The sequence below is a fragment of the Nothobranchius furzeri genome, chromosome 15 (assembly GCF_043380555.1).
Source record: "Nothobranchius furzeri strain GRZ-AD chromosome 15, NfurGRZ-RIMD1, whole genome shotgun sequence".
NCBI classification, from domain to species: Eukaryota; Metazoa; Chordata; class Actinopteri; order Cyprinodontiformes; family Nothobranchiidae; genus Nothobranchius; species Nothobranchius furzeri.
The window spans coordinates 13,054,315-13,123,946 of NC_091755.1; positions in this window are offsets into that span (position 1 = coordinate 13,054,315).

Consider the following 69,632-nt stretch of genomic DNA (forward strand, 5'->3'; position numbering starts at 1 on the left):
GAGAGAAGCCCAACCAAGACGCGCCCTGAGGAATGTCTTGCCACATGCCAACACTGGGTCTGACAGAGGGCCTCCAGGAGAGAGGCCCAAGCAAGATGCGCCCCGAGGAGTGTCTTGCCACATGTCACCACTGGGTCTGACTGAGCGCCTCCAGGAGAGAGGCCCAGGCAAGACGCGCCCCGAGGAGCGTCTTGTCACATGTCAACACTGAGTCTTTCTGAGCGCCTCCAGGAGAGAAGCCCAAGAAAGACGCGCCCCGAGGAGCGTCTTTCCACATGTCAGCACTCGGTCTGACTGAGCGCCTGCAGGAGAGAGGCCCAAGCAAGACGCGCCCCGAGGAGCGTCTTGCAACATGTCAACAATGGGTCTGACTGAGGGCCTCCAGGAGAGAAGCCCAAGCAACACGCGGCCCGAGGAGCGTCTGGCCACATGACAGCACTCGGTCTGACTGAGCGCCTCCAGGAGAGAGGCCAAAGCAAGACTCGCCCCGAGGAGTGTCTTGCCACATGTCAACAATGGGTATGACTGAGGGCGTCCAGGAGAGAAGCCCAAGCAAGACGCGCCCCGAGGAGCGTCTTGACACATGTCAACACTGGGTCTGACAGAGGGCCTCCAGGAGAGAGGCCAAAGCAAGACGTGCCCCGAGGAGCGTCTTGACACATGTCAACACTGGGTCTGACAGAGGGCCTCCATGAGAGAGGCCCAAGCAAGACGCGCCCCGTGGAGTGTCTTGCCACATGTCAACACTGGGTCTGACTGAGCGCCTCCAGGAGAGAGGCCCAAGCAACACGCGCCCCGAGGAATGTCTTGCCACGTGTCAACACTGGGTCTGACTGAGTGCCTCCAGGAGAGAGGCCCAAGCAAGATGCGCCCCGAGGAGCGTCTTGCCACGTGTCACCACTGGCTCTGACTGAGCGCCACCAGGAGAGAGGCCCAAGCAAGACGCGCCCCGAGGAGCGTCTTGCCACGTGTCACCACTGGGTCTGATTGAGCGCCTCCAGGAGAGAGGCCCCAGCAAGACACGCCCCGAGGAGCGTCTTGCCTTATGTCAGCACTCGGTCTGACGGAGCGCCTCCAGGAGAGAGGCCCAAGCAAGACGCGCCCCGAGGAGCGTCTTGCGACATGTCACTACTCGGTCTAACTGAGCGCCTCCAGGAGAGAGGTCCAAGCAAGACGCGCCCCGAGGAGCGTCTTGCCACATGTCACTACTCGGTCTGACTGAGCGCCTCCAGGAGAGAGGCCCAAGCAAGACGTGCCCCGAGGAGCGTCTTGCCACATGTCAACACTGGGTATGACTGAGCGCCTCCAGGAGAGAGGCCCAAGCAAGACGCGCCCCAAGGAGCGTCAGGCCACATGTCACTACTCAGTCTGACTGAGCGCCTCCAGGAGAGAGGCCCAAGCAAGATGCGCCCCGAGGAGCGTCTTGCCACATGTCAACACTGGGTCTGATTGAGGGCCTTCTGGAGAAAGGCACAAGCAAGACGCGCCCCGAGGAGCGGCTTGCCACATGTCAACAATGGGTCTTACTGAGGGTCTGCAGGAGAGAGGCCAAAGCAAGATGCGCCCGGAGGAAAGTCTTGCCACATGTCAACGCTGGGTCTGACAGAGGACCTCCAGGAGAGAGGCCGAAGCAAGACGCGCCCCGAGGAGCGTCTTGCCACATGTCACCTCTGGTTCTGACTGAGCGCCTCCAGGAGAGAGGTCCAAGCAAGACGCGCCCCGAGGAGAGTCTTGCCACATGTCACTACTCGGTCTGACTGAGCGCCTCAGGGAGAGAGGTCCAAGCAAGACGCGCCCCGAGGAGCGTCTTGCCACATGTCAACACTGGGTCTGACTGAGTGCCTCCATGAGAGAAGCCCCAGCAAGACGCGCCCCGAGGAGCGTCTTGCCACATGTCACTACTCGGTCTGTTTGAGCGCCTCCAGGAGAGAAGCCCAAGCAAGACGTGCCCCGAGGAGCGTCTTGCCACATGTCAACAATGGGTCTGACTGAGGGCCTCCAGGAGAGTAGCCCAAGCAAGACGCGCCCCGAGGAGCGTCTTGCCACATGTCAACACTGGGTCTGACTGAGCGCCACCAGGAGAGAGGCCCAAGCAAGACACGCCCCGAGGAGCGTCTTGACACATGTCAACACTGGGTCTGACTGAGGGCCTCCATGAGAGAAGCCCAACCAAGACGCGCCCTGAGGAATGTCTTGCCACATGCCAACACTGGGTCTGACAGAGGGCCTCCAGGAGAGAGGCCCAAGCAAAATGTGCCCCGAGAAGTGTCTTGCCACATGTCACCACTGGGTCTGACTGAGCGCCTCCAGGAGAGAAGCCCAAGCAAGACGCGCCCCGAGGAGCGTCTTTCCACATGTCAGCACTCGGTCTGACTGAGCGCCTGCAGGAGAGAGGCCCAAGCAAGACGCGCCCCGAGGAGCGTCTTGCAACATGTCAACAATTGGTCTGACTGAGGGCCTCCAGGAGAGAGGCCCAAGCAAGATGCGCCCCGAGGAGCGTCTTGCCACGTGTCACCACTGGCTCTGACTGAGCGCCTCCAGGAGAGAGGCCCAAGCAAGACGCGCCCCGAGGAGCGTCTTGCCACGTGTCACCACTGGGTCTGATTGAGCGCCTCCAGGAGAGAGGCCCCAGCAAGACACGCCCCGAGGAGCGTCTTGCCTTATGTCAGCACTCGGTCTGACTGAGCGCCTCCAGGAGAGAGGCCCAAGCAAGACGCGCCCCGAGGAGCGTCTTGCGACATGTCACTACTCGGTCTAACTGAGCGCCTCCAGGAGAGAGGTCCAAGCAAGACGCGCCCCGAGGAGCGTCTTGCCACATGTCACTACTCGGTCTGACTGAGCGCCTCCAGGAGAGAGGCCCAAGCAAGACGTGCCCCGAGGAGCGTCTTGCCACATGTCAACACTGGGTCTGACTGAGCGCCTCCAGGAGAGAGGCCCAAGCAAGACGCGCCCCGAGGAGCGTCAGGCCACATGTCACTACTCAGTCTGACTGAGCGCCTCCAGGAGAGAGGCCCAAGCAAGATGCGCCCCGAGGAGCGTCTTGCCACATGTCAACACTGGGTCTGATTGAGGGCCTTCTGGAGAAAGGCACAAGCAAGACGCGCCCCGAGGAGCGTCTTGCCACATGTCAACAATGGGTCTGACTGAGGGCCTCCAGGAAAGAAGCCCAAGCAACACGCGGCCCGAGGTGCGTCTTGCCACATGTCAGCACTCGGTCTGACTGATCCCCTCCAGGAGAGAGGCCCAAGCAAGACGCGCCCCGAGGAGCGTCTTGCCACATGTCAACAATGGGTTTGACTGAGGGCCTCCAGGAGAGAAGGCCAAGCAAGACGCGCCCCGTGGAGCGTCTTGACACATGTCAACACTGGGTCTGACAGAGGGCCTCCAGGAGAGAGGCCCAAGCAAGACGCGCCCCGAGGAGTGTCTTGCCACATGTCACCACTGGGTCTGACTGAGCGCCTCCAGGAGAGAGGCCCAAGCAAGACGCGCCCCGAGGAGCGTCAGACCACATGTCACTACTCAGTCTGTCTGAGCGCCTCCAGGAGAGAGGCCCAAGCAAGACGCGCCCCGAGGAGCGTCTTGCCACGTGTCAACACTGGGTATGATTGAGGGCCTTCTGGAGAGAGGCCCAAGCAAGACGCGCCCCGAGGAGCGTCTTGCCACATGTCAACAATGGGTCTGACTGAGGGCCTCCAGGAGAGAAGCCCAAGCAAGACGCGCCCCGAGGAGCTTCTTGCCACATGTCAGCACTCGGTCTGACTGAGCGCCTCCAGGAGAGAGGCCCAAGCAAGATGCGCCCCGAGGAGCGTCTTGCCACGTGTCACCACTGGGTCTGACTGAGCTCCTCCAGGAGAGAGGCCCAAGCAAGACGCGCCCCGAGGAGCGTCTTGCCACGTGTCACCACTGGGTCTGATAGAGCACCTCCAGGAGAGAGGCCCCAGCAAGACGCGCCCCGAGGAGCGTCTTGCCTTATGTCAGCACTCGGTCTGACTGAGCGCCTCCAGGAGAGAGGCCCAAGCATGACACGCACTGAGGAGCGTCTTGCCACATGTCACTACTCGGTCTGACTGAGAGCCTCCAGGAGAGAGGCCCAAGCAAGACGTGCCCCGAGGAGCGTCTTGCCACATGTCAACAATGGGTCTGACTGAGGGCCTACAGGAGAGAAGCCCAAGCAAGACGCGCCCCGAGGAGCGTCTTGCCACATGTCAACACTGGGTCTGACTGAGAGCCTCCAGGAGAGAGGCCCAAATGAGACGCGCCCCGAGGAGCGTCTTGCCACATGTCAACAATGGGTCTGACTGAGGGCCTCCAGGAGAGAAGCCCAAGCAAGACGCGCCCCGAGGAGCGTCTTGCCACATGTCAGCACTCGGTCTGACTGAGCGCCTCCAGGAGAGAGGCCCAAGCAAGACGTGCCCCGAGGAGCGTCTTGCCACATGTCAACACTGGGTCTGACGGAGCGCCTCCAGGAGAGAGGCCCAAGCAAGACGCACCCCGAGGAGCGTCTTGCCACATGTTAACACTGAGTCTGACTGAGCGCCTCCAGGAGAGAGGCCCAAGCAAGACGCGCCCGGAGGAGCGTCTTGCCAAATGTCAGCACTCGGTCTGACTGAGCGCCTCCAGGAGAGAGGCCCAAGCAAGACGCGCCCCGAGGAGCATCTTGACACATGTCTCCTCTGGGTCTGACTGAGCGCCTCCAGGAGAGAGGCCCAAGCAAGACGTGCCCCGAGGAGCGTCTTGCCACATGTCAACACTGGGTCAGACTGAGTGCCTCCATGAGAGAAGCCCCAGCAAGACGCGCCCCGAGGAGCATCTTGCCACATGTCAACACTGGATCTGACTGAGAACCTCCAGGAGAGAGGCCCAAGCAAGACGCGCCCCGAGGAGCGTCTTGCCACATGTCAACACTGGGTCTGACCGAGCGCCTCCAGGAGAGAGGCCCAAGCAAGACGCGCCCCGAGGAGCGTCTTGTCACATGTCACTACTCGGTCTGACTGAGCGCCTCCAGGAGAGAGGCCCAAGCAAGACGTGCCCCGAGGAGCGTCTTGCCACATGTCAACAATGGGTCTGACTGAGGGCCTCCAGGAGAGAAGCCCAAGCAAGAAGTGCCCCGAGGAGCGTCTTGCCACATGTCAACACTGGGTCTGACTGAGCTCCTCCAGGAGAGAGGCCCAAGCAAGACACGCCCCGAGGAGCTTCTTGACACATGTCAACACTGGGTCTGACTGAGGGCCTCCATGAGAGAAGCCCAAGCAAGACGCGCCCCGAGGAGAGTCTTGCCACATGTCAACATTGGGTCTGACAGAGGGCATCCAGGAGAGAGGCCCAAGCAATACGCGCCCCGAGGAGCGTCTTGCCACATGTCACCACTGGGTCTGACTGAGCGCCTCCAGGAGAGAGGCCCAAGCAAGACGCGCCCCGAGGAGCGTCTTGCCACGTGTCAACACTGGGTCTGATTGAGGGCCTTCTGGAGAGAGGCCCAAGCAAGACGCGCCCCGAGGCGCGTCTTGACACATGTCACTACTCGGTCTAACTGAGCGCCTCCAGGAGAAAGGTCCAAGCAAGACGCGCCCCGAGGAGCGTCTTGCCACATGTCACTACTCGGTTTGACTGAGCGCCTCCAGGAGAGAGGCCCAAGCAAGACGTGCCCCGAGGAGCGTCTTGCCACGTGTCAACAATGGGTCTGACTGAGGGCCTCCAGGAGAGAAGCCCAAACAAGACGCGCCCCGAGGAGCGTCTTGCCACGTGTCAACACTGGGTCTGATTGAGGGCCTTCTGGAGAGAGACCCAAGCAAGACGCGCCCCGAGGAGCGTCTTGCCACATGTCAACAATGGGTCTGACTGAGGGCCTCCAGGAGAGAAGCCCAAGCAAGACGCGCCCCGAGGTGCGTCTTGCCACGTGTCAACACTGGGTCTGACTTAGTGCCTCCAGGAGAGAGGCCCAAGCAAGATGCGCCCCGAGGAGCGTCTTGCCATGTGTCACCACTGGGTCTGACTGAGCTCCTCCAGGAGAGAGGCCCAAGCAAGACGCGCCCCGAGGAGCGTCTTGCCACGTGTCACCACTGGGTCTGATAGAGCACCTCCAGGAGAGAGGCCCCAGCAAGACGCGCCCCGAGGAGCGTCTTGCCTTATGTCAGCACTCGGTCTGACTGAGCGCTTCCAGGAGAGAGGCCCAAGCAAGACACGCCCCGAGGAGCGTCTTGCCACGTGTCAACACTGGGTCTGACTTAGCGCCTCCAGGAGAGAGGCCCAAGCAAGATGCGCCCCGAGGAGCGTCTTGCCATGTGTCACCAATGGGTCTGACTGAGCTCCTCCAGGAGAGAGGCCCAAGCAAGACGCGCCCCGAGGAGCGTCTTGCCACGTGTCACCACTGGGTCTGATAGAGCACCTCCAGGAGAGAGGCCCCAGCAAGACGCGCCCCGAGGAGCGTCTTGCCTTATGTCAGCACTCGGTCTGACTGAGCGAATCCAGGAGAGAGGCCCAAGCAAGACGTGTCCCGAGGAGCGTCTTGCCACATGTCAACAATGGGTCTGACTGAGGGCCTCCAGGAGAGAAGCCCAAGCAAGACGCGCCCCGAGGAGTGTCTTGCCACATGTCACCACTGGGTCTGACTGAGCGCCTCCAGGAGAGAGGCCCAAGCAAGACGCGCCCCGAGGAGCGTCAGGCCACATGTCACTACTCGGTCTGACTGAGTGCCTCAGGGAGAGAGGTCCAAGCAAGACGCGCCCCGAGGAGCGTCTTGCCACATGTCAACACTGGGTCTGACTGAGTTCCTCCATGAGAGAAGCCCCAGCAAGACGCGCCCCGAGGAGCGTCTTGCCACATGTCACTACTCGGTCTGTTTGAGCGCCTCCAGGAGAGAGGCCCAAGCAAGACGTGCCCCGAGGAGAGTCTTGCCACATGTCAACACTCGGTCTGACAGAGGGCATCCAGGAGAGAGGTCCAAGCAATACACGCCCCGAGGAGCGTCTTGCCACATGTCACCACTGGGTCTGACTGAGCGCCTCCAGGAGAGAGACCCAACCAAGACGCGCCCTGAGGAGCGTCTTGCCACATGCCAACACTGGGTCTGACAGAGGGCCTCCAGGAGAGAGGCCCAAGCAAGACGCGCCCCGAGGAGCGTCTTGTCACATGTCAACACTGGGTCTTTCTGAGCGCCTCCAGGAGAGAAGCCCAAGAAAGACGCGCCCCGAGGAGAGTCTTTCCACATGTCAGCACTCGGTCTGACTGAGCGCCTCCAGGAGAGAGGCCCAAGCAAGACGCGCCCAAAGGAGCGTCTTGCAACATGTCAACACTGGGTCTGATTGAGGGCCTTCTGGAGAGAGGCCCAAGCAAGACGCGCCCCGAGGAGCGTCTTGCCACATGTCAACAATGGGTCTTACTGAGGGCCTCCAGGAGAGAAGCCCAAGCAACACGCGCCCCGAGGAGCTTCTTGCCACATGTCAGCACTCGGTCTGACTGGGCGCCTCCAGGAGAGAGGCCAAAGCAAGACGCGCCCCGAGGAGCGTTTTGACACATGTCAACACTGGGTCTGACAGAGGGCCTCCATGAGAGAGGCCCAAGCAAAACGCGCCCCGAGGAGTGTCTTGCCACATGTCAACACTGGGTCTGACTGAGCGCCTCCAGGAGAGAGGCCCAAGCAAGACGTGCCCCGAGGAGCGTCTTGCCACGTGTCAACACTGGGTCTGACTGAGCGCCTCCAGGAGAGAGGCCCAAGCAAGACGTGCCCCGAGGAGCGTCTTGCCACATGTCAACAATGGGTCTGACTGAGGGCCTCCAGGAGAGAAGCCCAAGCAAGACGCCCCCCGAGGAGCGTCTTGCCACATTTCAACACTGGGTCTGACTGAGGGCCTCTAGGAGAGAGGTCCAAATAAGACGCGCCCCGAGGAGCGTCTTGCCACATGTCAACAATGGGTCTGACTGAGTGCTTCCAGGAGAGAAGCCCAAGCAAGACGCGCCCCGAGGAGCGTCTTGCCACATGTCAGCACTCGGTCTGACTGAGCGCCTCCAGGAGAGAGGCCCAAGCAAGATGCGCCCGGAGGAGCGTCTTGCCACATGTCACCACTGGGTCTGACTGAGCGCCTCCAGGAGAGAGACCCAACCAAGACGCGCCCTGAGGAGCGTCTTGCCACATGCCAACACTGGGTCTGACAGAGGGCCTCCAGGAGAGAGGCCCAAGCAAGACGCGCCCCGAGGAGCGTCTTGTCACATGTCAACACTGGGTCTTTCTGAGCGCCTCCAGGAGAGAAGCCCAAGAAAGACGCGCCCCGAGGAGAGTCTTTCCACATGTCAGCACTCGGTCTGACTGAGCGCCTCCAGGAGAGAGGCCCAAGCAAGACGCGCCCAAAGGAGCGTCTTGCAACATGTCAACACTGGGTCTGATTGAGGGCCTTCTGGAGAGAGGCCCAAGCAAGACGCGCCCCGAGGAGCGTCTTGCCACATGTCAACAATGGGTCTTACTGAGGGCCTCCAGGAGAGAAGCCCAAGCAACACGCGCCCCGAGGAGCTTCTTGCCACATGTCAGCACTCGGTCTGACTGGGCGCCTCCAGGAGAGAGGCCAAAGCAAGACGCGCCCCGAGGAGCGTCTTGACACATGTCAACACTGGGTCTGACAGAGGGCCTCCATGAGAGAGGCCCAAGCAAGACGCGCCCCGAGGAGTGTCTTGCCACATGTCAACACTGGGTCTGACTGAGCGCCTCCAGGAGAGAGGCCCAAGCAAGACGTGCCCCGAGGAGCGTCTTGCCACGTGTCAACACTGGGTCTGACTGAGCGCCTCCAGGAGAGAGGCCCAAGCAAGATGCGCCCCGAGGAGCGTCTTGCCACGTGTCACCACTGGGTCTGACTGAGCGCCTCCAGGAGAGAGGCCCCAGCAAGACGTGCCCCGAGGAGCGTCTTGCCTTATGTCAGCACTCGGTCTGACTGAGCGCCTCTAGGAGAGAGGCCCAAGCAAGACGCGCCCCGAGGAGCGTCTTGCCACATGTCACTACTCGGTTTGACTGAGCGCCTCCAGGAGAGAGGCCCAAGCAAGACGTGCCCCGAGGAGCGTCTTGCCACATGTCAACAATGGGTCTGACTGAGGGCCTCCAGGAGAGAAGCCCAAGCAAGACGCCCCCCGAGGAGCGTCTTGCCACATGTCAACACTGGGTCTGACTGAGGGCCTCTAGGAGAGAGGTCCAAATAAGACGCGCCCCGAGGAGCGTCTTGCCACATGTCAACAATGGGTCTGACTGAGTGCTTCCAGGAGAGAAGCCCAAGCAAGACGCGCCCCGAGGAGCGTCTTGCCACATGTCAGCACTCGGTCTGACTGAGCGCCTCCAGGAGAGAGGCCCAAGCAAGACGTGCCCCGAGGAGCGTCTTGCAACATGTCAACACTGGGTCTGACTGAGCGCCTCCAGGAGAGAGGCCCAAGCAAGACGCGCCCGGAGGAGCGTCTTGCCACATGTCAGCACTGGGTCTGACTGAGCGCCTCCAGGAGAGAGGCCCAAGCAAGACGCGCCCCGAGGAGCGTCTTGCCACATGTGTTGACATGTGGCAAGACGCTCCTCGGGCCGCTCCTCGGGCCACGTGTTGCTTGGGCTTCTCTCCTGGAGGCCCTCAGTCAGACCCATTGTTGACATGTGGCAAGACGCTCCTCGGGGCGCGTCTTGCTTGGGCCTCTCTCCTGGAGGTGCTCAGTCAGACCGAGTGCTGACATGTGGCAAGACGCTCCTCGGGGCGCGTCTTGCTTGGGCTTCTCTCCTGGAGGCGCTCAGAAAGACCCAGTGTTGACATGTGAAAAGACGCTCCTCGGGGCGCGTCTTGCTTGGGCCTCTCTCCTGGAGGCGCTCAGTCAGACCGAGTGCTGACATAAGGCAAGACGCTCCTCGGGGCGCGTCCTGCTTGGGCCTCTCTCCTGGAGGCGCTCAGTCAGACTGAGTAGTGACATGTGGCCTGACGCTCCTCGGGGTGCGTCTTGCTTGGGCCTCTCTCCTGGAAGCGCTCAGTCAGACCCAGTGGTGACATGTGGCAAGACGCTCCTAGGGGCGCGTCTTGCTTGGGCTTCTCTCCTGGAGGCGCTCAGACAGACCCAGTGTTGACATGTGACAAGACACTCCTCGGGGCGCGTCTTGCTTGGGCCTCTCTCCTGGAGGCCCTCTGTCAGACCCAGTGTTGACATGTGGCAAGACGCTCCTCCCGGCGCATCTTGCTTGGGGCTCTCTCCTGGAGGCCCTCAGTCAGACCCATTGTTGACATGTGGCAAGACGCTCCTCGGGGCGCGTCTTGCTTGGGCCTCTCTCCTGGAGGCGCTCATTCAGACCCAGTGGTGACATGTGTCAAGACGCTCCTCGGGGCGCGTATTGCTTGGGCCTCTCTCCTGAATGCCCTCTGTCAGACCGAGTGTTGACATGTGGCAAGACTCTCCTCGGGGCGCGTCTTGCTTGGGCTTCTCTCATGGAGGCCCTCAGTCCGACCCAGTGTTGACATGTGTCAAGACACTCCTCGGGGCGTGTCTTGCTTGGGCCTCTCTCCTGGAGGCGCTCAGTCAGACCCAGTGTTGACATGTGGCAAGACGCTCCTCTGGGCGCGTCTTGCTTGGGCTTCTCTCCTGGAGGCCCTTAGTCAGACCCATTGTTGACATGTGGCAAGACGCTCCTCGGGGCACGTCTTGCTTGGGCCTCTCTCCTGGAGGCGCTCAGTCAGACCGAGTAGTGACATGTGGCAAGACGCTCCTCGGGGCGCGTTTTGCTTGGACCTCTCTCCTGGAGGCGCTCAGTTAGACCGAGTAGTGACATGTGGCAAGACGCTCCTCGGGGCGCGTCTTGCTTGGGCCTCTCTCCTGGAGGCGCTCAGTCAGACCGAGTGCTGACATAAGACAAGACGCTCCTCGGGGCGCGTCTTTCTGGGGCCTCTCTCCTGGAGGTGCTCAATCAGACCCAGTGGTGACACGTGGCAAGACGCTCCTCTGGGCGCGTCTTGCTTGGGCCTCTCTCCTGGAGGAGCTCAGTCAGACCCAGTGGTGACACGTGGCAAGACGCTCCTCGGGGCGCATCTTGCTTGGGCCTCTCTCCTGGAGGCGCTAAGTCAGACCCAGTGTTGACATGTGGCAAGACGCTCCTCGGGGCGCGTCTTGCTTGGGCCTCTCTCCTGGAGGCGCTCAGTCAGACACAGTGTTGACATGTGGCAAGACACTCCTCGGGGCGCGTCTTGCTTGGGCTTCTCTCATGGAGGCCCTCAGTAAGACCCATTGTTGACATGTGGAAAGAAGCTCCTCGGGGCGCGTCTTGCTTGGGCCTCTCTCCTGGAGGCGCTCAGTCAGACCGAGTAGTGACATGTGGCAAGACGCTCCTCGGGGCGCGTGTTGCTTGGACCTCTCTCCTGGAGGCGCTCAGTCAGACCGAGTAGTGACATGTGGCAAGACGCTCCTCGGGGCGCGTCTTGCTTGGGCCTCTCTCCTGGAGGTGCTCAATTAGACCCAGTGTTGACATGTGGCAAGACGCTCCTCGGGGCGCGTCTTGCTTGGGCTTCTCTCCTGGAGGCCCTCAGTCAGACCCATTGTTGACATGTGGCAAGACGCTCCTCGGGGCGCTTCTTGCTTGGGCCTCTCTCCTGGAGGCGCTCAGTCAGACCGAGTGCTGACATGTGGCAAGACGCTCCTCGGGGCGCGTCTTGCTGGGGCCTCTCTCCTGGAGGCGCTCAGTCAGACCCAGTGTTGACATGTGTCAAGACGCTCCTCGGGCGTTTCTTGCTTGCGCCTCTCTCCTGGAGGCGCTCAGTCAGACCCAGAGGTGACATGTGGCAAGACGCTCCTCGGGCCTCTCTCCTGGAGGCGCTCAGTCAGACCCAGTGTTGACATGTGGCAAGACGCTCCTCGGGGCGCGTCTTGCTTGGGCCTCTCTCCTGGATGTGCTCAGTCAGACCCAGTGTTGACATGTGGCAAGACGCTCCTCGGGGCGCGTCTTGCTGGGGCTTCTCTCATGGAGGGACTCAGTCAGACCCAGTGTTGACATGTGGCAAGATGCTCCTCGGGGCACGTCTTGCTTGGGCCTCTCTCCTGGAGGCGCACAGTCAGACCCAGAGGAGACATGTGTCAAGATGCTCCTCGGGGCGCGTCTTGCTTGGGCCTCTCTCCTGGAGGCGCTCAGTCAGATCCAGTGTTGACATGTGGCAAGAAGCTCCTCGGGGCGCGTCTTGCTTGGGCCTCTCTCCTGGAGGTTCTCAGTCAGACCCAGTGTTGACAAGTGGCAAGATGCTCCTCGGGGCACGTCTTGCTGGGGCTTCTCTCATGGAGGCCCTCAGTCAGACCCAGTGTTGACATGTGGCAAGACGCTCCTCGGGGCACGTCTTGCTTGGGCCTCTCTCCTGGAGGCGCTCAGTCAGACCCAGAGGAGACATGTGTCAAGATGCTCCTCGGGGCGCGTCTTGCTTGGGCCTCTCTCCTGGAGGCGCTCAGTCAGACCGAGTGCTGACATGTGGCAAGACGCTCCTCCGGGCGCGTCTTGCTTGGGCCTCTCTCCTGGAGGCGCTCAGTCAGACCCAGTGTTCACATGTGGCAAGACGCTCCTCGGGGCGCGTCTTGCTTGGGCCTCTCTCCTGGAGGCGCTCAGTCAGACCCAGTGTTGACATGTGGCAAGACGCTCCTCGGGGCACGTCTTGCTTGGGCCTCTCTCCTGGAGGCGCTCAGTCAGACCGAGTGCTGACATGTGGCAAGACGCTCCTCGGGGCGCGTCTTGCTTGGGCTTCTCTCCTGGAGGCCCTCAGTCAGACCCATTGTTGACATGTGGCAAGACTCTCCTCGGGGCACGTCTTGCTTGGGCTTCTCTCATGGAGGCCCTCAGTCAGACCCAGTGTTGACATTTGGCAAGACGCTCCTCGGGGCGCGTCTTGCTGGGGCTTCTCTCATGGAGGCACTCAGTCAGACCCAGTGTTGACATGTGGCAAGACGCTCCTCGGGGCACGTCTTGCTTGGGCCTCTCTCCTGGAGGCGCTCAGTCAGACCCAGAGGAGAAATGTGTCAAGACGCTCCTCGGGGCGCGTCTTGCTTGGGCCTCTTCCCTGGAGGCGCTCAGTCACACCGAGTGCTGACATGTGGCAAGACGCACCTCCGGGCGCGTCTTGCTTGGGCCTCTCTCCTGGAGGCGCTCAGTCAGACCCAGTGTTCACATGTGGCAAGACTCTCCTCGGGGCGCGTCTTGCTTGGGCCTCTCTCCTGGAGGCGCTCAGTCAGACCGAGTGCTGACATGTGGCAAGACGCTCCTCGGGGCGCGTCTTGCTTGGGCTTCTCTCCTGGAGGCCCTCAGTCAGACCCATTGTTGACATGTGGCAAGACGCTCCTCGGGGCACGTCTTATTTGGGCCTCTCTCCTGGAGGCCCTCAGTCAGACCCAGTGTTGACATGTGTCAAGACGCTCCTCGGGGCGTGTCTTGCTTGGGCCTCTCTCCTGGAGGCGCTCAGTCAGACCCAGTGTTGACATGTGGCAAGAAGCTCCTCGGGGCGCTTCTTGCTTGGGCTTCTCTCCTGGAGGCCCTCAGTCAGACCCATTGTTGACATGTGACAAGACGCTCCTCGGGGCGCGTCTTGCTTGGGCCTCTCTCCTGGAGGCGCTCAGTCAGACCCAGTGTTGACATGTGGCAAGACGCTCCTCGGGGCGCGTCTTGCTTGGGCCTCTCTCCTGGAGGTTCTCAGTCAGACCCAGTGTTGACAAGTGGCAAGATGCTCCTCGGGGCACGTCTTGCTGGGGCTTCTCTCATGGAGGCCCTCAGTCAGACCCAGTGTTGACATGTGGCAAGACGCTCCTCGGGGCACGTCTTGCTTGGGCCTCTCTCCTGGAGGCGCTCAGTCAGACCCAGAAGAGACATGTGTCAAGATGCTCCTCGGGGCGCGTCTTGCTTGGGCCTCTCTCCTGGAGGCGCTCAGTACTACCGAGTGCTGACATTTGGCAAGACGCTCCTCTGGGCGTGTCTTGCTTGGGCCTCTCTCCTGGAGGCGCTCAGTCAGACCGAGTGCTGACATGTGGCAAGAAGCTCCTCGGGGCGCGTCTTGCTTGGGCTTCTCTCCTGGAGGCCCTCGGTCAGACCCATTGTTGACATGTGGCAAGACGCTCCTCGGGGCGCGTATTGCTTGGGCCTCTCTCCTGGATGCCCTCTGTCAGACCCAGTGTTGACATGTGGCAAGACTCTCCTCGGGGCGCGTCTTGCTTGGGCTTCTCTCATGGAGGCCCTCAGTCAGACCCAGTGTTGACATGTGTCAAGACGCTCCTCGGGGCGTGTCTTACTTGGGCCTCTCTCCTGGAGGCGCTCAGTCAGACCCAGTGTTGACATGTGGCAAGAAGCTCCTCGGGGCGCTTCTTGCTTGGGCTTCTCTCCTGGAGGCCCTCAGTCAGACCCATTGTTGACATGTGACAAGACGCTCCTCGGGGCGCGTCTTGCTTGGGCCTCTCTCCTGGAGGCGCTCAGTCAGACCCAGTGTTGACATGTGGCAAGACGCTCCTCGGGGCGCGTCTTGCTTGGGCCTCTCTCCTGGAGGTTCTCAGTCAGACCCAGTGTTGACAAGTGGCAAGATGCTCCTCGGGGCATGTCTTGCTGGGGCTTCTCTCATGGAGGCCCTCAGTCAGACCCAGTGTTGACATGTGGCAAGACGCTCCTTGGGGCACGTCTTGCTTGGGCCTCTCTCCTGGAGGCGCTCAGTCAGACCCAGAGGAGACATGTGTCAAGATGCTCCTCGGGGTGCGTCTTGCTTGGGCCTCTCTCCTGGAGGCGCTCAGTCAGACCGAGTGCTGACATGTGGCAAGACGCTCCTCCGGGCGCGTCTTGCTTGGGCCTCTCTCATGGAGGCGCTCAGTCAGACCCAGTGTTCACATGTGGCAAGACGCTCCTCGGGGCGCGTCTTGCTTGGGCCTCTCTCCTGGAGGCGCTCAGTCAGACCCAGTGTTGACATGTGGCAAGACGCTCCTCGGGGCACGTCTTGCTTGGGCCTCTCTCCTGGAGGCGCTCAGTCAGACCGAGTGCTGACATTTGGCAAGACGCTCCTCGGGGCGCGTCTTGCTTGGGCTTCTCTCCTGGAGGCCCTCAGTCAGACCCATTGTTGACATGTGGCAAGACTCTCCTCGGGGCGCGTCGTGCTTGGGCTTCTCTCATGGAGGCCCTCAGTCAGACCCAGTGTTGACTTGTGGCAAGACGCTCCTCGGGGCACGTCTTGCTTGGGCCTCTCTCCTGGAGGCGCTCAGTCAGACCGAGTAGTGACATGTGACAAGACGCTCCTCGGGGCGCGTCCTGCTTGGGCCTCTCTCCTGGAGGCGCTCAGTCAGACCCAGTGTTGACATGTGGCAAGATGCTCCTCGGGGCGCGTCTTGCTGGGGCTTCTCTTATGGAGGCACTCAGTCAGACCCAGTGTTGACATGTGGCAAGACGCTCCTCGGGGCACGTCTTGCTTGGGCCTCTCTCCTGGAGGCGCTCAGTGAGACCCGGAGGAGACATGTGTCAAGATGCTCCTCGGGGTGCGTCTTGCTTGGGCCTCTCTCCTGGAGGCGCTCCGTCAGACCCAGTGTTGACATGTGGCAAGACGCTCCTCGGGGCACGTCTTGCTTGGGCCTCTCTCCTGGAGGCACTCAGTCAGACCGAGTGCTGACATGTGGCAAGACGATCCTCGGGGCGCGTCTTGCTGGGGCTTCTCTCCTGGAGGCCCTCAGTCAGACCCATTGTTGACATGTGGCAAGACGCTCCTCGGGGCGCGTCTTGCTTGGGCCTCTCTCCAGAAGGCCCTCAATCGGACCCAGTGTTGACATGTGGCAAGACGCTCCTCGGGGCGCTTCTTGCTTGGGCCTCTCTCCTGGAGGCGCTCAGTCAGACCCAGTGTTGACAAGTGGCAAGATGCTCCTCGGGGTGCGTCTTGCTGGGGCTTCTCTCATGGAGGCACTCAGTCAGACCCAGTGTTGACATGTGGCAAGACGCTCCTCGGGGCACGTCTTGCTTGGGCCTCTCTCCTGGAGGCGCTCAGTGAGACCCGGAGGAGACATGTGTCAAGATGCTCCTCGGGGCGCGTCTTGCTTGGGCCTCTCTCCTGGAGGCGCTCAGTCAGACCGAGTGCTGACATGTGGCAAGACGCTCCTCGGGCCGAGTGTTGCTTGGGCTTCTTTCCTGGAGGCCCTCAGTCAGACCCATTGTTGACATGTGGCAAGACGCTCCTCGGGGCGCGTCTTGCTTGGGCCTCTCTCCTGGAGGCGCTCAGTCAGAACCAGAGGTGACATGTGGCAAGACGCTCCTCGGGGCGCGTCTTGCTTGGGCCTCTCTCCTGGAGGCCCTCTGTCAGACCCAGTGTTGACATGTGGCAAGACGCTCCTCTGGGCGCATCTTGCTTGGGCCTCTCTCCTGGAGGCCCTCAGTAAGACCCATTGTTGACATGTGGCAAGACGCTCCTCGGGACACGTCTTGCTTGGGCCTCTCTCCTGGATTCGCTCAGTCAGACCGAGTAGTGACATGTGGCAAGACGCTCCTCGGGGCGTGTCTTGCTTGGGCCTCTCTCCTGGAGGCGCTCAGTCAGACCGAGTGCTGACATAAGGCAAGACGCTCCTCGGGGCGCGTCTTGCTGGGGCCTCTCTCCTGGAGGTGCTCTATCAGACCCAGTGGTGACACGTGGCAAGACGCTCCTCGGGGCGCGTCTTGCTTGGGCCTCTCTCCTGGAGGCCCTCAGTCAGACCCAGTGGTGACACATGGCAAGACGCTCCTCGGGGCGTGTCTTGCTTGGGCCTCTCTCCTGGAGGCGCTCAGTCAGACCCAGTGTTGACACGTGGCAAGACGCTCCTCGGGGCGCGTCTTGGTTGGGCCGCTTTCCTGGACGCGCTCATTCAGACCCAGTGGTGACATGTGGCAAGACGCTCCTCGGGGCGCGTATTGCTTGGGCCTCTCTCCTGAATGCCCTCTGTCAGACCGAGGGTTGACATGTGGCAAGACTCTCCTCGGGGCGCGTCTTGCTTGGGCTTCTCTCATGGAGGCCCTCAGTCCGACCCAGTGTTGACATGTGTCAATACGCTCCTCGGGGCGTGTCTTGCTTGGGCCTCTCTCCTGGAGGCGCTCAGTCAGACCCAGTGCTGACATGTGGCAAGACGCTCCTCCGGGCGCGTCTTGCTTGGGCCTCTCTCCTGGAGGCGCTCAGTCAGACCCAGTGTTGACATGTGGCAAGACGCTCCTCGGGGCACGTCTTGCTTGGGCCTCTCTCCTGGAGGCCCTCTGTCAGACCCAGTGTTGGCATGTGGCAAGACGCTCCTCAGGGCGCGTCTTGGTTGGGTCTCTCTCCTGGAGGCGCTCAGTCAGACCCAGTGGTGACATGTGGCAAGACGCTCCTCGGGGCGTGTATTGCTTGGGCCTCTCTCCTGGATGCCCTCTGTCAGACCGAGTGTTGACATGTGGCAACACTCTCCTCGGGGCACGTCTTGCTTGGGCCTCTCTCCTGGAGGCGCTCAAACAGACCGAGTAGTGACATGTGGCAAGACGCTCCTCAGGGCGCGTCTTGCTGGGGCTTCTCTCATGGAGGCACTCAGTCAGACCCAGTGTTGACATGTGGCAAGACGCTCCTCGGGGCGCGTCTTGCTTGGACCTCTCTCCCTGAGGCGCTCAGTCAGACCGAGTAGTGACATGTGGCAAGACGCTCCTCGGGGCGCGTCTTGCTTGGACCTCTCACCCTGTGGCGCTCAGTCACACCCAGTGTTGACATTTGGCAAGACACTCCTCGGGGCGCGTCTTGCTTGGGCCTCTCTCATGGAGGCCCTCTGTCAGACCCAGTGTTGACATGTGTCAAGACGCTCCTCGGGGCGCGTTTTGTTTTGGCCTCTTCTCTGGAGGCGCTCAGTCAGACCGAGTGCTGACATGTGGCAAGAAGCTCCTCGGGGCGCGTCTTGCTTGGGCTTCTCTCCTGGCGGCCCTCAGTCAGACCCATTGTTGACATGTGGCAAGACGCTCCTCGGGGCGCGTCTTGCTTGGGCTTCTCTCCTGGAGGCGCTCAGAAAGACCCAGTGTTGACATGTGACAAGACGCTCCTCGGGGGCGCGTCTTGCTTGGGCCTCTCTCCTGGAGGCGCTCAGTCAGAACCAGAGGTGACATGTGGCAAGACGCTCCTCGGGGCGCGTCTTGCTTGGGCCTCTCTCCTGGAGGCGCTCAGTCAGACCCAGTGGTGACATGTGGCAAGACACTCCTCGGGGCGCGTCTTGCTTGGGCTTCTCTCCTGGAGGCCCTCAGTCAGACCCATTGTTGACATGTGGCAAGACGCTCCTCGGGACACGTCTTGCTTGGGCCTCTCTCCTGGATTCGCTCAGTCAGACCGAGTAGTGACATGTGGCAAGACGCTCCTCGGGGCGTGTCTTGCTTGGGCCTCTCTCCTGGAGGCCCTCTTTCAGACTGAGTAGTGACATGTGGCAAGACGCTCCTCGGGGCGCGTCTTGCTTGGGCCTCTCTCCTGGAGGCGCTCAGTCAGACCCAGTGGTGACATGTGGCAAGACACTCCTCGGGGCGCGTCTTGCTTGGGCTTCTCTCCTGGAGGCCCTCAGTCAGACCCATTGTTGACATGTGGCAAGACGCTCCTCGGGACACGTCTTGCTTGGGCCTCTCTCCTGGATTCGCTCAGTCAGACCGAGTAGTGACATGTGGCAAGACGCTCCTCGGGGCGTGTCTTGCTTGGGCCTCTCTCCTGGAGGCGCTCAGTCAGACCGAGTGCTGACATAAGGCAAGACGCTCCTCGGGGCGCGTCTTGCTGGGGCCTCTCTCCTGGAGGTGCTCTATCAGACCCAGTGGTGACACGTGGCAAGACGCTCTTCGGGGCGCGTCTTGCTTGGGCCTCTCTCCTGGAGGAGCTCAGTCGGACCCAGTGGTGACACATGGCAAGACGCTCCTCGGGGCGCATCTTGCTTGGGCCTCTCTCCAGGAGGCGCTAAGTCAGACCCAGTGTTGACACGTGGCAAGACGCTCCTCGGGGAGCGTCGTGCTTGGGCCTCTCTCCTGGAGGCCCTCTTTCAGACCCAGTGTTGACATGTGGCAAGACGCTCCTCCGGGCGCATCTTGCTTGGGCCTCTCTCCTTGAGGCCCTCAGTCAGACCCAGTGTTGACATGTGTCAATACGCTCCTCGGGGCGTGTCTTGCTTGGGCCTCTCTCCTGGAGGCGCTCAGTCAGACCCAGTGTTGACACGTGGCAAGACGCTCCTCGGGGCGCGTCTTGCTTGGGCCTCTCTCCTGGAGGCGCTCAGTCAGACCCAGTGTTGACATGTGGCAAGACGCTCCTCGGGGCACGTCTTGCTTGGGCCTCTCTCCTGGAGGCGCTCAGTCAGACCGAGTGCTGACATGTGGCAAGACGCTCCTCGGGGCGCGTCTTGCTTGGGCTTCTCTCCTGGAGGCCCTCAGTCAGACCCATTGTTGACATGTGGCAAGACTCTCCTCGGGGCACGTCTTGCTTGGGCTTCTCTCATGGAGGCCCTCAGTCAGACCCAGTGTTGACATTTGGCAAGACGCTCCTCGGGGCGCGTCTTGCTGGGGCTTCTCTCATGGAGGCACTCAGTCAGACCCAGTGTTGACATGTGGCAAGACGCTCCTCGGGGCACGTCTTGCTTGGGCCTCTCTCCTGGAGGCGCTCAGTCAGACCCAGAGGAGAAATGTGTCAAGACGCTCCTCGGGGCGCGTCTTGCTTGGGCCTCTTCCCTGGAGGCGCTCAGTCACACCGAGTGCTGACATGTGGCAAGACGCACCTCCGGGCGCGTCTTGCTTGGGCCTCTCTCCTGGAGGCGCTCAGTCAGACCCAGTGTTCACATGTGGCAAGACTCTCCTCGGGGCGCGTCTTGCTTGGGCCTCTCTCCTGGAGGCGCTCAGTCAGACCGAGTGCTGACATGTGGCAAGACGCTCCTCGGGGCGCGTCTTGCTTGGGCTTCTCTCCTGGAGGCCCTCAGTCAGACCCATTGTTGACATGTGGCAAGACGCTCCTCGGGGCACGTCTTATTTGGGCCTCTCTCCTGGAGGCCCTCAGTCAGACCCAGTGTTGACATGTGTCAAGACGCTCCTCGGGGCGTGTCTTGCTTGGGCCTCTCTCCTGGAGGCGCTCAGTCAGACCCAGTGTTGACATGTGGCAAGAAGCTCCTCGGGGCGCTTCTTGCTTGGGCTTCTCTCCTGGAGGCCCTCAGTCAGACCCATTGTTGACATGTGACAAGACGCTCCTCGGGGCGCGTCTTGCTTGGGCCTCTCTCCTGGAGGCGCTCAGTCAGACCCAGTGTTGACATGTGGCAAGACGCTCCTCGGGGCGCGTCTTGCTTGGGCCTCTCTCCTGGAGGTTCTCAGTCAGACCCAGTGTTGACAAGTGGCAAGATGCTCCTCGGGGCACGTCTTGCTGGGGCTTCTCTCATGGAGGCCCTCAGTCAGACCCAGTGTTGACATGTGGCAAGACGCTCCTCGGGGCACGTCTTGCTTGGGCCTCTCTCCTGGAGGCGCTCAGTCAGACCCAGAAGAGACATGTGTCAAGATGCTCCTCGGGGCGCGTCTTGCTTGGGCCTCTCTCCTGGAGGCGCTCAGTACTACCGAGTGCTGACATTTGGCAAGACGCTCCTCTGGGCGTGTCTTGCTTGGGCCTCTCTCCTGGAGGCGCTCAGTCAGACCGAGTGCTGACATGTGGCAAGAAGCTCCTCGGGGCGCGTCTTGCTTGGGCTTCTCTCCTGGAGGCCCTCGGTCAGACCCATTGTTGACATGTGGCAAGACGCTCCTCGGGGCGCGTATTGCTTGGGCCTCTCTCCTGGATGCCCTCTGTCAGACCCAGTGTTGACATGTGGCAAGACTCTCCTCGGGGCGCGTCTTGCTTGGGCTTCTCTCATGGAGGCCCTCAGTCAGACCCAGTGTTGACATGTGTCAAGACGCTCCTCGGGGCGTGTCTTACTTGGGCCTCTCTCCTGGAGGCGCTCAGTCAGACCCAGTGTTGACATGTGGCAAGAAGCTCCTCGGGGCGCTTCTTGCTTGGGCTTCTCTCCTGGAGGCCCTCAGTCAGACCCATTGTTGACATGTGACAAGACGCTCCTCGGGGCGCGTCTTGCTTGAGCCTCTCTCCTGGAGGCGCTCAGTCAGACCCAGTGTTGACATGTGGCAAGACGCTCCTCGGGGCGCGTCTTGCTTGGGCCTCTCTCCTGGAGGTTCTCAGTCAGACCCAGTGTTGACAAGTGGCAAGATGCTCCTCGGGGCACGTCTTGCTGGGGCTTCTCTCATGGAGGCCCTCAGTCAGACCCAGTGTTGACATGTGGCAAGACGCTCCTTGGGGCACGTCTTGCTTGGGCCTCTCTCCTGGAGGCGCTCAGTCAGACCCAGAGGAGACATGTGTCAAGATGCTCCTCGGGGTGCGTCTTGCTTGGGCCTCTCTCCTGGAGGCGCTCAGTCAGACCGAGTGCTGACATGTGGCAAGACGCTCCTCCGGGCGCGTCTTGCTTGGGCCTCTCTCATGGAGGCGCTCAGTCAGACCCAGTGTTCACATGTGGCAAGACGCTCCTCGGGGCGCGTCTTGCTTGGGCCTCTCTCCTGGAGGCGCTCAGTCAGACCCAGTGTTGACATGTGGCAAGACGCTCCTCGGGGCACGTCTTGCTTGGGCCTCTCTCCTGGAGGCGCTCAGTCAGACCGAGTGCTGACATTTGGCAAGACGCTCCTCGGGGCGCGTCTTGCTTGGGCTTCTCTCCTGGAGGCCCTCAGTCAGACCCATTGTTGACATGTGGCAAGACTCTCCTCGGGGCGCGTCGTGCTTGGGCTTCTCTCATGGAGGCCCTCAGTCAGACCCAGTGTTGACTTGTGGCAAGACGCTCCTCGGGGCACGTCTTGCTTGGGCCTCTCTCCTGGAGGCGCTCAGTCAGACCGAGTAGTGACATGTGACAAGACGCTCCTCGGGGCGCGTCCTGCTTGGGCCTCTCTCCTGGAGGCGCTCAGTCAGACCCAGTGTTGACATGTGGCAAGATGCTCCTCGGGGCGCGTCTTGCTGGGGCTTCTCTTATGGAGGCACTCAGTCAGACCCAGTGTTGACATGTGGCAAGACGCTCCTCGGGGCACGTCTTGCTTGGGCCTCTCTCCTGGAGGCGCTCAGTGAGACCCGGAGGAGACATGTGTCAAGATGCTCCTCGGGGTGCGTCTTGCTTGGGCCTCTCTCCTGGAGGCGCTCCGTCAGACCCAGTGTTGACATGTGGCAAGACGCTCCTCGGGGCACGTCTTGCTTGGGCCTCTCTCCTGGAGGCACTCAGTCAGACCGAGTGCTGACATGTGGCAAGACGATCCTCGGGGCGCGTCTTGCTGGGGCTTCTCTCCTGGAGGCCCTCAGTCAGACCCATTGTTGACATGTGGCAAGACGCTCCTCGGGGCGCGTCTTGCTTGGGCCTCTCTCCAGAAGGCCCTCAATCGGACCCAGTGTTGACATGTGGCAAGACGCTCCTCGGGGCGCTTCTTGCTTGGGCCTCTCTCCTGGAGGCGCTCAGTCAGACCCAGTGTTGACAAGTGGCAAGATGCTCCTCGGGGTGCGTCTTGCTGGGGCTTCTCTCATGGAGGCACTCAGTCAGACCCAGTGTTGACATGTGGCAAGACGCTCCTCGGGGCACGTCTTGCTTGGGCCTCTCTCCTGGAGGCGCTCAGTGAGACCCGGAGGAGACATGTGTCAAGATGCTCCTCGGGGCGCGTCTTGCTTGGGCCTCTCTCCTGGAGGCGCTCAGTCAGACCGAGTGCTGACATGTGGCAAGACGCTCCTCGGGCCGAGTGTTGCTTGGGCTTCTTTCCTGGAGGCCCTCAGTCAGACCCATTGTTGACATGTGGCAAGACGCTCCTCGGGGCGCGTCTTGCTTGGGCCTCTCTCCTGGAGGCGCTCAGTCAGAACCAGAGGTGACATGTGGCAAGACGCTCCTCGGGGCGCGTCTTGCTTGGGCCTCTCTCCTGGAGGCCCTCTGTCAGACCCAGTGTTGACATGTGGCAAGACGCTCCTCTGGGCGCATCTTGCTTGGGCCTCTCTCCTGGAGGCCCTCAGTAAGACCCATTGTTGACATGTGGCAAGACGCTCCTCGGGACACGTCTTGCTTGGGCCTCTCTCCTGGATTCGCTCAGTCAGACCGAGTAGTGACATGTGGCAAGACGCTCCTCGGGGCGTGTCTTGCTTGGGCCTCTCTCCTGGAGGCGCTCAGTCAGACCGAGTGCTGACATAAGGCAAGACGCTCCTCGGGGCGCGTCTTGCTGGGGCCTCTCTCCTGGAGGTGCTCTATCAGACCCAGTGGTGACACGTGGCAAGACGCTCCTCGGGGCGCGTCTTGCTTGGGCCTCTCTCCTGGAGGCCCTCAGTCAGACCCAGTGGTGACACATGGCAAGACGCTCCTCGGGGCGTGTCTTGCTTGGGCCTCTCTCCTGGAGGCGCTCAGTCAGACCCAGTGTTGACACGTGGCAAGACGCTCCTCGGGGCGCGTCTTGGTTGGGCCGCTTTCCTGGACGCGCTCATTCAGACCCAGTGGTGACATGTGGCAAGACGCTCCTCGGGGCGCGTATTGCTTGGGCCTCTCTCCTGAATGCCCTCTGTCAGACCGAGGGTTGACATGTGGCAAGACTCTCCTCGGGGCGCGTCTTGCTTGGGCTTCTCTCATGGAGGCCCTCAGTCCGACCCAGTGTTGACATGTGTCAATACGCTCCTCGGGGCGTGTCTTGCTTGGGCCTCTCTCCTGGAGGCGCTCAGTCAGACCCAGTGCTGACATGTGGCAAGACGCTCCTCCGGGCGCGTCTTGCTTGGGCCTCTCTCCTGGAGGCGCTCAGTCAGACCCAGTGTTGACATGTGGCAAGACGCTCCTCGGGGCACGTCTTGCTTGGGCCTCTCTCCTGGAGGCCCTCTGTCAGACCCAGTGTTGGCATGTGGCAAGACGCTCCTCAGGGCGCGTCTTGGTTGGGTCTCTCTCCTGGAGGCGCTCAGTCAGACCCAGTGGTGACATGTGGCAAGACGCTCCTCGGGGCGTGTATTGCTTGGGCCTCTCTCCTGGATGCCCTCTGTCAGACCGAGTGTTGACATGTGGCAACACTCTCCTCGGGGCACGTCTTGCTTGGGCCTCTCTCCTGGAGGCGCTCAAACAGACCGAGTAGTGACATGTGGCAAGACGCTCCTCAGGGCGCGTCTTGCTGGGGCTTCTCTCATGGAGGCACTCAGTCAGACCCAGTGTTGACATGTGGCAAGACGCTCCTCGGGGCGCGTCTTGCTTGGACCTCTCTCCCTGAGGCGCTCAGTCAGACCGAGTAGTGACATGTGGCAAGACGCTCCTCGGGGCGCGTCTTGCTTGGACCTCTCTCCCTGTGGCGCTCAGTCACACCCAGTGTTGACATTTGGCAAGACACTCTTCGGGGCGCGTCTTGCTTGGGCCTCTCTCATGGAGGCCCTCTGTCAGACCCAGTGTTGACATGTGTCAAGACGCTCCTCGGGGCGCGTTTTGTTTTGGCCTCTCCTCTGGAGGCGCTCAGTCAGACCGAGTGCTGACATGTGGCAAGAAGCTCCTCGGGGCGCGTCTTGCTTGGGCTTCTCTCCTGGCGGCCCTCAGTCAGACCCATTGTTGACATGTGGCAAGACGCTCCTCGGGGCGCGTCTTGCTTGGGCTTCTCTCCTGGAGGCGCTCAGAAAGACCCAGTGTTGACATGTGACAAGACGCTCCTCGGGGGCGCGTCTTGCTTGGGCCTCTCTCCTGGAGGCGCTCAGTCAGAACCAGAGGTGACATGTGGCAAGACGCTCCTCGGGGCGCGTCTTGCTTGGGCCTCTCTCCTGGAGGCGCTCAGTCAGACCCAGTGGTGACATGTGGCAAGACACTCCTCGGGGCGCGTCTTGCTTGGGCTTCTCTCCTGGAGGCCCTCAGTCAGACCCATTGTTGACATGTGGCAAGACGCTCCTCGGGACACGTCTTGCTTGGGCCTCTCTCCTGGATTCGCTCAGTCAGACCGAGTAGTGACATGTGGCAAGACGCTCCTCGGGGCGTGTCTTGCTTGGGCCTCTCTCCTGGAGGCCCTCTTTCAGACTGAGTAGTGACATGTGGCAAGACGCTCCTCGGGGCGCGTCTTGCTTGGGCCTCTCTCCTGGAGGCGCTCAGTCAGACCCAGTGGTGACATGTGGCAAGACACTCCTCGGGGCGCGTCTTGCTTGGGCTTCTCTCCTGGAGGCCCTCAGTCAGACCCATTGTTGACATGTGGCAAGACGCTCCTCGGGACACGTCTTGCTTGGGCCTCTCTCCTGGATTCGCTCAGTCAGACCGAGTAGTGACATGTGGCAAGACGCTCCTCGGGGCGTGTCTTGCTTGGGCCTCTCTCCTGGAGGCGCTCAGTCAGACCGAGTGCTGACATAAGGCAAGACGCTCCTCGGGGCGCGTCTTGCTGGGGCCTCTCTCCTGGAGGTGCTCTATCAGACCCAGTGGTGACACGTGGCAAGACGCTCTTCGGGGCGCGTCTTGCTTGGGCCTCTCTCCTGGAGGAGCTCAGTCGGACCCAGTGGTGACACATGGCAAGACGCTCCTCGGGGCGCATCTTGCTTGGGCCTCTCTCCAGGAGGCGCTAAGTCAGACCCAGTGTTGACACGTGGCAAGACGCTCCTCGGGGCGCGTCGTGCTTGGGCCTCTCTCCTGGAGGCCCTCTTTCAGACCCAGTGTTGACATGTGGCAAGACGCTCCTCCGGGCGCATCTTGCTTGGGCCTCTCTCCTTGAGGCCCTCAGTCAGACCCAGTGTTGACATGTGTCAATACGCTCCTCGGGGCGTGTCTTGCTTGGGCCTCTCTCCTGGAGGCGCTCAGTCAGACCCAGTGTTGACACGTGGCAAGACGCTCCTCGGGGCGCGTCTTGGTTGGGCCGCTTTCCTGGACGCGCTCATTCAGACCCAGTGGTGACATGTGGCAAGACGCTCCTCGGGGCGCGTATTGCTTGGGCCTCTCTCCTGAATGCCCTCTGTCAGACCGAGTGTTGACATGTGGCAAGACTCTCCTCGGGGCGCGTCTTGCTTGGGCTTCTCTCATGGAGGCCCTCAGTCCGACCCAGTGTTGACATGTGTCAATACGCTCCTCGGGGCGTGTCTTGCTTGGGCTTCTCTCCTGGAAGCACTCAGTCCGACCCATTGTTGACATGTGGCAAGACGCTCCTCGGGGCGCGTCTTATTTGGACCTCTCTCCTAGAGGCCCTCAGTCAGACCCAGTGTTGACATGTGGCAAGACGCTCCTCGGGGCGCGTCTTGCTTGGGCTTCTCTCCTGGAGGCCCTCAGTCAGACCCATTGTTGACATGTGGCAAGACGCTCCTCGGGGCAGGTCTTGCTTGGGCCTCTCTCCTGGAGGCGCTCAGTCAGACCCAGTGGTGACACGTGGCAAGACGCTCCTCGGGGCGCACCTTGCTTGGGCCTCTCTCCTGGAGGCGCTCAGTCAGACCCAGTGTTGACACGTGGCAAGACGCTCCTCGGGGCGCGTCTTGCTTGGGCCTCTCTCCTGGAGGCGCTCAGTCAGACCCAGTGTTGACATGTGGCAAGACACTCCTCGGGGCGCGTCTTGCTTGGGCCTCTCTCATGGAGGCCCTCTGTCAGACCCAGTGTTGACATGTGTCAAGACGCTCCTCGGGGCGCGTCTTGCTTTGGCCTCTCTCCTGGAGGCGCCCAGTCAGACCGAGTGCTGACATGTGGCAAGAAGCTCCTCGGGGCGCGTGTTGCTTGGGCTTCTCTCCTGGAGGCCCTCAGTAAGACCCATTGTTGACATGTGGCAAGACGCTCCTCGGGGCGCGTCTTGCTTGGGCCTCTCTCCAGAAGGCCCTCAATCAGACCCAGTGTTGACACGTGGCAAGACGCTCCTCGGGGCACGTCTTACTTTGGCCTCTCTCCTGGAGGCGCTCAGTCAGACTGAGTAGTGACATGTGGCCTGACGCTCCTCGGGGCGCGTGTTGCTTGGGCCTCTCTCCTGGAGGCGCTCAGTCAGACCAAGTGGTGACATGTGGCAAGACACTCCTAGGGGCGTGTCTTGCTTGGGCCTCTCTCCTGGAGGCCCTCAGTCATACCCATTGTTGACATGTGGCAAGACGCTCCTCGGGGCGCGTCTTGCTTGGGCCTCTCTCCTGGAGGCGCTCAGTCAGACCGAGTGCTGACATGTGGCAAGACGCTCCTCGGGCCGCGTGATGCTTGGGCTTCTCTCCTGGAGGCCCTCAGTCAGACCCATTGTTGACATGTTGCAAGACGCTCCTTTGGGCGCGTCTTGCTTGGGCCTCTCTCCTGGAGGCGCTCAGTCAGACCGAGTGCTGACATGTGGAAAGACTCTCCTCGGGGCGCGTCTTTCTTGGGCTTCTCTCCTGGAGGCGCTCAGAAAGACCCAGTGTTGACATGTGACAAGACGCTCCTCGGGGCGCGTCTTGCTTGGGCCTCTCTCCTGGAGGCGCTCAGTCAGAACCAGTGGTGACATGTGGCAAGACACTCCTCGGGGCGCGTCTTGCTTGGGCCTCTCTCCTGGAGGCCCTCTGTCAGACCCAGTGTTGGCATGTGGCAAGACGCTCCTCAGGGCGCGTCTTGGTTGGGTCTCTCTCCTGGAGGCGCTCAGTCAGACCCAGTGGTGACATGTGGCAAGACGCTCCTCGGGGCGTGTATTGCTTGGACCTCTCTCCTGGATGCCCTCTGTCAGACCGAGTGTTGACATGTGGCAAGACTCTCCTCGGGGCACGTCTTGCTTGGGCCTCTCTCCTGGAGGCGCTCAAACAGACCGAGTAGTGACATGTGGCAAGACGCTCCTCGGGGCGCGTCTTGCTGGGGCTTCTCTCATGGAGGAACTCAGTCAGACCCAGTGTTGACATGTGGCAAGACGCTCCTCGGGGCGCGTCTTGCTTGGACCTCTCTCCCTGAGGCGCTCAGTCAGACCGAGTAGTGACATGTGGCCTGACGCTCCTCGGGGCGCGTCTTGCTTGGGCCTCTCTCCTGGAGGCGCTCAGTCAGACCCAGTGGTGACATGTGGCAAGACACTCCTCGGGGCGCATCTTGCTTGGGCTTCTCTCCTCGAGGCCCTCAGTCAGACCCATTGTTGACATGTGGCAAGACGCTCCTCGGGACACGTCTTGCTTGGGCCTCTCTCCTGGATTCGCTCAGTCAGACCAAGTGCTGACATAAGGCAAGACGCTCCTCGGGGCGCGTCTTGCTGGGGCCTCTCTCCTGGAGGTGCTCTATCAGACCCAGTTGTGACACGTGGCAAGACGCTCCTCGGGGCACGTCTTGCTTGGGCCTCTCTCCTGGAGGAGCTCAGTCAGACCCAGTGGTGACAAATGGCAAGACGCTCCTCGGGGCGCATCTTGCTTGGGCCTCTCTCCTGGAGGCGCTAAGTCAGACCCAGTGTTGACACGTGGCAAGACGCTCCTCGGGGCGTGTCTTGCTTGGGCCTCTCTCCTGGAAGCGCTCAGTCAGACCGAGTGCTGACATAAGGCAAGACGCTCCTCGGGGCGCGTCTTGCTGGGGCCTCTCTCCTGGAGGTGCTCTATCAGACCCAGTGGTGACACGTGGCAAGACGCTCCTCGGGGCGCGTCTTGCTTGGGCCTCTCTCCTGGAGGAGCTCAGTCAGACCCAGTGGTGACACATGGCAAGACGCTCCTCGGGGCGCATCTTGCTTGGGCCTCTCTCCTGGAGGCGCTAAGTCAGACCCAGTGTTGACACGTGGCAAGACGCTCCTCGGGGCGCGTCTTGCTTTGGCCTCTCTCCTGGAGGCGCTCAGTCAGACCGAGTGCTGACATGTGGCAAGAAGCTCCTCGGGGCGCGTCTTGCTTGGGCTTCTCTCCTGGAGGCCCTCAGTCAGACCCATTGTTGACATGTGGCAAGACGCTCCTCGGGGCGCGTCTTGCTTGGGTCTCTCTCCAGAAGGCCCTCAATCAGACCCAGTGTTGACACGTGGCAAGACGCTCCTCGGGGCGCGTCTTGTTTGGGCTTCTCTCCTGGAGGCCCTCAGTCAGACCCATTGTTGACATGTGGCAAGACGCTCCTCGGGGCGCGTCTTATTTGGACCTCTCTCCTAGAGGCCCTCAGTCAGACCCAGTGTTGACATGTGGCAAGACGCTCCTCGGGGCGCGTCTTGCTTGGGCTTCTCTCCTGGAGGCCCTCAGTCAGACCCATTGTTGACATGTGGCAAGACGCTCCTCGGGGCACGTCTTGCTTGGGCCTCTCTCCTGGAGGCGCTCAGTCAAACCGAGTAGTGACATGTGTCAAGACGCTCCTCGGGGCGCGTCTTGCTTGGGCCTCTCTCCTGGAGGCGCTCAGTCAGACCGAGTGCTGACATGTGGCAAGAAGCTCCTCGGGGCGCGTCTTGCTTGGGCTTCTCTCCTGGAGGCCCTCAGTCAGACCCATTGTTGACATGTGGCAAGACGCTCCTCGGGGCGCGTCTTGCTTGGGCCTCTCTCCAGAAGGCCCTCAATCAGACCCAGTGTTGACACGTGGCAAGACGCTCCTCGGGGCGCGTCTTGCTTGGGCCTCTCTCCTGGAGGCGCTCAGTCAGACCCAGTGGTGACATGTGGCAAGACGCTCCTCGGGGCGCGTATTGCTTGGGCCTCTCTCCTGGATGCCCTCTGTCAGACCCAGTGTTGACATGTGGCAAGACTCTCCTCGGGGCGCGTCTTGCTTGGGCTTCTCTCATGGAGGCCCTCAGTCAGACCCAGTGTTGACATGTGTCAAGAAGCTCCTCGGGGCGTGTCTTGCTTGGGCTTCTCTCCTGGAGGCGCTCAGTCAGACCCAGTGTTGACATGTGGCAAGACTCTCCTCGGGGCACTTCTTGCTTGGGCTTCTCTCCTGGAGGCCCTCAGTCAGACCCATTGTTGACATGTGGTAAGACGCTCCTCGGGGCACGTCTTGCTTGGGCCTCTCTCCTGGAGGCGCTCAGTCAGACCGAGTAGTGACATGTGACAAGACGCTCCTCGGGGCGCGTCTTGCTTGGGCCTCTCTCCTGGAGGCGCTCAGTCAGACCCAGTGTTGACATGTGGCAAGACGCTCCTCGGGGCGCGTCTTGCTGGGGCTTCTCTCATGGAGGCACTCAGTCTGACCCAGTGTTGACATGTGGCAAGACGCTCCTCGGGGCACATCTTGCTTGGGCCTCTCTCCTGGAGGCGCTCAGTCAGACCCAGAGGAGACATGTGTCAAGATGCTCCTCGGGGCGCGTCTTGCTTGGGCCTCTCTCCTGGAGGCGCTCAGTCAGACCGAGTGCTGACATTTGGCAAGACGCTCCTCCGGGCGCGTCTTGCTTGGGCCTCTCTCCTGGAGGCGCTCAGTCAGACCCAGTGTTCACATGTGGCAAGACGCTCCTCGGGGTGCGTCTTGCTTGGGCCTCTCTCCTGGAGGCGCTCCGTCAGACCCAGTGTTGACATGTGGCAAGACGCTCCTCGGGGCACGTCTTGCTTGGGCCTCTCTCCTGGAGGCGCTCAGTCAGACCGAGTGCTGACATGTGGCAAGACGCTCCTCGGGGCGCGTCTTGCTTGGGCTTCTCTCCTGGAGGCCCTCAGTCAGACCCATTGTTGACATGTGGCAAGACGCTCCTCGGGGCGCGTCTCATTTGGGCCTCTCTCCTGGAGGCTCTCAGTCAGACCCAGTGTTGACATGTGGCAAGACGCTCCTCGGGGCGCGTCTTGCTTGGGCTTCTCTCCTGTAGGCCCTCAGTCAGACCCATTGTTGACATGTGGCAAGACGCTCCTCGGGGCACGTCTTGCTTGGGCCTCTCTCCTGGAGGCGCTCAGTCAGACCGAGTAGTGACATGTGGCAAGACGCTCAGTGCGTGTCATGCTTGGGCCTCTCTCCTGGAGGCGCTCAGTCAGACCGAGTGCTGACATAAGGCAAGACGCTCCTCGGGGCGCGTCTTGCTGGGGCCTCTCTCCTGGAGGTGCTCTATCAGACCCAGTGGTGACACGTGGCAAGACGCTCCTCGGGGCGCGTCTTGCTTGGGCCTCTCTCCTGGAGGAGCTCAGTCAGACCCAGTGGTGACACGTTGCAAGACGCTCCTCGGGGCGCATCTTGCTTGGGCCGCTCTCCTGGAGGCGCTAAGTCAGACCCATTGTTGACATGTGGCAAGACGCTCCTCGGGGCGCGTCTTGCTTGGGCCTCTCTCCAGAAGGCCCTCAATCATACCCAGTGTTGACACGTGGCAAGACGCTCCTCGGGGCGCGTCTTGCTTGGGCCTCTCTCCTGGAGGCGCTCAGACAGACTGAGAAGTGACATGTGGTCTGACGCTCCTCGGGGCGCGTCTTGCTTGGGCCTCTCTCCTGGAGGCGCTCAGTCAGACCCAGTGGTGACATGTGGCAAGACACTCCTCGGGGCGCGTCTTGCTTGGGCCTCTCTCCTGGAGGCCCTCTGTCAGACCCAGTGTTGACATGTGTCAAGACGCTCCACGGGGCGCGTCTTGCTTGGCCTTCTCTCCTGGAGGCCCTCAGTCAAACCCATTGTTGACATGTGGCAAGACGCTCCTCGGGGCGCGTCTTGCTTGGGCCTCTCTCCTGGAGGGGATCAGTCAGACCGAGTGCTGTCATGTGGCAAGACGCACCTCGGGCCGCGTGTTGCTTGGGCTTCTTTCCTGGAGGCCCTCAGTCAGACCCATTGTTGACATGTGGCAAGACGCTCCTCGGGGCGCGTCTTGCTTGGGCCTCTCTCCTGGAGGCGCTCAGTCAGAACCAGAGGTGACATGTGGCAAGACGCTCCTCGGGGCGCGTCTTGCTTCGGCCTCTCTCCTGGAGGTCCTCTGTCAGACACAGTGTTGACATGTGGCAAGACTTTCCTCCGGGCGCATCTTGCTTTGGCCTCTCTCCTGCAGACCCTCAGTAAGACCCATTGTTGACATGTGGCATGACGCTCCTCGGGGCGCGTCTTGCTTGTGCCTTTCTCCAGAAGGCCCTCAATCAGACCCAGTGTTGACATGTGGCAAGACGCTCCTCGGGGCGCATCTTGCTTGGGCCTCTCTCCTGGAGGCGCTCAGTCAGACTGAGTAGTGACATGTGGCCTGACGCTCCTCGGGGCGCGTCTTGCTTGGGCCTCTCTCCTGGAGGCGCTCAGTCAGACCCAGTGTTGACATGTGGCAAGACGCTCCTCGGGGCACGTCTTGCTTGGGCCTCTCTCCTGGAGGCGCTCAGTCAGACCGAGTAGTGACATGTGGCAAGACGCTCCTCGGGGCGCGTCTTGCTTGGGCCTCTCTCCTGGAGGCGCTCAGTCAGACCGAGTGCTGACATAAGACAAGGCGCTCCTCGGGGCGTGTCTTGCTGGGGCCTCTCTCCTGGAGGCGCTCAATCAGACCCAGTGGTGACACGTGGCAAGACGCTCCTCGGGGCGCGTCTTGCTTGGGCCTCTCTCCTGGAGGCGCTCAGTCAGAGCCAGTGGTGACACGTGGCAAGACGCTCCTCGGGGCGCATCTTGCTTGGGCCTCTCTCCTGGAGGCACTCAGTCAGACCCAGTGTTGACACGTGGCAAGACATTCCTCGGGGCGCGTCTTGCTTGGGCCTCTCTCCTGGAGGCGCTCAGTCAGACCCAGTGTTGACATGTGGCAAGACACTCCTCGGGAAACGTCTTGCTTGGGCCTCTCTCATGGAGGCCCTCTGTCAGACCCAGTGTTGACATGTGTCAAGACGCTCCTCGGGGCACGTCTTGCTTTGGCCTCTCTCCTGGAGGCCCTCTGTCAGACCCAGTGTTGACATGTGTCAAGACGCTCCTCGGGGCGCGTCTTGCTTGGGCTTCTCTCCTGGACGCCCTCAGTCATACCCATTGTTGACATGTGGCAAGACACTCCTCGGGGCGCGTCTTGCTTTGGCCTCTCTCCTGGAGGCGCTCAGTCAGACCGAGTGCTGACATGTGGCAAGACGCTCCTCGGGCCGCGTGTTGCTTGGGCTTCTCTCCTGGAGGCCCTCAGTCAGACCCATTGTTGACATGTTGCAAGACGCTCCTCGGGGCGCGTCTTGCTTGGGCCTCTCTCCTGCAGGCGCTCAGTCAGACCGAGTGCTGACATGTGGAAAGACGCTCCTCGGGGCGCGTCTTGCTTGGGCTTCTCTCCTGGAGGCGCTCAGAAAGACCCAGTGTTGACATGTGACAAGACGCTCCTCGGGGCGCGTCTTGCTTGGGCCTCTCTCCTGGAGGCGATCAATCAGACACAGTGGTGACATGTGGCAAGACACTTCTCGGGGCGTATCTTACTTGGGCCTCTCTCCTGGATGCCCTCTGTCAGACCCAGTGTTGGCATGTGGCAAGACATTCCTCAGGGCGCGTCTTGGTTGGGCTTCTCTCATGGAGGCCCTCAGTCAGACCCAGTGTTGACATGTGTCAAGACGCTCCTCGGGGCGTGTCTTGCCTCTCTCCTGGAGGTGCTCTATCAGACCCAGTGGTGAGACGTGGCAAGACGCTCCTCGGGGCGCGTCTTGCTTGGGCCTCTCTCCTGGAGGAGCTCAGTCAGACCCAGTGGTGACACGTGGCAAGACGCTCCTCGGGGTGCATCTTGCTTGGGCCGCTCTCCTGGAGGCGCTAAGTCAGACCCAGTGTTGACATGTGGCAAGACGCTCCTCGGGGCGCGTCTTGCTTTGGCCTCTCTCCTGGAGGCGCTCAGTCAGACCGAGTGCTGACATGTGGCAAGAAGCTCCTCGGGGCGCGTCTTGCTTGGGCTTCTCTCCTGGAGGCCCTCAGTCAAACCCATTGTTGACATGTGGCAAGACGCTCCTCGGGGCGCGTCTTGCTTGGGCCTCTCTCCTGGAGGGGATCAGTCAGACCGAGTGCTGTCATGTGGCAAGACGCACCTCGGGCCGCGTGTTGCTTGGGCTTCTTTCCTGGAGGCCCTCAGTCAGACCCATTGTTGACATGTGGCAAGACGCTCCTCGGGGCGCGTCTTGCTTGGGCCTCTCTCCTGGAGGCGCTCAGTCAGAACCAGAGGTGACATGTGGCAAGACGCTCCTCGGGGCGCGTCTTGCTTCGGCCTCTCTCCTGGAGGTCCTCTGTCAGACACAGTGTTGACATGTGGCAAGACTTTCCTCCGGGCGCATCTTGCTTTGGCCTCTCTCCTGCAGACCCTCAGTAAGACCCATTGTTGACATGTGGCATGACGCTCCTCGGGGCGCGTCTTGCTTGTGCCTTTCTCCAGAAGGCCCTCAATCAGACCCAGTGTTGACATGTGGCAAGACGCTCCTCGGGGCGCATCTTGCTTGGGCCTCTCTCCTGGAGGCGCTCAGTCAGACTGAGTAGTGACATGTGGCCTGACGCTCCTCGGGGCGCGTCTTGCTTGGGCCTCTCTCCTGGAGGCGCTCAGTCAGACCCAGTGTTGACATGTGGCAAGACGCTCCTCGGGGCACGTCTTGCTTGGGCCTCTCTCCTGGAGGCGCTCAGTCAGACCGAGTAGTGACATGTGGCAAGACGCTCCTCGGGGCGCGTCTTGCTTGGGCCTCTCTCCTGGAGGCGCTCAGTCAGACCGAGTGCTGACATAAGACAAGGCGCTCCTCGGGGCGTGTCTTGCTGGGGCCTCTCTCCTGGAGGCGCTCAATCAGACCCAGTGGTGACACGTGGCAAGACGCTCCTCGGGGCGCGTCTTGCTTGGGCCTCTCTCCTGGAGGCGCTCAGTCAGAGCCAGTGGTGACACGTGGCAAGACGCTCCTCGGGGCGCATCTTGCTTGGGCCTCTCTCCTGGAGGCACTCAGTCAGACCCAGTGTTGACACGTGGCAAGACATTCCTCGGGGCGCGTCTTGCTTGGGCCTCTCTCCTGGAGGCGCTCAGTCAGACCCAGTGTTGACATGTGGCAAGACACTCCTCGGGGCACGTCTTGCTTGGGCCTCTCTCATGGAGGCCCTCTGTCAGACCCAGTGTTGACATGTGTCAAGACGCTCCTCGGGGCACGTCTTGCTTTGGCCTCTCTCCTGGAGGCCCTCTGTCAGACCCAGTGTTGACATGTGTCAAGACGCTCCTCGGGGCGCGTCTTGCTTGGGCTTCTCTCCTGGACGCCCTCAGTCATACCCATTGTTGACATGTGGCAAGACACTCCTCGGGGCGCGTCTTGCTTTGGCCTCTCTCCTGGAGGCGCTCAGTCAGACCGAGTGCTGACATGTGGCAAGACGCTCCTCGGGCCGCGTGTTGCTTGGGCCTCTCTCCTGGAGGCCCTCAGTCAGACCCATTGTTGACATGTTGCAAGACGCTCCTCGGGGCGCGTCTTGCTTGGGCCTCTCTCCTGCAGGCGCTCAGTCAGACCGAGTGCTGACATGTGGAAAGACGCTCCTCGGGGCGCGTCTTGCTTGGGCTTCTCTCCTGGAGGCGCTCAGAAAGACCCAGTGTTGACATGTGACAAGACGCTCCTCGGGGCGCGTCTTGCTTGGGCCTCTCTCCTGGAGGCGATCAATCAGACACAGTGGTGACATGTGGCAAGACACTTCTCGGGGCGTATCTTACTTGGGCCTCTCTCCTGGATGCCCTCTGTCAGACCCAGTGTTGGCATGTGGCAAGACATTCCTCAGGGCGCGTCTTGGTTGGGCTTCTCTCATGGAGGCCCTCAGTCAGACCCAGTGTTGACATGTGTCAAGACGCTCCTCGGGGCGTGTCTTGCCTCTCTCCTGGAGGTGCTCTATCAGACCCAGTGGTGAGACGTGGCAAGACGCTCCTCGGGGCGCGTCTTGCTTGGGCCTCTCTCCTGGAGGAGCTCAGTCAGACCCAGTGGTGACACGTGGCAAGACGCTCCTCGGGGTGCATCTTGCTTGGGCCGCTCTCCTGGAGGCGCTAAGTCAGACCCAGTGTTGACATGTGGCAAGACGCTCCTCGGGGCGCGTCTTGCTTTGGCCTCTCTCCTGGAGGCGCTCAGTCAGACCGAGTGCTGACATGTGGCAAGAAGCTCCTCGGGGCGCGTCTTGCTTGGGCTTCTCTCCTGGAGGCCCTCAGTCAGACCCATTGTTGACATGTGGCAAGACGCTCCTCGGGGCGCGTCTTGCTTGGGCCTCTCTCCAGAAGGCCCTCAATCATACCCAGTGTTGACACGTGGCAAGACGCTCCTCGGGGCGCGTCTTGCTTGGGCCTCTCTCCTGGAGGCGCTCAGACAGACTGAGTAGTGACATGTGGTCTGACGCTCCTCGGGGCGCGTCTCGCTTGGGCCTCTCTCCTGGAGGCGCTCAGTCAGACCCAGTGGTGACATGTGGCAAGACACTCCTCGGGGCGCGTCTTGCTTGGGCCTCTCTCCTGGAGGCCCTCTGTCAGACCCAGTGTTGACATGTGTCAAGACGCTCCACGGGGCGCGTCTTGCTTGGCCTTCTCTCCTGGAGGCCCTCAGTCAAACCCATTGTTGACATGTGGCAAGACGCTCCTCGGTGCGCGTCTTGCTTGGGCCTCTCTCCTGGAGGGGATCAGTCAGACCGAGTGCTGACATGTGGCAAGACGCACCTCGGGCCGCGTGTTGCTTGGGCTTCTTTCCTGGAGGCCCTCAGTCAGACCCATTGTTGACATGTGGCAAGACGCTCCTCGGGGCGCGTCTTGCTTGGGCCTCTCTCCTGGAGGCACTCAGTCAGAACCAGAGGTGACATGTGGCAAGACTCTCCTCGGGGCGCGTCTTGCTTCGGCCTCTCTCCTGGAGGTCCTCTGTCAGAGCCAGTGTTGACATGTGGCAAGACTTTCCTCCGGGCGCATCTTGCTTTGGCCTCTCTCCTGCAGACCCTCAGTAAGACCCATTGTTGACATGTGGCAAGACACTCCTCGGGGCGCGTCTTGCTTGTGCCTTTCTCCAGAAGGCCCTCAATCAGACCAAGTGTTGACATGTGGCAAGACGCTCCTCGGGGCGCATCTTGCTTGGGCCTCTCTCCTGGAGGCGCTCAGTCAGACTGAGTAGTGACATGTGGCCTGACGCTCCTCGGGGCGCGTCTTGCTTGGGCCTCTCTCCTGGAGGCGCTCAGTCAGACCCAGTGTTGACATGTGGCAAGACGCTCCTCGGGGCACGTCTTGCTTGGGCCTCTCTCCTGGAGGCGCTCAGTCAGACCGAGTAGTGACATGTGGCAAGACGCTCCTCGGGGCGCGTCTTGCTTGGACCTCTCTCCTGGAGGCGCTCAGTTAGACCGAGTAGTGACATGTCGCAAGACGCTCCTCGGGGCGCGTCTTGCTTGGGCCTCTCTCCTGGAGGCGCTCAGTCAGACCGAGTGCTGACATAAGGCAAGACGCTCCTCGGGGCGTGTCTTGCTGGGGCCTCTCTCCTGGAGGCGCTCAATCAGACCCAGTGGTGACACGTGGCAAGACGCTCCTCGGGGCGCGTCTTGCTTGGGCCTCTCTCCTGGAGGCGCTCAGTCAGAGCCAGTGGTGACACGTGGCAAGACGCTCCTCGGGGCGCATCTTGCTTGGGCCTCTCTCCTGGAGGCACTCAGTCAGACCCAGTGTTGACACGTGGCAAGACATTCCTCGGGGCGCGTCTTGCTTGGGCTTCTCTCCTGGAGGCGCTCAGTCAGACCCAGTGTTGACATGTGGCAAGACACTCCTCGGGGCGCGTCTTGCTTGGGCCTCTCTCATGGAGGCCCTCTGTCAGACCCAGTGTTGACATGTGTCAAGACGCTCCTCGGGGCGCGTCTTGCTTGGGCTTCTCTCCTGGACGCCCTCAGTCATACCCATTGTTGACATGTGGCAAGACACTCCTCGGGGCGCGTATTGCTTTGGCCTCTCTCCTGGAGGCGCTCAGTCAGACCGAGTGCTGACATGTGGCAAGACGCTCCTCGGGCCGCGTGTTGCTTGGGCTTCTCTCCTGGAGGCCCTCAGTCAGAACAATTGTTGACATGTTGCAAGACGCTCCTCGGGGCGCGTCTTGCTTGGGCCTCTCTCCTGCAGGCGCTCAGTCAGACCGAGTGCTGACATGTGGAAAGACGCTCCTCGGGGCGCGTCTTGCTTGGGCTTCTCTCCTGGAGGCGCTCAGAAAGACCCAGTGTTGACATGTGACACGACGCTCCTCGGGGCGCGTCTTGCTTGGGCCTCTCTCCTGGAGGCGCTCAGTCAGACCCAGTGGTGACATGTGGCAAGACACTTCTCGGGGCGCATCTTGCTTGGGCCTCTCTCCTGGAGGCCCTCTGTCAGACCCAGTGTTGGCATGTGGCAAGACATTCCTCAGGGCGCGTCTTGGTTGGGCTTCTCTCATGGAGGCCCTCAGTCAGACCCAGTGTTGACATGTGTCAAGACGCTCCTCGGGGCGTGTCTTGCTTGGGCCTGTCTCCTGGTGGCGCTCAGTCAGACCCAGTGTTGACATGTGGCAAGACGCTCCTCGGGGCGCGTCTTGCTTGGGCTACTCTCCTGGAGGCCCTCAGTCAGACCCATTGTTGACATGTGGCAAGACGCTCCTCGGGGCACGTCTTGCTTGGGCTTCTCTCCTGGAGGCGCTCAAACAGACCGAGTAGTGACATGTGGCAAGACGCTCCTCGGGGCGCGTCTTGCTGGGGCTTCTCTCATGGAGGCACTCAGTCAGACCCAGTGTTGACATGTGGCAAGACGCTCCTCGGGGCGCGTCTTGCTTGGACCTCTCTCCCTGAGGCGCTCCGTCAGACCGAGTAGTGACATGTGGCAAGACTCTCCTCGGGGCGCGTCTTGCTTGGACCTCTCTCCTGGAGGCGCTCAGTCAGAACCAGAGGTGACATGTGGCAAGACGCTCCTCGGGGCGCGTCTTGCTTCGGCCTCTCTCCTGGAGGTCCTCTGTCAGACCCAGTGTTGACATGTGGCAAGACTTTCCTCCGGGCGCATCTTGCTTTGGCCTCTCTCCTGCAGACCCTCAGTAAGACCCATTGTTGACATGTGGCAAGACGCTCCTCGGGGCGCGTCTTGCTTGTGCCTTTCTCCAGAAGGCCCTCAATCAGACCCAGTGTTGACATGTGGCAAGACGCTCCTCGGGGCGCATCTTGCTTGGGCCTCTCTCCTGGAGGCGCTCAGTCAGACTGAGTAGTGACATGTGGCCTGACGCTCCTCGGGGCGCGTCTTGCTTGGGCCTCTCTCCTGGAGGCGCTCAGTCAGACCCAGTGTTGACATGTGGCAAGACGCTCCTCGGGGCACGTCTTGCTTGTGCCTCTCTCCTGGAGGCGCTCAGTCAGACCGAGTAGTGACATGTGGCAAGACGCTCCTCGGGGCGCGTCTTGCTTGGACCTCTCTCCTGGAGGCGCTCAGTTAGACCGAGTAGTGACATGTCGCAAGACGCTCCTCGGGGCGCGTCTTGCTTGGGCCTCTCTCCTGGAGGCGCTCAGTCAGACCGAGTGCTGACATAAGGCAAGACGCTCCTCGGGGCGTGTCTTGCTGGGGCCTCTCTCCTGGAGGCGCTCAATCAGACCCAGTGGTGACACGTGGCAAGACGCTCCTCGGGGCGCGTCTTGCTTGGGCCTCTCTCCTGGAGGCGCTCAGTCAGAGCCAGTGGTGACACGTGGCAAGACGCTCCTCGGGGCGCATCTTGCTTGGGCCTCTCTCCTGGAGGCACTCAGTCAGACCCAGTGTTGACACGTGGCAAGACATTCCTCGGGGCGCGTCTTGCTTGGGCTTCTCTCCTGGACGCCCTCAGTCATACCCATTGTTGACATGTGGCAAGACACTCCTCGGGGCGAGTCTTGCTTTGGCCTCTCTCCTGGAGGCGCTCAGTCAGACCGAGTGCTGTCATGTGGCAAGACGCTCCTCGGGCCGCGTGTTGCTTGGGCTTCTCTCCTGGAGGCCCTCAGTCAGACCCATTGTTGACATGTTGCAAGACGCTCCTCGGGGCGCGTCTTGCTTGGGCCTCTCTCCTGCAGGCGCTCAGTCAGACCGAGTGCTGACATGTGGAAAGACGCTCCTCGGGGCGCGTCTTGCTTGGGCTTCTCTCCTGGAGGCGCTCAGAAAGACCCAGTGTTGACATGTGACAAGACGCTCCTCGGGGCGCGTCTTGCCTGGGCCTCTCTCCTGGAGGCGCTCAGTCAGACCCAGTGGTGACATGTGGCAAGACACTCCTCGGGGCGCATCTTGCTTGGGCCTCTCTCCTGGAGGCCCTCTGTCAGACCCAGTGTTGGCATGTGGCAAGACATTCCTCAGGGCGCGTCTTGGTTGGGCTTCTCTCATGGAGGCCCTCAGTCAGACCCAGTGTTGACATGTGTCAAGACGCTCCTCGGTGCGTGTCTTGCTTGGGCTACTCTCCTGGAGGCCCTCAGGTAGACCCATTGTTGACATGTGGCAAGACGCTCCTCGGGGCACGTCTTGCTTGGGCTTCTCTCCTGGAGGCGCTCAAACAGACCGAGTAGTGACATGTGGCAAGACGCTCCTCGGGGCGCGTCTTGCTGGGGCTTCTCTCATGGAGGCACTCAGTCAGACCCAGTGTTGACATGTGGCAAGACGCTCCTCGGGGCGCGTCTTGCTTGGACCTCTCTCCCTGAGGCGCTCTGTCAGACCCAGTGTTGACATTTGGCAAGACACTCCTTGGGGCGCGTCTTGCTTGGGCCTCTCTCATGGAGGCCCTCTGTCAGACCCAGTGTTGACATGTGTCAAGACGCTCCTCGGGGGAAGTCTTGCTTTGGCCTCTCTCCTGGAGGCGCTCAGTCATACCCATTGTTGACATGTGGCAAGAAGCTCCTCGGGGCGCGTCTTGCTTGGGCTTCTCTCCTGGAGGCCCTCAGTAAGAACCATTGTTGACATGTGGCAAGACGCTCCTCGGGACGCGTCTTGCTTGGGCCTCTCTCCAGAAGACCCTCAATCAGACCCAGTGTTGACCCGTGGCAAGACGCTCCTCGGGGCGTGTCTTGCTTGGGCCTCTCTCCTGGAGGCGCTCAGTCAGACCCAGTGGTGACACGTGGCAAGACGCTCCTCGGGGTGCATCTTGCTTGGGCCTCTCTCCTGGAGGCGCTCAGTCAGACCCAGTGTTGACACGTGGCAAGACGCTCCTCGGGGCGCGTCTTGCTTGGGCCTCTCTCCTGGAGGCGCTCAGTCAGAACCAGTGTTGACATGTGGCAAGACACTCCTCCGGGCGCGTCTTGCTTGGGCCTCTCTCATGGACGCCCTCTGTCAGACCCAGTGTTGACATGTGTCAAGACGCTCCTCAGGGCGCGTCTTGCTTTGGCCTCTCTCCTGGAGGCCCTCTGTCAGACCCAGTGTTGACATGTGTCAAGACGCTCCTCGGGGCGCTTCTTGCTTGGGCTTCTCTCCTGGAGGCCCTCAGTCATACCCATTGTTGACATGTGGCAAGACGCTCCTCGGGGCGCGTCTTGCTTTGGCCTCTCTCCTGGAGGCGCTCAGTCAGACCGAGTGCTGACATGTGGCAAGACGCTCCTCGGGCCGCGTGTTGCTTGGGCTTCTCTCCTGGAGGCCCTCAGTCAGACCCATTTTTGACATGTTGCAAGACGCTCCTTTGGGCGCGTCTTGCTTGGGCCTCTCTCCTGGAGGCGCTCAGTAAGACCCAGTGTTGACATGTGACAAGACGCTCCTCGGGGCACGTCTTGCTTGGGCCTCTCTCCAGCAGGCGCTCAGTCAGACCCAGTGGTGACATGTGGCAAGACACTCCTCGGGGCGTGTCTTGGTTGGGCCTCTCTCCTGGAGGCCCTCTGTCAGACCCAGTGTTGGCATGTGGCAAGACGCTCCTCAGTGCGCGTCTTGGTTCGGCCTCTCTCCAGGAGGTGCTCAGTCAGACCCAGTGGTGACATGTGGCAAGACGCTCCTCGGGGCGCGTATTGCTTGGGCCTCTCTCCTGGATGCCCTCTGTCAGACCGAGTGTTGACATGTGGCAAGACTCTCCTCGGGGCGCGTCTTGCTTGGGCTTCTCTCATGGAGGCCCTCAGTCAGACCCAGTGTTGACATGTGTCAAGACGCTCCTCGGGGCATGTCTTGCTTGGGCCTCTCTCCTGGAGGCGCTCAGTCAGACCCAGTGTTGACATGTGGCAAGACGCTCCTGGGGGCGCGTCTTGCTTGGGCTTCTCTCCTGGAGGCCCTCAGTCAGACCCATTGTTGACATGTGGCAAGATGCTCCTCGGGACACGTCTTGCTTGGGCTACTCTCCTAGAGGCGCTCAAACAGACCGAGTAGTGACATGTGGCAAGACGCTCCTCGGGGCGCGTCTTGCTGGGGCTTCTCTCATGGAGGAACTCAGTCAGACCCAGAGTTGACTTGTGGCAAGACGCTCCTCGGGGGGCGTCCTTCTTTGGCCTCTCTCCTGGAGGCGCTCAGTCAGACCGAGTGCTGACATGTGGCAAGAAGCTCCTCGGGCCGCGTCTTGCTTGGGCTTCTTTCCTGGAGTCCCTCAGTAAGAACCATTGTTGACATGTGGCAAGACGCTCCTCGGGGCGCGTCTTGCTTGGGCCTCTCTCCAGAAGGCCCTCAATCAGACCCAGTGTTGACACGTGGCAAGACGCTCCTCGGGGCGCGACTTGCTTGGGCCTCTCTCCTGGAGGCGCTTAGTCAGACTGAGTAGTGACATGTGGCCTGACGCTCCTCGGGGCGCGTGTTGCTTGGGCCTCTCTCCTGGAGGCCCTCTGTTAGACCCAGTGTCGACATGTGGCAAGACACTCCTCGGGGCGCGTCTTGCTTGGGCCTCTCTCATGGAGGCCCTCTGTCAGACCCAGTGTTGACATGTGTCAAGACGCTCCTCGGGGCGCGTCTTGCTTTGGCCTCTCTCCTGGAGGCGCTCAGTCAGACCGAGTGCTGAGTACTGTGGCAAGAAGCTCCTCGGGGCGCGTCTTGCTTGGGCTTCTCTCCTGGAGGCCCTCAGTAAGACCCATTGTTGACATGTGGCAAGACGCTCCTTGGGGCGCTTCTTGCTTGGGCCTCTCTCCTGGAGGCGCTCAGTCAGACTGAGTAGTGACATGTGGCCTGACGCTCCTCGGGGCGCGTGTTGCTTGGGCCTCTCTCCTGGAGGCGCTCAGTAAGACCAAGTGGTGACATGTGGCAAGACGCTCCTCGGGGCGCGTCTTGCTTGGGCCTCTCTCCAGAAGGCCCTCAATCAGACCCAGTGTTGACAGGTGGCAAGATGCTCCTCGGGGCGCGTCTTGCTTGGGCCTCTCTCCTGGAGGCGCTCAGTCAGACTGAATAGTGACATGTGGCCTGACGCTCCTAGGGGCGCGTGTTGCTTGGGCCTCTCTCCTGGAGGCGCTCAGTCAGACCAAGTGGTGACATGTGTCAAGACGCTCCTCGGGGCGCGTCTTGCTTGGGCCTCTCTCCTGGAGGCCCTCTGTCAGACCCAGTGTTGACATATGGCAAGACGCTCCTCCGGGCGCGTCTTGCTTGGGCCTCTCTCCTGGAGGCCCTCAGTCAGACCCATTGTTGACATGTGGCAAGACGCTCCTCGGGGCGCGTCTTGCTTGGGCCTCTCTCCTGGAGGCGCTCAGTCAGACCGAGTGCTGACATAAGGCAAGACGCTCCTCGGGGCGCGTCTTGCTTGGGCCTCTCTCCTGGAGGCCCTCAGTCAGACCCAGTGTTGACATGTGACAAGACGCTCCTCGGGGCGCGTCTTGCTTGGGCCTCTCTCCTGGAGGCCCTCTGTCAGACCCAGTGTTGACATGTGGCAAGACGCTCCTCCGGGCGCATCTTGCTTGGGCCTCTCTCCTGGAGGCCCTCAGTCAGACCCATTGTTGACATGTGGCAAGACGCTCCTCGGGGCGCGTCTTGCTTGGGCCTCTCTCCTGGAGGCGCTCAGTCAGACCGAGTGCTGACATAAGGCAAGACGCTCCTCGGGGCGCGTCTTGCTGGGGCCTCTCTCCTGGAGGCGCTCAGTCAGACCCAGTGCTGACATGTGGCAAGACGATCCTCGGGGCGCGTCTTGCTTGGGCCTCTCTCCTGGAGGCGCTCAGTCAGACCCAGTGTTGACATGTGGCAAGACGCTCCTCGGGGCGCGTCTTGCTTGGGCATCTCTCCTGGAGGCGCTCAGTCAGACCCAGTGTTGACATGTGTCAAGACGCTCCTCTGGGCGCGTCTTGCTTGGGCCCCTCTCCTGGAGGCGCTCAGTCATCCCCAGTGGTGACACGTGGAAAGAAGCTCCTCGGGGCGCGTCTTGCTTGGGCCTCTCTCCTGGAGGCTTTCAGTCAGACCCAGTGTTGGCATGTGGCAAGACACTCCTCGGGGCGCGTCTTGGTTGGGCCTCTTTCCTGGAGGCGCTCATTCAGACCCAGTGGTGACATGTGGCAAGACGCTCCTCGGGGCGCGTATTGCTTGGGCCGCTCTCCTGAATGCCCTCTGTCAGACCGAGTGTAGACATGTGGCAAGACTCTCCTCGGGGCGCGTCTTGCTTGGGCTTCTCTCATGGAGGCCCTCAGTCCGACCCAGTGTTGACATGTGTCAAGACGCTCCTCGGGGCGTGTCTTGCTTGGGCCTCTCTCCTGGAGGCGCTCAGTCAGACCCAGTGCTGACATGTGGCAAGACGCTCCTCGGGGCGCGTCTTACTTGGGCCTCTCTCCTGGAGGCGCTCAGTCAGACTGAGTAGTGACATGTGGCCTGACGCTCCTCGGGGCGCGTCTTGCTTGGACCTCCCTCCTGGAGGCGCTCAGTCAGACCGAGTAGTGACATTTGGCAAGACGCTCCTCGGGGCGCGTCTTGCTTGGACCTCTCTCCTGGAGGCGCTCAGTTAGACCGAGTAGTGACATGTGGCAAGACGCTCCTCGGGGCGCGTCTTGCTTGGGCCTCTATCCTAGAGGCGCTCAGTCAGACCCAGTGTTGACATGTGGCAAGACGCTCCTCGGGGCGCGTCTTGCTTGGTTCTCTCTCCTGGAGGTTCTCAGTCAGATCCAGTGTTGTCATGTGGCAAGACGCTCCTCGGGGCGCGTCTTGCTTGGGCCTCTCTCCTGGAGGCGCTCAGTCAGACCCAGAGGAGACATGTGTCAAGATGCTCCTCGGGGCGCGTCTTGCTTGGGCCTCTCTCCTAGAGACGCTCAGTCAGACCGAGTGCTGACATGTGGCAAGACGCTCCTCCGGGCGCGTCTTGCTTGGGCCTCTCTCCTGGAGGCGCTCAGTCAGACCCAGTGTTCACATGTGGCAAGACGCTCCTCGGGGTGCGTCTTGCTTGGGCCTCTCTCCTGGAGGCGCTCAGTCAGACCCAGTGTTGACATGTGGCAAGACGCTCCTCGGGGCACGTCTTGCTTGGGCCTCTCTCCTGGAGGCGCTCAGTCAGACCGAGTGCTGACATGTGGCAAGACGCTCCTCGGGGCGGGTCTTGCTTGGGCTTCTCTCCTGGAGGCCCTCAGTCAGACACATTGTCAACATGTCAACACTGGGTCTGACAGAGGGCATCCAGGAGAGAGGCCCAAGCAATACACGCCCCGAGGAGCTTCTTGCCACATGTCACCACTGGGTCTGACTGAGCACCTCCAGGAGAGAGGCCCAAGCAAGACGCGCCCCGAGGAGCGTCTTGCCACGTGTCAACACTGGGTCTGACTTAGCGCCTCCAGGAGAGAGGCCCAAGCAAGATGCGCCCCGAGGAGCGTCTTGCCACGTGTCACCACTGGGTCTGACTGAGCTCCTCGAGGAGAGAGGCCCAAGCAAGATGCGCCCCGAGGAGCGTCTTGCCACGTGTCACCACTGGGTCTGATTGAGCACCTCCAGGAGAGAGGCCCCAGCAAGACGCGCCCCGAGGAGCGTCTTGCCTTATGTCAGCACTCGGTCTGACTGAGCGCCTCCAGGAGAGAGGCCCAAGCAAGACGCGCCCCGAGGAGCGTCTTGCCACATGTCACTACTCGGTCTAACTGAGCGCCTCCAGGAGAAAGGTCCAAGCAAGACGCGCCCCGAGGAGCGTCTTGCCACATGTCACTACTCGGTTTGACTGAGCGCCTCCAGGAGAGAGGCCCAAGCAAGACGTGCCCCGAGGAGCGTCTTGCCACATGTCAACAATGGGTCTGACTGAGGGCCTCCAGGAGAGAAGCCCAAGCAAGACGCGCCCCGAGGAGCTTCTTGCCACATGTCAGCACTCGGTCTGACTGGGCGCCTCCAGGAGAGAGGCCAAAGCAAGACGCGCCCCGAGGAGCGTCTTGCCACGTGTCAACACTGGGTCTGACTTAGCGCCTCCAGGAGAGAGGCCCAAGCAAGATGCGCCCCGAGGAGCGTCTTGCCGCGTGTCACCACTGGGTCTGACTGAGCTCCTCCAGGAGAGAGGCCCAAGCAAGACGCGCCCCGAGGAGCGTCTTGCCACGTGTCAACACTGGGTCTGACTTAGCGCCTCCAGGAGAGAGGCCCAAGCAAGATGCGCCCCGAGGAGCGTCTTGCCACGTGTCACCACTGGGTCTGATAGAGCACCTCCAGGAGAGAGGCCCCAGCAAGACACGCCCCGAGGAGCGTCTTGCCTTATGTCAGCACTCGGTATGACTGAGCGCCTCCAGGAGAGAGGCCCAAGCAAGACACGCCCCGAGGAGCGTCTTGCCACATGTCACTACTCGGTCTGACTGAGCGCCTCCAGGAGAGAGGCCCAAGCAAGACGTGTCCCGAGGAGCGTCTTGCCACATGTCAACAATGGGTCTGACTGAGGGCCTCAAGGAGAGAAGCCCAAGCAAGACGCGCCCCGAGGAGCGTCTTGCCACATGTCAACACTGGGTCTGACTGAGGGCCTCCAGGAGAGAGGCCCAAATGAGACGCGCCCCGAGGAGCGTCGAGGTCCAAGCAAGACGCGCCCCGAGGAGCGTCTTGCCACATGTCACTACTCGGTCTGACTGAGTGCCTCAGGGAGAGAGGTCCAAGCAAGACGCGCCCCGAGGAGCGTCTTGCCACATGTCAACAATGGGTCTGACTGAGGGCCTCCATGAGAGAAGCCCAACCAAGACGCGCCCTGAGGAACGTCTTGCCACATGCCAACACTGGGTCTGACAGAGGGCCTCCAGGAGAGAGGCCCAAGCAAGACGCACCCCGAGGAGTGTCTTGCCACATGTCACCACTGGGTCTGACTGAGCGCCTCCAGGAGAGAGGCCCAAGCAAGACGCGCCCCGAGGAGCGTCTTGTCACATGTCAACACTGGGTCTTTCTGAGCGCCTCCAGGAGAGAAGCCCAAGCAAGACGCGCCCCGAGGAGCGTCTTTCCACATATCAGCACTCGGTCTGACTGAGCGCCTGCAGGAGAGAGGCCCAAGCAAGACGCGCCCAAAGGAGCGTCTTGCCACATGTCAACAATGGGTCTGACTGAGGGCCTCCAGGAAAGAAGCCCAAGCAATACGCGCCCCGAGGAGCGTCTTGCGACATGTCACTACTCGGTCTGATTGAGCGCCTCCAGGAGAGAGGCCCCAGCAAGACACGCCCCGAGGAGCGTCTTGCCTTATGTCAGCACTCGGTCTGACTGAGCGCCTCCAGGAGAGAGGCCCAAGCAAGACGCGCCCCGAGGAGCGTCTTGCGACCTGTCACTACTCGGTCTAACTGAGCGCCTCCAGGAGAGAGGTCCAAGCAAGACGCGCCCCGAGGAGCGTCTTGCCACATGTCACTACTCGGTCTGACTGAGCGCCTCCAGGAGAGAGGCCCAAGCAAGACGTGCCCCGAGGAGCGTCTTGCCACATGTCAACACTGGGTCTGACTGAGCGCCTCCAGGAGAGAAGCCCAAGCAAGACGCGCCCCGCGGAGCGTCAGGCCACATGTCACTACTCAGTCTGACTGAGCGCCTCAAGGAGAGAGGCCCAAGCAAGATGCGCCCCGAGGAGCGTCTTGCCACATGTCAACACTGGGTCTGATTGAGGGCCTTCTGGAGAAAGGCACAAGCAAGACGCGCCCCGAGGAGCATCTTGCCACATGTCAACAATGGGTCTTACTGAGGGTCTGCAGGAGAGAGGCCAAAGCAAGATGCGCCCGGAGGAGCGTCTTGCCACATGTCAACACTGGGTCTGACAGAGGGCCTCCAGGAGAGCTCTCCCTGAGGCGCTCTGTCAGACCCAGTGTTGACATTTGGCAAGACACTCCTCGGGGCGCGTCTTGCTTGGGCCTCTCTCATGGAGGCTCTCTGTCAGACCCAGTGTTGACATGTGTCAAGACGCTCCTCGGGGGAAGTCTTGCTTTGGCCTCTCTCCTGGAGGCGCTCAGTCATACCCATTGTTGACATGTGGCAAGAAGCTCCTCGGGGCGCGTCTTGCTTGGGCTTCTCTCCTGGAGGCCCTCAGTAAGAACCATTGTTGACATGTGGCAAGACGCTCCTCGGGACGCGTCTTGCTTGGGCCTCTCTCCAGAAGGCCCTCAATCAGACCCAGTGTTGACATGTGTCAAGACGCTCCTCGGGGCGCGTCTTGCTTTGGCCTCTCTCCTGGAGGCCCTCTGTCAGACCCAGTTTTGACATGTGTCAAGACGCTCTTCGGGGCACATCTTGCTTGGGCTTCTCTCCTGGAGGCCCTCAGTCATACCCATTGTTGACATGTGGCAAGACGCTCCTCGGGGCGCGTCTTGCTTTGGCCTCTCTCCTGGAGGCGCTCAGTCAGACCGAGTGCTGACATGTGGCAAGACGCTCCTCGGGCCGCGTGTTGCTTGGGCTTCTCTCCTGGAGGCCCTCAGTCAGACCCATTGTTGACATGTTGCAAGACGCTCCTTTGGGCGCGTCTTGCTTGGGCCTCTCTCCTGGAGGCGCTCAGTAAGACCCAGTGTTGACATGTGACAAGACGCTCCTCGGGGCGCGTCTTGCTTGGGCCTCTCTCCTGGAGGCGCTCAGTCAGACCCAGTGGTGACATGTGGCAAGACACTCCTCGGGGCGCGTCTTGGTTGGGCCTCTCTCCTGGAGGCCCTCTGTCAGACCCAGTGTTGGCATGTGGCAAGACGCTCCTCAGGGCGCGTCTTGGTTGGGCCTCTCTCCTGGAGGCGCTCAGTCAGACCCAGTGGTGACATGTGGCAAGACGCTCCTCGGGGCGCGTATTGCTTGGGCCTCTCTCCTGGATGCCCTCTGTCAGACCGAGTGTTGACATGTGGCAAGACTCTCCTCGGGGCACGTCTTGCTTGGGCTTCTCTCATGGAGGCCCTCAGTCAGACCCAGAGTTGACATGTGTCAAGACGCTCCTCGGGGCATGTCTTGCTTGGGCCTCTCTCCTGGAGGCGCTCAGTCAGACCCAGTGTTGACATGTGGCAAGACGCTCCTGGGGGCGCGTCTTGCTTGGGCTTCTCTCCTGGAGGCCCTCAGTCAGACCCATTGTTGACATGTGGCAAGATGCTCCTCGGGGCACGTCTTGCTTGGGCTACTCTCCTAGATGCGCTCAAACAGACCGAGTAGTGACATGTGGCAAGACGCTCCTCGGGGGCTAGGGCTTCTCTCATGGAGGCACTCAGTCAGACCCAGTGTTGACTTGTGGTAAGACGCTCCTCGGGGGGCGTCCTTTTTTGGCCTCTCTCCCGGAGGCGCTCAGTCAGACCGAGTGCTGACATGTGGCAAGAAGCTCCTCGGGGCGCGTCTTGCTTGGGCTTCTCTCCTGGAGGCCCTCAGTAAGAACCATTGTTGACATGTGGCAAGACGCTACTCGGGGCGCGTCTTGCTTGGGCCTCTCTCCAGAAGGCCCTCAATCAGACCCAGTGTTGACACGTGGCAAGACGCTCCTCGGGGCGCGACTTGCTTGGGCCTCTCTCCTGGAGGCTCTTAGTCAGACTGAGTAGTGACACGTGGCCTGACGCTCCTCGGGGCGCGTGTTGCTTGGGCCTCTCTCCTGGAGGCGCTCAGTCAGACCAAGTGGTTACATGTGGCAAGACACTCCTCGGGGCGCGTCTTGCTTGGGCCTCTCTCCTGGAGGCCCTCTGTTAGACCCAGTGTTGACATGTGGCAAGACACTCCTCGGGGCGCGTCTTGCTTGGGCCTCTCTCATGGAGGCCCTCTGTCAGACCCAGTGTTGACATGTGTCAAGACGCTCCTCGGGGCGCGTCTTGCTTTGGCCTCTCTCCTGGAGGCGCTCAGTCAGACCGAGTGCTGACATGTGGCAAGAAGCTCCTCGGGGCGCGTCTTGCTTGGGCTTCTCTCCTGGAGGCCCTCAGTCAGACCCATTGTTGACATGTGGCAAGACGCTCCTCGGGGCGCGTCTTGCTTGGGCCTCTCTCCAGAAGGCCCTCAATCAGACCCAGTGTTGACACGTGGCAAGACGCTCCTCGGGGCTCGTCTTGCTTGGGCCTCTCTCCTGGAGGCGCTCAGTCAGACCCAGTGGTGACATGTGGCAAGACGCTCCTCGGGGCGCGTATTGCTTGGGCTTCTTTCCTGGAGGCCCTCAGTCAGACCCATTGTTGACATGTGGCAAGACGCTCCTCGGGGCGCGTCTTGCTTGGGCCTCTCTCCTGGAGGCGCTCAGTCAGAACCAGAGGTGACGTGGCAAGACGCTCCTCGGGGCGCGTCTTGCTTCGGCCTCTCTCCTGGAGGCCCTCTGTCAGACCCAGTGTTGACATGTGGCAAGACGCTCCTCCGGGCGCATCTTGCTTTGGCCTCTCTCCTGCAGACCCTCAGTAAGACCCATTGTTGACATGTGGCAAGACGCTCCTCGGGGCGCGTCTTGCTTGTGCCTTTCTCCAGAAGGCCCTCAATCAGACCCAGTGTTGACATGTGGCAAGACGCTCCTCGGGGCGCATCTTGCTTGGGCCTCTCTCCTGGAGGCGCTCAGTCAGACTGAGTAGTGACATGTGGCCTGACGCTCCTCGGGGCGCGTCTTGCTTGGGCCTCTCTCCTGGAGGCGCTCAGTCAGACCCAGTGTTGACATGTGGCAAGACGCTCCTCGGGGCACGTCTTGCTTGGGCCTCTCTCCTGGAGGCGCTCAGTCAGACCGAGTAGTGACATGTGGCAAGACGCTCCTCGGGGCGTGTCTTGCTTGGACCTCTCTCCTGGAGGCGCTCAGTTAGACCGAGTAGTGACATGACGCAAGACGCTCCTCGGGGCGCGTCTTGCTTGGGCCTCTCTCCTGGAGGCGCTCAGTCAGACCGAGTGCTGACATAAGGCAAGACGCTCCTCGGGGCGTGTCTTGCTGGGGCCTCTCTCCTGGAGGCGCTCAATCAGACCGAGTAGTGACATGTCGCAAGACGCTCCTCGGGGCGCGTATTGCTTGGGCTTCTTTCCTGGAGGCGCTCAGTCAGAACCGGATGTGACATGTGGCAAGACGCTCCATGGGGCGCGTCTTGCTTCGGCCTCTCTCCTGGATGCCCTCTGTCAGACCCAGTGTTGACATGTGGCAAGACGCTCCTCCGGGCAAATCTTGCTTTGGCCTCTCTCCTGCAGACCCTCAGTAAGACCCATTGTTGACATGTGGCAAGACGCTCCTCGGGGCGCGTCTTGCTTGTGCCTTTCTCCAGAAGGCCCTCAATCAGACCCAGTGTTGACATGTGGCAAGACGCTCCTCGGGGCGCATCTTGCTTGGGCCTCTCTCCTGGAGGCGCTCAGTCAGACTGAGTAGTGACATGTGGCCTGACGCTCCTCGGGGCGCGTCTTGCTTGGGCCTCTCTCCTGGAGGCGCTCAATCAGACCCAGTGGTGACACGTGGCAAGACGCTCCTCGGGGCGCGTCTTGCTTGGGCCTCTCTCCTGGAGGCGCTCAGTCAGAGCCAGTGGTGACACGTGGCAAGACGCTCCTCGGGGCGCATCTTGCTTGGGCCTCTCTCCTGGAGGCACTCAGTCAGACCCAGTGTTGACACGTGGCAAGACATTCCTCGGGGCGCGTCTTGCTTGGGCCTCTCTCCTGGAGGCGCTCAGTCAGACCCAGTGTTGACATGTGGCAAGACACTCCTCGGGGCGCGTCTTGCTTGGGCCTCTCTCATGGAGTTCCTCTGTCAGACCCAGTGTTGACATGTGGCAAGACACTCCTCGGGGCGCGTCTTGCTTGGGCCTCTCTCCTGGAGGCCCTCTGTCAGACCCAGTGTTGGCATGTGGCAAGACGTTCCTCAGGGCGCGTCTTGGTTGGGCTTCTCTCATGGAGGCCCTCAGTCAGACCCAGTGTTGACATGTGTCAAGACGCTCCTCGGGGCGCGTCTTGCTTTGGCCTCTCTCCTGGAGGCCCTCTGTCAGACCCAGTGTTGACATGTGTCAAGACGCTCCTCGGGGCGCGTCTTGCTTGGGCTTCTCTCCTGGACGCCCTCAGTGATACCCATTGTTGACATGTGGCAAGACACTCCTCGGGGCGCGTCTTGCTTTGGCCTCTCTCCTGGAGGCGCTCAGTCAGACCGAGTGCTGACATGTGGCAAGACGCTCCTCGAGCCGCGTGTTGCTTGGGCTTCTCTCCTGGAGGCCCTCAGTCAGACCCATTGTTGACATGTTGCAAGACGCTCCTTTGGGCGCTTCTTGCTTGGGCCTCTCTCCTGCAGGCGCTCAGTCAGACCGAGTGCTGACATGTGGAAAGACGCTCCTCGGGGCGCGTCTTGCTTGGGCTTCTCTCCTGGAGGCGCTCAGAAAGACCCAGTGTTGACATGTGACAAGACGCTCCTCGGGGCGCGTCTTGCTTGGGCCTCTCTCCTGGAGGCGCTCAGTCAGACCCAGTGGTGACATGTGGCAAGACACTCCTCGGGGTGCGTCTTGCTTGGGCCTCTCTCCTGGAGGCCCTCTGTCAGACCCAGTGTTGGCATGTGGCAAGACGTTCCTCAGGGCGCGTCTTGGTTGGGCTTCTCTCATGGAGGCCCTCAGTCAGACCCAGTGTTGACATGTGGCAAGACGCTCCTCGGGGCGCGTCTTGCTTGGACCTCTCTCCCTGAGGCGCTCAGTCAGACCGAGTAGTGACATGTGGCAAGACGTTCCTCGGGGCGCGTCTTGCTTGGACCTCTCTCCCTGAGGCGCTCTGTCAGACCCAGTGTTGACATTTGGCAAGACACTCCTCGGGGCGCGTCTTGCTTGGGCCTCTCTCATGGAGGCCCTCTGTCAGACCCAGTGTTGACATGTGTCAAGACGCTCCTCGGGGGAAGTCTTGCTTTGGCCTCTCTCCTGGAGGCGCTCAGTCATACCCATTGTTGACATGTGGCAAGAAGCTCCTCGGGGCGCGTCTTGCTTGGGCTTCTCTCCTGGAGGCCCTCAGTAAGAACCATTGTTGACATGTGGCAAGACGCTCCTCGGGACGCGTCTTGCTTGGGCCTCTCTCCAGAAGGCCCTCAATCAGACCCAGTGTTGACATGTGTCAAGACGCTCCTCGGGGCGCGTCTTGCTTTGGCCTCTCTCCTGGAGGCCCTCTGTCAGACCCAGTGTTGACATGTGTCAAGACGCTCCTCGGGGCGCATCTTGCTTGGGCTTCTCTCCTGGAGGCCCTCAGTCATACCCATTGTTGACATGTGGCAAGACGCTCCTCGGGGCGCGTCTTGCTTTGGCCTCTCTCCTGGAGGCGCTCAGTCAGACCGAGTGCTGACATGTGGCAAGACGCTCCTCGGGCCGCGTGTTGCTTGGGCTTCTCTCCTGGAGGCCCTCAGTCAGACCCATTGTTGACATGTTGCAAGACGCTCCTTTGGGCGCGTCTTGCTTGGGCCTCTCTCCTGGAGGCGCTCAGTAAGACCCAGTGTTGACATGTGACAAGACGCTCCTCGGGGCGCGTCTTGCTTGGGCCTCTCTCCTGGAGGCGCTCAGTCAGACCCAGTGGTGACATGTGGCAAGACACTCCTCGGGGCGCGTCTTGGTTGGGCCTCTCTCCTGGAGGCCCTCTGTCAGACCCAGTGTTGGCATGTGGCAAGACGCTCCTCAGGGCGCGTCTTGGTTGGGCCTCTCTCCTGGAGGCGCTCAGTCAGACCCAGTGGTGACATGTGGCAAGACGCTCCTCGGGGCGCGTATTGCTTGGGCCTCTCTCCTGGATGCCCTCTGTCAGACCGAGTGTTGACATGTGGCAAGACTCTCCTCGGGGCACGTCTTGCTTGGGCTTCTCTCATGGAGGCCCTCAGTCAGACCCAGAGTTGACATGTGTCAAGACGCTCCTCGGGGCATGTCTTGCTTGGGCCTCTCTCCTGGAGGCGCTCAGTCAGACCCAGTGTTGACATGTGGCAAGACGCTCCTGGGGGCGCGTCTTGCTTGGGCTTCTCTCCTGGAGGCCCTCAGTCAGACCCATTGTTGACATGTGGCAAGATGCTCCTCGGGGCACGTCTTGCTTGGGCTACTCTCCTAGATGCGCTCAAACAGACCGAGTAGTGACATGTGGCAAGACGCTCCTCGGGGCGCGTCTTGCTGGGGCTTCTCTCATGGAGGCACTCAGTCAGACCCAGTGTTGACTTGTGGCAAGACGCTCCTCGGGGGGCGTCCTTTTTTGGCCTCTCTCCCGGAGGCGCTCAGTCAGACCGAGTGCTGACATGTGGCAAGAAGCTCCTCGGGGCGCGTCTTGCTTGGGCTTCTCTCCAGAAGGCCCTCAATCAGACCCAGTGTTGACACGTGGCAAGACGCTCCTCGGGGCGCGACTTGCTTGGGCCTCTCTCCTGGAGGCGCTTAGTCAGACTGAGTAGTGACACGTGGCCTGACGCTCCTCGGGGCGCGTGTTGCTTGGGCCTCTCTCCTGGAGGCGCTCAGTCAGACCAAGTGGTTACATGTGGCAAGACACTCCTCGGGGCGCGTCTTGCTTGGGCCTCTCTCCTGGAGGCCCTCTGTTAGACCCAGTGTTGACATGTGGCAAGACACTCCTCGGGGCGCGTCTTGCTTGGGCCTCTCTCATGGAGGCCCTCTGTCAGACCCAGTGTTGACATGTGTCAAGACGCTCCTCGGGGCGTGTCTTGCTTTGGCCTCTCTCCTGGAGGCGCTCAGTCAGACCGAGTGCTGACATGTGGCAAGAAGCTCCTCGGGGCGCGTCTTGCTTGGGCTTCTCTCCTGGAGGCCCTCAGTCAGACCCATTGTTGACATGTGGCAAGACGCTCCTCGGGGCGCGTCTTGCTTGGGCCTCTCTCCAGAAGACCCCTCAATCAGACCCAGTGTTGACACGTGGCAAGACGCTCCTCGTGGCTCGTCTTGCTTGGGCCTCTCTCCTGGAGGCGCTCAGTCAGACCCAGTGGTGACATGTGGCAAGACGCTCCTCGGGGCGCGTATTGCTTGGGCTTCTTTCCTGGAGGCCCTCAGTCAGACCCATTGTTGACATGTGGCAAGACGCTCCTCGGGGCGCGTCTTGCTTGGGCCTCTCTCCTGGAGGCGCTCAGTCAGAACCAGAGGTGACGTGGCAAGACGCTCCTCGGGGCGCGTCTTGCTTCGGCCTCTCTCCTGGAGGCCCTCTGTCAGACCCAGTGTTGACATGTGGCAAGACGCTCCTCCGGGCGCATCTTGCTTTGGCCTCTCTCCTGCAGACCCTCAGTAAGACCCATTGTTGACATGTGGCAAGATGCTCCTCGGGGCGCGTCTTGCTTGTGCCTTTCTCCAGAAGGCCCTCAATCAGACCCAGTGTTGACATGTGGCAAGACGCTCCTCGGGGCGCATCTTGCTTGGGCCTCTCTCCTTGAGGCGCTCAGTCAGACTGAGTAGTGACATGTGGCCTGACGCTCCGCGGGGCGCGTCTTGCTTGGGCTTCTCTCCTGGAGGCGCTCAGTCAGACCCAGTGTTGACATGTGGCAAGACGCTCCTCGGGGCACGTCTTGCTTGGGCCTCTCTCCTGGAGGCGCTCAGTCAGACCGAGTAGTGACATGTGGTAAGACGCTCCTCGGGGCGCGTCTTGCTTGGACCTCTCTCCTGGAGGCGCTCAGTTAGATCGAGTAGTGACAGGTCGCAAGACGCTCCTCGGGGCGCGTCTTGCTTGGGCCTCTCTCCTGGAGGCGCTCAGTCAGACCGAGTGCTGACATAAGGCAAGACGCTCCTCGGGGCGTGTCTTGCTGGGGCCTCTCTCCTGGAGGCGCTCAATCAGACCGAGTAGTGACATGTCGCAAGACGCTCCTCGGGGCGCGTATTGCTTGGGCTTCTTTCCTGGAGGCCCTCAGTCAGACCCATTGTTGACATGTGGCAAGACGCTCCTCGGGGCGCATCTTGCTTGGGCCTCTCTCCTGGAGGCGCTCAGTCAGAACCAGATGTGACATGTGGCAAGACGCTCCATGGGGCGCGTCTTGCTTCGGCCTCTCTCCTGGATGCCCTCTGTCAGACCCAGTGTTGACATGTGGCAAGACGCTCCTCCGGGCGCATCTTGCTTTGGCCTCTCTCCTGCAGACCCTCAGTAAGACCCATTGTTGACATGTGGCAAGACGCTCCTCGGGGCGCGTCTTGCTTGTGCCTTTCTCCAGAAGGCCCTCAATCAGACCCAGTGTTGACATGTGGCAAGACGCTCCTCGGGGCGCATCTTGCTTGGGCCTCTCTCCTGGAGGCGCTCAGTCAGACTGAGTAGTGACATGTGGCCTGACGCTCCTCGGGGCGCGTCTTGCTTGGGCCTCTCTCCTGGAGGCGCTCAGTCAGACCCAGTGTTGACATGTGGCAAGACGCTCCTCGGGGCACGTCTTGCTTGGGCCTCTCCACTGGAGGCGCTCAGTCAGACCGAGTAGTGACATGTGGCAAGACGCTCCTCGGGGCGCGTCTTGCTTGGACCTCTCTCCTGGAGGCGCTCAGTCAGACCGAGTGCTGACATAAGGCAAGACGCTCCTCGGGGCGTGTCTTGCTGGGGCCTCTCTCCTGGAGGCGCTCAATCAGACCCAGTGGTGACACGTGGCAAGACGCTCCTCGGGGCGCGTCTTGCTTGGGCCTCTCTCCTGGAGGCGCTCAGTCAGAGCCAGTGGTGACACGTGGCAAGACGCTCCTCGGGGCGCATCTTGCTTGGGCCTCTCTCCTGGAGGCACTCAGTCAGACCCAGTGTTGACACGTGGCAAGACATTCCTCGGGGCGCGTCTTGCTTGGGCCTCTCTCCTGGAGGCGCTCAGTCAGACCCAGTGTTGACATGTGGCAAGACACTCCTCGGGGCGCGTCTTGCTTGGGCCTCTCTCATGGAGTTCCTCTGTCAGACCCAGTGTTGACATGTGTCAAGACGCTCCTCGGGGCGCGTCTTGCTTTGGCCTCTCTCCTGGAGGCCCTCTGTCAGACCCAGTGCTGACATGTGGCAAGACGCTCCTCGGGCCGCGTGTTGCTTGGGCTTCTCTCCTGGAGGCCCTCAGTCAGACCCAGTGTTGACATGTGGCAAGACGCTCCTCGGGGCACGTCTTGCTTGGGCCTCTCTCCTGGAGGCGCTCAGTCAGACCGAGTAGTGACATGTGGCAAGACGCTCCTCGGGGCGCGTCTTGCTTGGACCTCTCTCCTGGAGGCGCTCAGTCAGACCGAGTGCTGACATAAGGCAAGACGCTCCTCGGGGCGTGTCTTGCTGGGGCCTCTCTCCTGGAGGCGCTCAATCAGACCCAGTGGTGACACGTGGCAAGACGCTCCTCGGGGCGCGTCTTGCTTGGGCCTCTCTCCTGGAGGCGCTCAGTCAGAGCCAGTGGTGACACGTGGCAAGACGCTCCTCGGGGCGCATCTTGCTTGGGCCTCTCTCCTGGAGGCACTCAGTCAGACCCAGTGTTGACACGTGGCAAGACATTCCTCGGGGCGCGTCTTGCTTGGGCCTCTCTCCTGGAGGCGCTCAGTCAGACCCAGTGTTGACATGTGGCAAGACACTCCTCGGGGCGCGTCTTGCTTGGGCCTCTCTCATGGAGTTCCTCTGTCAGACCCAGTGTTGACATGTGTCAAGACGCTCCTCGGGGCGCGTCTTGCTTTGGCCTCTCTCCTGGAGGCCCTCTGTCAGACCCAGTGCTGACATGTGGCAAGACGCTCCTCGGGCCGCGTGTTGCTTGGGCTTCTCTCCTGGAGGCCCTCAGTCAGACCCATTGTTGACATGTTGCAAGACGCTCCTTTGGGCGCGTCTTGCTTGGGCCTCTCTCCTGCAGGCGCTCAGTCAGACCGAGTGCTGACATGTGGAAAGATGCTCCTCGGGGCGCGTCTTGCTTGGGCTTCTCTCCTGGAGGCGCTCAGAAAGACCCAGTGTTGACATGTGACAAGACGCTCCTCGGGGCGCGTCTTGCTTGGGCCTCTCTCCTGGAGGCGCTCAGTCAGACCCAGTGGTGACATGTGGCAAGACACTCCTCGGGGCGCGTCCTGCTTGGGCCTCTCTCCTGGAGGCCCTTTTTCAGACCCAGTGTTGACATGTGTCAAGACGCTCCTCGGGGCGCGTCTTGCTTGGGCTTCTCTCCTGGACGCCCTCAGTCATACCCATTGTTGACATGTGGCAAGACACTCCTCGGGGCGCGTCTTGCTTTGGCCTCTCTCCTGGAGGCGCTCAGTCAGACCGAGTGCTGACATGTGGCAAGACGCTCCTCGGGCCGCGTGTTGCTTGGGCTTCTCTCCTGGAGGCCCTCAGTCAGACCCATTGTTGACATGTTGCAAGACGCTCCTTTGGGCGCGTCTTGCTTGGGCCTCTCTCCTGCAGGCGCTCAGTCAGACCGAGTGCTGACATGTGGAAAGACACTCCTCGGGGCGCGTCTTGCTTGGGCTTCTCTCCTGGAGGCACTCAGAAAGACCCAGTGTTGACATGTGACAAGACGCTCCTCGGGGCGCGTCTTGCTTGGGCCTCTTTCCTGGAGGCGCTCAGTCAGACCCAGTGGTGACATGTGGCAAGACACTCCTCGGGGTGCGTCTTGCTTGGGCCTCTCTCCTGGAGGCCCTCTGTCAGACCCAGTGTTGGCATGTGGCAAGACGTTCCTCAGGGCGCGTCTTGGTTGGGCTTCTCTCATGGAGGCCCTCAGTCAGACCCAGTGTTGACATGTGTCAAGACGCTCCTCGGGGCGTGTCTTGCTTGGGCCTCTCTCCTGGAGGCCCTCAGTCAGACCCATTGTTGACATGTGGCAAGACGCTCCTCGGGGCGCGTCTTGCTTGGACCTCTCTCCCTGAGGCGCTCAGTCAGACCGAGTAGTGACATGTGGCAAGACGCTCCTCGGGGCGCGTCTTGCTTGGACCTCTCTCCCTGAGGCGCTCTGTCAGACCCAGTGTTGACATTTGGCAAGACACTCCTCGGGGCGCGTCTTGCTTGGGCCTCTCTCATGGAGGCCCTCTGTCAGACCCAGTGTTGACATGTGTCAAGACGCTCCTCGGGGGAAGTCTTGCTTTGGCCTCTCTCCTGGAGGCGCTCAGTCATACCCATTGTTGACATGTGGCAAGAAGCTCCTCGGGGCGCATCTTGCTTGGGCTTCTCTCCTGGAGGCCCTCAGTAAGAACCATTGTTGACATGTGGCAAGACGCTCCTCGGGACGCGTCTTGCTTGGGCCTCTCTCCAGAAGGCCCTCAATCAGACCCAGTGTTGACATGTGTCAAGACGCTCCTCGGGGCGCGTCTTGCTTTGGCCTCTCTCCTGGAGGCCCTCTTCAGACCCAGTGTTGACATGTGTCAAGACGCTCCTCGGGGCGCATCTTGCTTGGGCTTCTCTCCTGGAGGCCCTCAGTCATACCCATTGTTGACATGTGGCAAGACGCTCCTCGGGGCGCGTCTTGCTTGGGCCTCTCTCCTGGAGGCGCTCAGTAAGACCCAGTGTTGACATGTGACAAGACGCTCCTCGGGGCGCGTCTTGCTTGGGCCTCTCTCCTGGAGGCGCTCAGTCAGACCCAGTGGTGACATGTGGCAAGACACTCCTCGGGGCGCGTCTTGGTTGGGCCTCTCTCCTGGAGGCCCTCTGTCAGACCCAGTGTTGGCATCTGGCAAGACGCTCCTCAGGGCGCGTCTTGGTTGGGCCTCTCTCCTGGAGGCGCTCAGTCAGACCCAGTGGTGACATGTGGCAAGACGCTCCTCGGGGCGCGTATTGCTTGGGCCTCTCTCCTGGATGCCCTCTGTCAGACCGAGTGTTGACATGTGGCAAGACTCTCCTCGGGGCGCGTCTTGCTTGGGCTTCTCTCATGGAGGCCCTCAGTCAGACCCAGTGTTGACATGTGTCAAGACGCTCCTCGGGGCATGTCTTGCTTGGGCCTCTCTCCTGGAGGCGCTCAGTCAGACCCAGTGTTGACATGTGGCAAGACGCTCCTGGGGGCGCGTCTTGCTTGGGCTTCTCTCCTGGAGGCCCTCAGTCAGACCCATTGTTGACATGTGGCAAGATGCTCCTCGGGGCACGTCTTGCTTGGGCTACTCTCCTAGATGCGCTCAAACAGACCGAGTAGTGACATGTGGCAAGACGCTCCTCGGGGCGCGTCTTGCTGGGGCTTCTCTCATGGAGGCACTCAGTCAGACCCAGTGTTGACTTGTGGCAAGACGCTCCTCGGGGGGCGTCCTTTTTTGGCCTCTCCTGGAGGCGCTCAGTCAGACCGAGTGCTGACATGTGGCAAGAAGCTCCTCGGGGCGCGTCTTGCTTGGGCTTCTCTCCTGGAGGCCCTCAGTAAGAACCATTGTTGACATGTGGCAAGACGCTCCTCGGGGCGCGTCTTGCTTGGGCCTCTCTCCAGAAGGCCCTCAATCAGACCCAGTGTTGACACGTGGCAAGACGCTCCTCGGGGCGCGACTTGCTTGGGCCTCTCTCCTGGAGGCGCTTAGTCAGACTGAGTAGTGACACGTGGCCTGACGCTCCTCGGGGCGCGTGTTGCTTGGGCCTCTCTCCTGGAGGCGCTCAGTCAGACCAAGTGGTGACATGTGGCAAGACACTCCTCGGGGCGCGTCTTGCTTGGGCCTCTCTCCTGGAGGCCCTCTGTTAGACCCAGTGTTGACAAGTGGCAAGACACTCCTCGGGGCGCGTCTTGCTTGGGCCTCTCTCATGGAGGCCCTCTGTCAGACCCAGTGTTGACATGTGTCAAGACGCTCCTCGGGGCGCGTCTTGCTTTGGCCTCTCTCCTGGAGGCGCTCAGTCAGACCGAGTGCTGAGTACTGTGGCAAGAAGCTCCTCGGGGCGCGTCTTGCTTGGGCTTCTCTCCTGGAGGCCCTCAGTAAGACCCATTGTTGACATGTGGCAAGACGCGCCTTGGGGCGCTTCTTGCTTGGGCCTCTCTCCTGGAGGCGCTCAGTCAGACTGAGTAGTGACATGTGGCCTGACGCTCCTCGGGGCGCGTGTTGCTTGGGCCTCTCTCCTGGAGGCGCTCAGTAAGACCAAGTGGTGACATGTGGCAAGACGCTCCTCGGGGCGCGTCTTGCTTGGGCCTCTCTCCAGAAGGCCCTCAATCAGACCCAGTGTTGACACGTGGTAAGACGCTCCTCGGGGCGCGTCTTGCTTGGGCCTCTCTCCTGGAGGCGCTCAGTCAGACTGAGTAGTGACATGTGGCCTGACGCTCCTAGGGGCGCGTGTTGCTTGGGCCTCTCTCCTGGAGGCGCTCAGTCAGACCAAGTGGTGACATGTGTCAAGACGCTCCTCGGGGCGCGTCTTGCTTGGGCCTCTCTCCTGGAGGCCCTCTGTCAGACCCAGTGTTGACATGTGGCAAGACGCTCCTCCGGGCGCGTCTTGCTTGGGCCTCTCTCCTGGAGGCCCTCAGTCAGACACATTGTTGACATGTGGCAAGACACTCCTCGGGGCGCGTCTTGGTTGGGCCTCTTTCCTGGAGGCGCTCATTCAGACCCAGTGGTGACATGTGGCAAGATGCTCCTCGGGGCGCGTATTGCTTGGGCCACTCTCCTGAATGCCCTCTGTCAGACCGAGTGTTGACATGTGGCAAGACTCTCCTCGGGGCGCGTCTTGCTTGGGCTTCTCTCATGGAGGCCCTCAGTCCGACCCAGTGTTGACATGTGTCAAGACGCTCCTCGGGGCGTGTCTTGCTTGGGCCTCTCTCCTGGAGGCGCTCAGTCAGACCCAGTGCTGACATGTGGCAAGACGCTCCTCGGGGCGCGTCTTACTTGGGCCTCTCTCCTGGAGGCGCTCAGTTAGACCGAGTAGTGACATGTGGCAAGACGCTCCTCGGGGCGCGTCTTGCTTGGGCCTCTCTCCTGGAGGCGCTCAGTCAGACCGAGTGCTGACATAAGGCAAGACGCTCCTCGGGGCGCGTCTTGCTGGGGCCTCTCTCCTGGAGGTGCTCAATCAGACCCAGTGATGACAAGTGGCAAGACGCTCCTCTGGGCGCGTCTTGCTTGGGCCTCTCTCCTGGAGGAGCTCAGTCAGACCCAGTGGTGACACGTGGCAAGACGCTCCTCTGGGCGCATCTTGCTTGGGCCTCTCTCCTGGAGGCGCTAAGTCAGACCCAGAGTTGACACGTGGCAAGACGCTCCTCGGGGCGCGTCTTGCTTGGGCCTCTCTCCTGGAGGCGCTCAGTCAGACACAGTGTTGACATGTGGCAAGACACTCCTCGGGGCGTGTCTTGCTTGGGCTTCTCTCCTGGAGGCCCTCAGTAAGACCCATTGTTGACATGTGGAAAGAAGCTCCTCGGGGCGCGTCTTGCTTTGTCTTCTCTCCTGGAGGCCCTCAGTCAGACCCATTGTTGACATGTGGCTAGATGCTCCTCGGGGCGCGTATTGCTTGGGCCTCTCTCCTGGATGCCCTCTGTCTGACCCAGTGTTGACATGTGGCAAGACACTCCTCGGGGCGCGTCTTGCTTGGGCTTCTCTCATGGAGGCCCTCAGTCAGACCCAGTGTTGACATGTGTCAAGAAGCTCCTCGGGGCGTGTCTTGCTTGGGCCTCTCTCCTGGAGGCGCTCAGTCAGACCCAGTGTTGACATGTGGCAAGACGCTCCTCGGGGCACATCTTGCTTGGGCCTCTCTCCTGGAGGCGCTCAGTCAGACCGAGTAGTGCCATGTGGCAAGACGCTCCTCGAGGCCCATCTTGCTGGGGCTTCTCTCATGGAGGCACTCAGTCAGACCCAGTGTTGACATGTGGCAAGACGCTCCTCGGGGCGCGTGTTGCTTGGACCTCTCTCCTGGAGGCGCTCAGTCAGACCGAGTAGTGACATGTGGCAAGACGCTCCTCGGGGCGCGTCTTGCTTGGGCCTCTCTCCTGGAGGCGCTCAATTAGACCCAGTGTTGACATGTGGCAAGACGCTCCTCGGGGCGCGTCTTGCTTGGGCTTCTCCCCTGGAGGCCCTCAGTCAGACCCATTGTTGACATGTGGCAAGACTCTCCTCCGGGCGCTTCTTGCTTGGGCCTCTCTCCTGGAGGCGCTCAGTCAGACCGAGTGCTGATATGAGGCAAGATGCTCCTCGGGGCGCGTCTTGCTGGGGCCTCTCTCCTGGAGGCGCTCAGTCAGACCCAGTGTTTACATGTGTCAAGACGCTCCTCGGGCGTTTCTTGCTTGCGCCTCTCTCCTGGAGGCGCTCAGTCAGACCCAGAGGTGACATGTGGCAAGACGCTCCTCGGGGCGCATCTTGCTTGGGCTTCTCTCCTGGAGGCCCTCAGTCAGACCCAGTGTTGACATGTGGCAAGACGCTCGTCGGGGCGCGTCTTATTTGGGCCTCTCTCCTGGAGGCCCTCAGTCAGACCCAGTGTTGTCATGTGGCAAGACGCTCCTCGGGGCGCGTCTTGCTTGGGCTTCTCTCCTGGAGGCCCTCAGTCAGACCCATTGTTGACATGTGGCAAGACGCTCCTCGGGGCACGTCTTGCTTTGGCCTCTCTCCTGGAGGCGCTCAGTCAGACCAAGTAGTGACATGTGGAAAGACGCTCCTCGGGGCGCTTCTTGCTTGGGCCTCTCTCCTGGAGGCGCTCAGTCAGACCGAGTGCTGACATAAGGCAAGACGCTCCTCGGGGCGCGTCTTGCTGGGGCCTCTCTCCTGGAGGTGCTCAATCAGACCCAGTGGTGACATGTGGCAAGACGCTCCTCGGGGCGCGTCTTGCTTGGGCCTCTCTCCTGGAGGCGCTCAATTAGACCCAGTGTTGACATGTGGCAAGACGCTCCTCGGGGCGCTTCTTGCTTGGGCCTCTCTCCTGGAGGCGCTCAGTCAGACCGAGTGCTGACATGAGGCACGACGCTCCTCGGGGCGCGTCTTGCTGGGGCCTCTCTCCTGGAGGCGCTTAGTCAGACCCAGTGTTGACATGTGTCAAGACGCTCCTCGGGGGTTCCTTGCTTGCGCCTCTCTCCTGGAGGCGCTCAGTCAGACCCAGAGGTGACATGTGGCAAGACGCTCCTCGGGCCTCTCTCCTGGAGGCGCTCAGTCAGACCCAGTGTTGACATGTGGCAAGACGCTCCTCTGGGCGCATCTTGCTTGGGCTTCTCTCCTGGAGGCCCTCAGTCAGACCCAGTGTTGACATGTGGCAAGACGCTCCTCGGGGCGCGTCTTATTAGGGCCTCTCTCCTGGAGGCCCTCAGTCAGACCCAGTGTTGACATGTGGCAAGACGCTCCTCGGGGCGCGTCTTGCTTGGGCTTCTCTCCTGGAGGCCCTCAGTCAGACCCATTGTTGACATGTGGCAAGACGCTCCTCGGGGCACGTCTTGCTTGGGCCTCTCTCCTGGAGGCGCTCAGTCAGACCAAGTAGTGACATGTGGCAAGACGCTCCTCGGGGCGCGTCTTGCTTGGGCCTCTCTCCTGGAGGCGCTCAGTCAGACCGAGTGCTGACATAAGGCAAGACGCTCCTCGGGGCGCGTCTTGCTTGGGCCTCTCTCCTGGAGGAGCTCAGTCAGACGCAGTGGTGACACGTGGCAAGACGCTCCTCAGGGCGCATCTTTTCTTGGGCCTCTCTCCTGGAGGCGGTAAGTCAGACCCAGTGTTGATATGTGACAAGACGCTCCTCGGGGCGCGTCTTGCTTGGGCCTCTCTCCTGGAGGCCCTCTGTCAGACCCAGTGTTGACATGTGGCAAGACGCTCCTCGGGGAGCGTCTTGCTTGGGCCTCTCTCCTGGAGGCGCTCAGTCAGACCAAGTGTTGACATGTGGCAAGACGCTCCTCGGGGCGCGTCTTGCTTGGGCCTCTCTCCTGGAGGCCCTCTGTCAGACCCTTCGTTGACATGTGGCAAGACGCTCCTCGGGGCGCGTCTTGCTTGGCCCTCTCTCCTGGAGGCGCTCAGTCAGACCGAGTGCTGACATGTGGCAAGACGCTCCTCGGGGCGCATCTTGCTTGGGCTTCTCTCCTGGAGGCCCTCAGTCAGACCCATTGTTGACATGCGGCAAGACGCTCCTCGGGGCGCTTCTTGCTTGGGCCTCTCTCCTGGAGGCGCTCAGTCAGACCGAGTGCTGACATGTGGCAAGACGCTCCTCGGAGCACGTCTTGCTGGGGCTTCTCTTCTGGAGGCGCTCAGTCAGACCCAGTGTTGACATGTGACAAGACGCTCCTCGGGGCGCGTCTTGCTTGGGCCTCTCTCCTGGAGGCGCTCAGTCAGACCCAGAGGTGACATGTGGCAAGACGCTCCTCGGGGCGCGTCTTGCTTGGGCCTCTCTCCTGGAGGCCCTCTGTCAGACTCAGTGTTGACATGTGGTAAGGACACGATCACGCCGACCCTATTGTTGGAGAACCTGCTGAGTTCGTCGAACAAGTAGACGCCGGATTGGGCGCGGGCACGCGCTTGTTTTAGAGGCGTTTTCGCGCAGCCTCTACCCTGCACGACTGCTCGTGGCCGCACTAGCTATATTTATCTTTATTTGTTTCACACACACACACACACACACACACACACACACACACACACACACACACACACACACACACACACACACACACACACACACACACACACACACACACACACACACACACACACACAGGCCCTTGCGTGCAAACCCCGGTCAGGCCTGCAGTGTACACATCAGTGACATGATGTTCTTTCACAGAACTGAGGTTGTTCATTACTAAATGACTTTTACAGGAATATTGTTATTATACTATTCAACAGGTTGATCATAATAATGTGTATTAAACCCACAACCTAGCACTGAGGACAGAGGGACTTTATTTAAATTAGTACTTAATGTAAACGATACATAATGATACATAAGAGCCATGTCATACATTCAGCCTAGGAATAGTAGAATTGTGCACTATTAAAAATATACACATCAATTGCTCGAATCCCATTGTTGCAAAGTAAAACTCTAATAAAACTCTAGTCTGACATCAACAGAGAAGACTTAGTGTATGTACTACAAATACAGCATTAGGATTTCGAGTGGACCGTGCACCTTGTGAACCATCAGAGGCTTATGACGCAATATATCTTCCAGTTGCTATTAGACAAGTTATCACAATTACGTTGATTAATAAATCCAGTGATGTAGCGACTGCAGCCAGCGCAGTCGCGCAACTCGTGTCGGTGTTATCTCTCGATACTTTCATTCGTATCCGAGCGTATGCAGAATCTACGGATCTGGTGAAGTTGCTTGTCACTAGCTTGCGCACATTTGATATGGCACTTTGCGCGTGACTCACACAACCTGCAGTGGCGACCGTCGCGTTCGTGCAAAGTTTTTCCGATATATCGCTCGCAACATCGTTTGTCATTTGCTGTACACTGCGCACACTGGCCGCGAGGTCGCGGAGAGGGTCTTCGTTACGAGTTGTGTAATATCCGCTGACTTGCCGATTCAATTCTGGTGGCGCTGACCCAAACGAGAACGCTTTTAAGGCGCATGTCGTGGTAACTCTGGTAGCACCGTGGTTGACGAGGACGATCATCTTTAGCAATAGTTCATCTCGAAGCGCAACGATGGTGAGGGCGACGGGTTGGCCGGTTCCGCCTTCAGGCCACTCGGTTGCCGCTAGATTGCCCAATGGCACACACGCAGACGAACCCTGTACACACTCAATGACCCGTGTGCGATCGTTGATTTCTGCTAGTACGTTTGCTAGTTCTACGTGCTTCCACGGATCGGGCGTGGGCACGCGCTTGTTTTAGAGGCGTTTTCGCGCAGCCTCTACCCTGCACGACCGCTCGTGGCCGCACTAGCTATATTTATCTTTATTTGTTTCACACACACACACACACACACACACACACACACACACACACACACACACACACACACACACACACACACACACACACACACACACACACACACACACATACACACACACACACACACACACACACACACACACACACACAGGCCCTTGCGTGCAAACCCCGGTCAGGCCTGCAGTGTACACATCAGAGACATGATGTTCTTTCACAGAACTGAGGTTGTTCATTACTAAATGACTTTTACAGGAATATTGTTATTATACTATTCAACAGGTTGATCATAATAATGTGTATTAAACCCACAACCTAGCACTGAGGACAGAGGGACCTTATTTAAATTAGTACTTAATGGAAACGATACATAATGATACATACGAGCCATGTCATACATTCAGCCTAGGAATAGTAGCATTGTGCACTATTAAAAATATACACATCAATTGCTCGAATCCCATTGTTGCAAAGTCAAACTCTAATAAAACTCTAGTCTGACATCAACAGAGAAGACTTAGTGTATGTACTACAAATACAGCATTAGGATTTCGAGTGGACCGTGCACCTTGTGAACCATCAGAGGCTTATGACGCAATATATCTTCCAGTTGCTATTAGACAAGTTATCACAATTACGTTGATTAATAAATCCAGTGTTGTAGCGACTGCAGCCAGCGCCGTCGCGCAACTCGTGTCGGTGTTATCTCTCGATACTTTCATTCGTATCCGAGCGTATGCAGAATCTACGGATCTGGTGAAGTTGCTTGTCACTAGCTTGCGCATATTTGATATGGCACTTTGCGCGTGACTCACACAACCTGCAGTGGCGACCGTCGCGTCAGTGCAAAGTTTTTCCGATATATCGCTCGCAACATCGTTTGTCATTTGCTGTACACTGCGCACACTGGCCGCGAGGTCGCGGAGAGGGTCTTCGTTACGAGTTGTGTAATATCCGCTGACTTGCCGATTCAATTCTGGTGGCGCTGACCCAAACGAGAACGCTTTTAAGGCGCATGTCGTGGTAACTCTGGTAGCACCGTGGTTGACGAGGACGATCATCTTTAGCAATAGTTCATCTCGAAGCGCAACGATGGTGAGGGCGACGGGTTGGCCGGTTCCGCCTTCAGGCCACTCGGTTGCCGCTAGATTGCCCAAGGCCACACACGCAGACCAACCCTGTACACACTCAATGACCCGTGTGCGATCGTTGATTTCTGCTAGTACGTTTGCTAGTTCTACGTGCTTCCACGGATCGGGCGTGGGCACGCGCTTGTTTTAGAGGCGTTTTCGCGCAGCCTCTACCCTGCACGACCGCTCGTGGCCGCACTAGCTATATTTATCTTTATTTGTTTCACACACACACACACACACACACACACACACACACACACACACACACACACACACACACACACACACACACACACACACACACACACACACATACACAGGCCCTTGCGTGCAAACCCCGGTCAGGCCTGCAGTGTACATATCAGAGACATGATGTTCTTTCACAGAACTGAGGTTGTTCATTACTAAATGACTTTTACAGGAATATTGTTATTATACTATTCAACAGGTTGATCATAATAATGTGTATTTAACCCACAACCTAGCACTGAGGACAGAGGGACTTTATTTAAATTAGTACTTAATGGAAACGATACATAATGATAAATAAGAGCCATGTCATACATCCAGCCTAGGAATAGTAGCATTGTGCACTATTAAAAATATACACATCAATTGCTCGAATCCCATTGTTGCAAAGTAAAACTCTAATAAAACTCTAGTCTGACATCAACAGAGAAGACTTAGTGTATGTACTACAAATACAGCATTAGGATTTCGAGTGGACCGTGCACCTTGTGAACCATCAGAGGCTTATGACGCAACATATCTTCCAGTTGCTATTAGACAAGTTATAATTCTCGACCATTTTTCGGAACTGGTTTCTTGGATCCGTGAGTAAATGCCAAATGAGATGATAGTCCTTAAGTAAGTTCCTGGCGATCCCATGTCACGCTCTTGCCCATCAGCCGGTGAATGCTGAGACGGAACTCGATGAGAGCGATGTATTTTTTAAGTGCTCCGAATGTACTTCTAACAAGCGTGCGATTCACTTCGTGAGTAAACCGCAGCTGCAGCTGATTCAAACAGTCGAGCCAACTTTCTACATCACAATATTCGTTTTGTAGTTAGTCGAGTTACCTTTTGTGTGGCGCATGCACGGGTCGTTAGCGTCCAGCTCCCAGCTTAGAGAGTCCTGTATTGACACAGACGTCAATACATCTCGATGTCATGCAACACACAAAGTCTGTCGCATACAGGTGGGTTAACACATGTACGATACCTTTTGTGTGGCGCATGCACGGGTCGTTAGCGTCCAGCTCCCGGCTTATAGAGAGTCCTGTATTGACACAGACGTCAATACATCTCGATGTCATGCAACACACAAAGTCTGTCGCATACAGGTGGGTTAACACACATGTATGATGTGTGCAATGGCGCGCCCGTTTACAATGGGACACGACGATGATCATTGTTAACCAAACTCTTGTTTCTCACGACAGGTGGTAGCATTGTCTCCTGCTCCTGGTCTTCGTGCACAGAGGGTGTTGTAATGTGCTCGTCATAGTCGCGATCGTTGTCACTCGAATCCGTTGTTCTCACGACAGGTGGTAGCGTTGTCTCCTGCATGTTGTCTTCGCGTGCGGCAAGCGTTGTGCTGTGCTCGTTATAATGGTTGTCTTCGTACAAAGGGGGTGTTGAATACTCCTTCGCGAGTAGTCTAGGAGGTGGTGTGATGGGACGTATCTCAGAGGCGTTATGTGAGCGTACCACCATGGCCTGAGCAACTGCGACTACTGAGAGTACACCAAGTACAGACAGCGAGATCATTTTTTTTCTTGGGTGTTGTACGTGTGGGTACAGCCGCTTTAATGGCAGTGAGAGCAAGTGGTCAAATGTATTTATAGGTCACTAGCAGAAACTAAGGCACGTGGTCAGAGTGTAATCGTAACCACCGTAGCTCTTGTCATAATTTAATATATATAGAAATCAGAAACGGGCATGTCAGGATAGACATCGCGAGTGATAATGCGGCCAGTATCTGTGTGCGCTTGAGAGCACCTTGTTGTTCTACTGTGGTGCCCACGCCGCCGGGTCTGTAAATGTCATCGACCTTCTTTATATACGCAT